Source organism: Mytilus galloprovincialis, chromosome 10, assembly GCF_965363235.1.
Source record: "Mytilus galloprovincialis chromosome 10, xbMytGall1.hap1.1, whole genome shotgun sequence".
NCBI lineage: Eukaryota > Metazoa > Mollusca > Bivalvia > Mytilida > Mytilidae > Mytilus > Mytilus galloprovincialis.
In genome coordinates, this window is record NC_134847.1 from 16,217,162 (window position 1) to 16,278,109 (window position 60,948).

Genomic DNA, 60,948 nt, shown 5'->3' on the forward strand with positions numbered 1-60,948 from the left:
CGTCTGTAGAGACAGCGTCATCGCTGCCATCGCCATTTTGTCTCAATATGGGATATCCCTTTCTAAATATAGATATATTAGGTCTGGTTCCCTGTATATTTTATGTGAATTAGGAAACCTGTAAAAAAAGATGGTTGGTCATTACCTGATCCTTATATCTGTCAAAGCCAAACAGATAAAGGACAGAGAACCAGTCTAGTAGGCTGGTCCTCTCCCTTGCAACATACGGGTATCACAGATACCTTTGTTGTCAAGGGCCGGTAACTAGTAACCATTTTCTGTGTCGGAATTTCCGACACAAAATTATGCGCATCCAAACTGGCGCATTTATACGGAAACGGATGTTAAGAACGTAAATACGCCTGCTGGAAGGACAAGAATGAGATGACTATTTATAGGAGAATTTTTATATATATATTTACCGTTTTATATTTATATATATATTTAACTTGATAAAATTTTTATATACATGTCTGAATCTGGTCAAAATGTTAAGAAAAAGAACACTGATGAATGTCTGGTATGTTCAAAGCCACCGTATCAATCTAAGAAAATATCTTCCAAATTATTAGATTTTTCGATAAAGGATTTGTTGTTAAAATATTGAGGGATTTCAAAGGATAAAGGGGTGATTTGTCGGAATTGCGAACGCAGATTAGAGACACTTCACAAGAAAACAGTAGAGTTTTATGACGAGTGTCAATCGGCCGCCAGAAAAGATGACTTTACAACACCAGTAGTCTGTTACAAGAGGTTACCAACTTCACCTCTTGTTGGGTTTCACCCTAAAAGAGCTTCTCTTGAAATTAATGAGGGTAGGTAACAAGCGAATTTCATCCCAATGCAACCAGTTATTATGTTATACAGTCATACAGTTTTAATCTGAAAACAGAAATCATTTTGAACAAAGTTATAAAGGCACACTACTTATGAGTGGAAAAATAGCCTACATTTTGTACATAGATATATATAGGAAGATGTGGTGCGAGTGCCAATGAGACAACTCTCCATACAAATAGCAATTTATAAAAGTAAACAATTAAAGGTCAATTTACGGCCGTCAACACAGAGCCTTGGCTCACACTGAACAAATTTACAAAATTTCCCCAAAATTACTAGCGTAAAACCATTCAAACAGGCTAGGAAAGCCAACGACCTAATACATGTAGATAATTTTTATCTGAAGTAAAGATTCTGTTCAGTTTTATTTTCCTGTGATGACACAATCCAAATGCTTCAACAACTAAAAAAATTTCCAGTTCTAACACATGTCTAAATTGAATTATCTTTTATAACAATGTATATATTTGGCTGTAAAATTCTGTCCACTTACATACATGTATACATAGGGATCAATATTTCATGGAAATCCAAATGGATATTATTTGACACCAAAATTATATATTTTCTTTTGCTTTCTTTTCATTATAAATGCATGAAATGTAGTAAAGTTCTTCAAATTAGATTTCCTTTCTTCTTATTGTGCTTCTGCTATTGCAATTAGCATTACATGTTCATTTAGCTGGGTATTTTTAGAACTTTAATGTCCATATTCACTTTCATTAATTAATAATTCTTCAGTAATAAATTCCACCAGTCTTTGCTTGTTTGATTGTTGATTTGTTTGCCATATATATTTTTGTAAATCATAGATACATTTATATATATCTAAAATTGAGAATGAAAATGGGAAATGTGTCAAGGAGACAACAACCCGACCACAGAACAGACAACAGCAGAAGGTCTTCAGTGCAAGGAGAGATTTAAGCACCCGGAGGCGTCCTTCTGCTGGCCCCCAAACAAATATATATACTACTAGTTCATTGATTATAAATGTCATACCAAACTCCAATTTATACAATTTATACACAAGAAACTGAAATTAAAAATAATACAAGACCAGCACAGGCTTTTATAATTGGACACATATTGTCAAAGTCTTAAATTTAAAAGAACCTTGATATGATCAGGATGCAAGGAACAAACATATAATAACAACTTAATTCTGTGAAAAGATATAGACAGATGTGGTGTGAGTGCCAATGAGACAACTCTCAATCCAAATATCAATTCATAAAAAAAAAACATATTCTTGTTTGTACAAATGCTTTACTTTTATTCAATTAAGTTACATTTGTAATGAGACACATATATATTTTACAGATTTTCAACAACCAAGTCAACATGCAAGTTCTGAGAATATGTTTGTTGATTTATCTTCCAATGCAGAGCCTAGCAATAAAGGTGTGCATCTAACATGTCTAAACATGACAATTTGTTCAATTTGTTCTTTTAATTTGTTTAAATTTATGTGATTTGACCAGTGCATGTACATGTATGATTTTATGGGGTTTTTTTTCAAGTGGACAGACATGCTAAGCACCATTAATCTTTGGTAAATTTATAAGGCTCCATACACCATAGATCTTTGGTACATTTACATTTGTATGGAACATATAAACCATATATTTAGTGTATATTTATATTGCAACATACACACTAAATACATGTTTAATATATCTATGGTACATTTAATTTGTACTTCACCATTCACTATAAATCTTTGGTATATTTATATGTCACCATTTGATATATCTTATATCTATGGTGGTACATTTATATCTAAATCATAATTATTTTGTTTCATTCTATATATCTATGGTAACCTCTTACAAAAATAACTCTTCCTTGCAAGCAAAAAAAGGGTTGTCCTCATTAAAAACAACATACATGTAAAAACTACAGTAAAGCAAAAATACTTTTATACTGTCATATTATGCTAACTTTTACAAGTTAAGAGAAACTCAGACCCATGTTTGAAACCATATGTTTTTTTTATTTGGGAAGATAAAAATAATCTAACTTGTTACTGTACCTTAATGAGGAATTGGAAAAACTGTCAACAATGAAAAAAATCTTTGTTTTAATGAAAACGCTACTAGTATGTCAATAAGCTATTTATTTAAAAAGCCCTTATTTTAGGGCCAGTTAGTAAATGAACTATGTTACTTTTACACACAAACTTCAATAACATTTATTCAATATACATGTACTACAAGAAAGTGTTCATGAGTTTTTACTGCTTGTTGTTCATTGATGGCCTGCTTGTAACAATAATCCAACAGGTCTCTCTGAATACTATTATGTAGTATTGATTCAAATCAGCAAAATTTCTTGACAATAATGGAAATGTATATTAATTGTTATTATAATTTTTTGTTCAGTTTTATGTTACAGTTATACAGTTATTTTATGTTATGGTATCCAATCAACTGAAGACAGAAAAGATACAGTGCAGCATAGATGTACAGAATGCAATTCATCTGACAAACCTTGAAACTTACAGGAAAAGAACATTGAACATATAATTTATTGTACATTTGGCAATTAAAGTTATTTGATATACATGATTGGGGACTGGGTTTAAGTAAGAGGTATACACTTACCGATTACACCCAGATAAATGTCCTGATACTCTTGGCATTGAAAGTAACTTTTATTGCATATATGTGCATTAAGTTAACTTATTAATAGATCTAGTTTTGAAATTAAGTGTATGTTAATAGTATGTGCAAAGATAAATTTTATCCTTTTAGATTATACATGTTATATATGCAAAGAAATTTTTAGTTGAGAACATATTTGTATGTATCCAGGCAATAAATATAAATTTAAATCAAACCAAGCAAAACAAGAAAGAGAATATGAAACATAACAGAAAGGAAAATAAGTAACATAAACTTGAATTGAACACTTACATGGGAGATAATCCTGATTAAAACATTTTGATGTTACACATGTTAAATGTATTTCGGCTTCTTTTTTTTAATATCTTTTTATTATAAAAAAATGAAATTTGTCAGTTATTATATACATTGCATACTTTATCAAACAATATTATTTTGTGGTCAAAAGGCTCTGTTCTCAGTCGTTTTTTTCCTCAGTATTAATTTAAATGTTAAATATAAGCATTTATATTCATTTTAGGAATTCCTGACCATAGTTATGCTGGTGAAACCATTACACCAATCTTGACACAACTGGAAAATAATGTAAGGACATGTATTGATTCTGACCATGATTATGTATACATGAATAGAAATACCCTTTACAATCCAGTTCTACCAGATGTTACAACATTTTTAAAGACCACTACACCAAGCAGAAGTAACAACCATTTAAACCAGGAAGAGAAATCCATCTTAATCAATGTCATTCAAAATGACAATAATATATATGGTGCACTAATGAAGATGGATAACTTTAGAAATGGAGTTATTTCTGAACTATGTTTAGAAATAGACTCATCAATTTCTACAATGGGAAACAGGAAATTGCTTTTTGTCAGTGAACTAATGAAAAAAGATGTTAGTAGCTTGAAATCTCTTGAATGGTCACAAATAATCAAAGAAATGATGGAAAAATTACCAGTACTTTGCACATTGCTCTTTTCAACCATGCTTCCACCTCAACAACGATCCTGTTACACCAAAATTGAAAAAGTTATACCAAAAGCTGCATTTGTTTATGCCATTTTGATGCAATCCAGAAACATAGAGTTGAGCCGTGTACAGAGAATGGTGTCAATGTTATTGATGGATAACATTTGTGATCAGAAGGTATAAAAAAGTATAATATAGACTTCCACTGTTCTTTTTGCTTAAAAAATTAATACATAAAAAGTTGTTTTTAAGCATATTAATAGAAATTGTTCTTTTTTTAACAAGGGCTATTCCAGAAAAAAATGTAGGGGGGAGGGGGGTGGAAGGCACATTGTATTAATTAAGAGATAACTGTATTGTATTTGAAGCTTTAAGGACGTCCATCGGTAGTTTTACTGTCGCAAATTTAGTTTACCTGGCGACGCGGAGCGGAGACAGGTAAACGGGTATTTGAGACAGTTAAACTACAGATGGACGTCCACAAAGCTTCAAATACAATACAGTTATCTCTATTCTAATGCAAAACAAGTTCATAATTAAATTTTAATCATTATTTCAGTATAAAATCTTCATTAAAGAAAATTCCGCGAAAAGATGTTATCTTCTTTGGTCCCTACACTAGGTGACGTCATAGGTATGCTTCCGGCGTCAAACATAAACACAGGGCGTTTTCTGGCTTCTGTGCCGCTTCAGAATCTAATAAAATTTCATAAAAAGAAGATTTTTAGGCGCAACAAGTGAGTTTTTTGTTTATTATTGTAGAAATAACATGTCAGTACATTCCGAAATTCAAAATGTCGGCTTCCTTAGTTACAGACAAGGAGGTAGAGAATTTTACGCTTGCTGTCATCCAATCAGAACAATTGTTACAAAATAATTGCATTAGAATAATACATGGGTGATGGGTATCACAGCAACTTTTCACACTATAATGCACTATAATTCTCAATTACAATTGTATGGGTGGTGGGTGCTGACAAAAACTGTTTTCCAACCCCACATACATTTTTTTTGTGGAATAGCCCCAATCAAAATATATACAATATATGAACTCCAAGTATATAGACTTAAACTTGTAGTTGCATAGTCAAAATGAATTGAAAAAAGATGGCTTTCTATAGCCTTTATAGCTCTCAGATATGAATATATTTGCATTATATTGAATAGAGAATGGAGATCAAGTTGAGATGACCAATGATAATCTGTTTATCGCTATTTTACCTATGACGACGTTGTCAATTTCAATGTCAATTTCATTAGCAATGCCACATGGCCTCCTTAGTTTCTAGTGATAATTTTTCCATCTCAAGCGAGAAGTATGATATGAAAATTATCACATAAAAAGATCAAAGGAAAAATGCACTAAATAGCGGTAACAACTCTAATCAAATTAAACGCAATAAATACATATAGATCTGTCATTTAAATAAACTGTTATCTGATTTTAGATGTTACATGTATACAAATGCTTTAATATCAATGCTTCTGTGTTGATTGTTTACTACAAGATGACAATCTGTATATATGGCTTCAAATTCAAAACACTACAATGTGAGAATGTTAATCTTTAGATTGTTTTTCAAATTCATTGTTCATCAACTTGATGATTTCCAAATATTTATAGTGGGGTTATATTGTGTGAGCATTAAATTGTAACCCACAGTTCAACTTTGTTTATTTTTAGGTTTATGATCGATTGCAGCCTTTAGGAGCATGTTTATGCTATGGCAGAACATTGACAGTTGTAGATCTAATTGGAGGTAGCTTCAACCACCACCTCATAGACAATCTTAAATTGAAAAGATTCAGAATAATTGGGGACAATGTGAATTGGAAATCATCTGTACATGATGAAAGAATCGATAATAAGTCACATATGGAACATGCTTTTGCATCTGCAGTAATTGTACAGAATACTGATTTTTCTTATTTACATATGCCGTCACCATTTCATTGTACTATGCAGGTTAATGAATTTAGGGATTATATACCTAATCCCAATGATATTCAGAATATCAAGTACGACTACACCATATTGATTGCTCGTGTGCTTCAAAATCACATCCCTTTCTTCAGACAATTTAAAGATGTAATTCCGAATGAAATTAGTTCTCCAATATCAGATAAGTTAAAACAAAAATCCAGAGTTATCCCGCTTGCTGTATTGCACAAAAATGAACAGCGCTATCAAGATGTAGTTGGAATACTTGATTACTACGAAAAGGTTGTCGAAGATGTATTTTCAAGTGTTGGAAAAAATATGGATGATGTTAAGATTCACATTGGGGGGGATTTACTGACCAGAGAACGTTTTTCTGGGGCAAAGAATTTGAGAGCCTACCATGTAGATCCAAAAGAGAAATTCAGTCATCTTTCCCCAATAACTTTTGAATTATTTCACCTATTAATGAACTTTTTAACCATGACATTTAAGATGCTATATTCAAAGGAAAGTGGAGCAGAATTGGGAACATTGAAGTCTTTTCAAGATAGAATTTCAAGATCCAATGTGGGAGAAGATGCAGATAGAGACTTTTTTATTTCTGTTGTGGACATGCATATTGTAGAATGCATACTGCATTATTTTGGAATGGAATCGGTTTCATCTGTGCCTACTGTACATGTTCCACCTTCATTTAATAACTTAGAAGAAAAGCGACAATGGTTGTTTGAGACAATTGGTGATGTAATTTCCAAATATGTTTTATCTGACAGCAATACAAATGAGTGCTGGACAGAAGAGGCAATAAAAGGTATTTTTTTAAATGAATTATTGATTTACATACAATAATATCATATAAAAAAAGATATGGTATGATTGCCAATGAAACAACTCTCCACAAGAGACCAAAATTACAAAAAAATAAACTTATATAGGTAACTGTACAACCTTCAACAATGAGCAAAGCCCATACCATATAGTCAGCTTTAAAATGCCACGAAATGAAGATGTAAAACAATTGAAACAAGAAAACTTATTTATAAAAAAAATGGAACAAAAAAATATGTAACCCATAAACAATCACTATAAAACAGGCTCCTGACTTTGGAAAGGCACATACATACATACATAATGTTGGGGGTTAAACATGTTAGTGGGATCCCAACCATATCTCTAACCTGGGACAGTGGTATGACAGAAAATTCTCAAACCAATAAGGCATTTGTTCAACTAGTAACTGGTATTTTTGGCAAACATCCTTTGTTTGCATGATGTAATTGTTTATAGTCATCGAAAGTTCTTTGTATATTTTTTTACCTCAGAAGTTATCAGGTACCATATGGAGTATTGACTGTATATTTTTTTATATGTATACTGCAGCTGTGCTATTTGCACAGTCAAACTGCTTAGGCTGTATAATCATATCTGATACAAATGCACTGACCCTATCCTATTTGATTATGACGTTGATAATATGTTTCCATTGAGTTTGCCATTTGCTCCCAATAATGATGGTTTTTATACTAATGTGAATATTTCAACAATTGTAGGGATGACAGTATATTTATATAAAAAATAACAATAAATTTGTCTTATAATAATAGAAATGATTTATTGGGTTATGCAATATAGTATTCCACATCTGCCATGATATTGGCTAGAAATATCCTAGCACAGGAAAATCACTAATGACAAATGCACTAGCAGAGAAATAATTGTCAGTACATAGAAATAGCATTTTACCTTTCAGTCAATCAAAAAACAGCATTATACATAAGTTGGAATTGATAAGAAAAATGCATTAATGATGAATTATCTGGATTTTAAAATTTAAACTAGAATCTGCTTAAATTTTGGTAACTGCACTTTTGTTACCTATTGTATTGTTACTCAATGTATATGAAAAGGAAAATGTTTGTAACAAGGCAAAATATTTTACACTGAATTGTAGAAAAAAAGAAGGATTTTGAACATCTGACAAAATTTCATCATTTTACCCTTATTAGAACATCTTCACAATAACAACTAGAGAAAATTATTCTTCAGATTTAGAAGCTACAAAAATATACAAATACTTATGAAATACAATTATATTGAATAAGACATCAAAATAATTTTCCATTCATCTAAATTATGTACAATTAGAATTTTTAATATATTATGCAGCATCATACGACTGCGGAGGTAGTAACCTGAACAGTTGTGGCAAATTTGGACACAATATTTAAACTTGATACTGCCTGAATTTGGATTAATTTTTGTGATCAAATCTTTGACATCACATTTAGGTTTGAGACACAAAATAAATGTGGTCAAAGATATTTACTGTTTCAATAAAAAAAAGTATGGAAAAAAAAAATGAACCCCTTAAATTCATTCACTTAAAACTAAAAATATTATACCTGGAAACCCAATGTGTCTTTGCAAGACAACATCATAGCTTTATGTAAAACCCCCAAAAATGTGTGCGGTCTTATAAAATCAATCCCAACATTTGTTTTGTGATTTATACATTGTGTTGAATTATTAATTTTTCTATTGAACTGGTAACCCACATTTGCAAATTATTTTTCAGTTAATGGACAGCCAGTTGTTGTACAACTAACTGATGGAAGAAAAGTAACATTAATGAAAAAGTCAAAAGCACCAAAATATGACTATGTAAAAAATTATGCACAGATGATGCTAGAGCTTGGTCTGCTTTTCAAAGATCTTATGGATATGATAAAATTGCCAGAACGAACCCGAGGCATTAGGCTTTTGAAAGTAGCTATGCTTTATTTCAAAAGTCATAAAAATTTGTCAAAGTATGCTCTTGACATACTACGCTTTCTGGTTCATCAACTTATACTTCTGTCTGAGAAGGAAGCAAATGAAGAATTTTATGGGCTTTTTGTCAACACAAATGGTCACTTTAATGGCCACATCCCTGCAGACTTAGCTATGGAACATCTAGTAAAGAAAGTCAAAGACCACTTAAAACATATGTTTTCAAATAAAACAGAAAGCAACATCATGAATAGAACAAAAGCTTTGGGTGCCATTCGAGACATTGCGGAAAATTTTGAAAAACAATCAAAGGTTATTGTTAGAGCCAAAAAACATTCTGACAAATCTGCTGCAGATGATGAAAAGATCATTTTAAAAGACCTCAGGAAATTGAAACCATTTCAATTTGAGGCTGGCAGAGCACATGAACATTTCTCAAAGATTCCTAGTACTATAGTGAATCAGCTTAATACTAGCCATTACTTTGAATGGATTGAACCAAGGATACAGATGTTTGCAACAGAAATTGGAAACTGAAGATTTACTCTGTAAAATCAGCTAAATGTTTTAATTACGTTTTGTTGTTAAGGTAAAATTAAGCTTTTCAAAGATCAAAATAGGTTTTTGTCAAACTGCTATATAACCAGTGTAATTTTTTTGATAAAACAGTTGGGTTGGTTCAAATTTTTTGAAATTTTTATTTTTTTGTCAAAGGGTCAAAGTAAATACTTTGTCAAAATTTTAAGAAAATTAAACGAGCCAAATTAATGTTAGTGAAAGTGTTGGGTACCACCTTAAGGTAGTATGTGGAATTGAGAAGTAAATGACAAATTTTCTTAATATTTTGAAAACAATGATATTAAATTGTGACTCCATATACTAGGTTTTACTGATTATACGTGATCAAAACAAGAGAACTGAATAAGTAAATTTCCAGTTTAAATTGCCAGAAGCCCTCACTTATAAAAGCTTATGAACAAGTTGAACAAATATTATAAAGAATTTTAAAGACTTATTTATTAAATGGTAAACTTTTAAGATATTTTTGAATGATAAACTATATTAATGGTAGTTAATAAGTTTCAGTTTTAAAGTAAATGTAAATAAGAAAATCCTTGTGGTTTTATTTCCACCATTTTTTTAATTGGGGAATTGGCCTAAAAAGATTTAAGTGAGCTCTTGTTTTTTTTTTTAATTCTCATTTCAAAGTATTGAAAATTATTTGATTTGGTCATACATTATCAATTTACAACATGCTTATTATTTAAAAAAAAACACAATTAAATGTCAAAATCTGAAGCATTTGTAGAATTTTTTTTTAACAGATGTATATTAAGTACTGTAAATTCACAAGTTTTGTATGAATTAAACTATAAATGAAATATGGCTAATTCTAAGGAATTATCTAATGTAAAAAAGCATAGGAAATTGTTTGACAAAATGTATGCAAATTAAGGTGCTTTTCGTATGAATTTTAACAAATTTTATCATTAAGCACAATATAGAATGAAGTTAAACCTCAGGACATTCAGATTTGACATTCAATATAATTTTGAATATATTACAAGCATATTCAAATTTCAAGAAAGGAAATTTTCTACATATCTCCTCAGCAGATTTATAAGATAAACAATTTTTAACTATCTTGTGAACAAGCTCAGAAGACAGACCTGTAAAAATTTCTGATTTTGGCATGTCAACTAAATCATTTTCCAGTTGAAAATATGCTGCTAATAGAGTTTGAAGCTGTGACGGAGTACCTTCTTTATCATCTTCAGCAACATCAAGGTCATCAAATGCTGAATTTGATAAGCACTCAATACAATTACAGTCCACCTTACAAATGTCACAACAGTTGTGTTTTATCAACAAAGCCACACATTCCCAGTCAAAATGTTTACAGAGAAATTGCCTTCTGCATGATTTAAGTCTACAAAATTGTTTGACTTCTTCTCTAACTGGGGTGTTACCACCTAGGTCATTGTTGTTAAAGTACAATACAGCTTCACTATGAAGACCATCTCTGCCAGCACGGCCAATCTCTTGCATATAAGCTAGAAAAAAATGCATTTGATTAAAGCAAAAATCTAATACTGTATATGTAGATAGTATTCTACTTGATATGCAGATACTATGTCAACTGCTAAAATATAGTAAATAGGTTTTTAAACATTTACTATGTAATTGCTTTCCTTTTGTCCAGCTTTATAGATTAGAAATAAGAATAAGGAGATGTGGTGTGATGTCCATGAGACAAGTATCCTCCATAGACCAAAGGACATAAATGTAAACTTTTTTAAGTCCCAATATGACATTTAACTAATACTATGAGCTAATTCCACAGCGTAATGTAATATGTAAAAGGTTTTGGCATGCCAAATTTGGCTAATACAAACTGTGTGATAATTTAGGCTTTTGTAATGCTGATAATATCTTCTCTTAACCAATTTGTTATTTGAATCATGTTGGATTGGCCAGCCCAAGATAAAAAAAATCATATTGCCCAGTAATCCCCATTTCTGGGAGTATTGCCCAGCCCGACCCGGGAATTCTCGGGTGGGTAATACTTTGCCAACCCTGGTTGGGATCCTGCTAACATGTTTAACCCCGCCACATTATTTATGTGCCTGTCTCAAGTCTGGAGCCTGTAATTCAGTGGTTGTCGTTTGTTTATATGTAACATATTTGTTGTTTGTTCATTTTTTACATAAATGAGGCCGTTAGATTTCTCGTTTGAATTGTTTTACATTGTCTTATCGGGACCTTTTATAGCTGACTATGTGGTATGGGCTTTGCTCATTGTTGAAGGCCGTACGGTGACCTATAGTTGTTAGTGTTTGTGTCATTTTGGTCTTTTGTGGATAGTTGTCTCATTGGCAATCATACCACATCTTCTTTTTTATATTAGTAATCAACTATGCAATATTTATGTATGTGATATTTAAATTGCAAGAACTTCGTTAGCACCTTTATAAATTTGACAGTGACTGCAGTCTAACACTTAAACATGTACAATGTATTAGCATTAGCATATTTACATGAAAAATGCATACACATAGATATAATTATGTGTAATTTTTTTTAAATCTAATATATTAAGATAAACTGAAAGAGATTAAAGCCATGTCCAGAAGATTTGTTATCCCATACATGTATGTGTTATAGTCATTTTAACCATCTGCTATATTACCTTCTAAGCTTTGTGTTATTTATATACTGTTAAGCAGTAAGAGTGCTATTGACACCATAGGCTGATATGATTATCATTTCATACAAAACATAGAAATGTATGATAATGCACCTTTTAAATAATTGTAGTTGAATGATATGTGTAATATTTATTAGCTTGTAAGTTATCAATCTTACTTTCTACAGAAGTAGGTGGTCCATAATGTATGATTCTTCTTATATTTGGCGCATCTGCACCCATCCCATATGCTTCAGTTGCAAACAGTAGTGATATATTCCCATTCACATCAGCCATATCATCAACAATTATCTTTTTCATCTAAAAAAAAATATTTTCTTAAAGCTTGACATAACCAAGTTCGTCTTATGATTGATATTACAAACTAGTCCGTGTATATAATCTTATCAAGATGTTTTCTGTCAAATAAAGAATTGTATGATTAAGATGCATTTTGAAAACAAGTTAGTAAAAGCTGACAGGTTTACTTTATGTCTGTATATATATATATTATGTTGTGTTATCTACTGAGTTTTTGTATGAATTATCAATATTGCTGTACATAAATATTTTACCCGATATAAATTATATAATATTGTTATTTATAAACTTCTCTGAAAGCTTGAAAAAAATATTGTTGGAACAATCAATCTACGAATAAAATCTTACTGAATGTGATGAGTTTCAAATTGATGTAAATTAAAAAGCATATTGTACAAAAACTGATTTAAAAAGCTCATATATACATGACATATTATGTATGTACAAATACTATTTTTATCTACATTGTATATGAAAAATATAAATAACTGTTAAACTGATCAACATTTAGAATTTCAATTGACCTGCATATTTATATCTAGAATTAAATTGTGGCTATTTTACATTTTGTGTTAAAAAAAAAACCAAGATTATTGATTTGGTCCTTTGAATAGGTATTTAAACCAAAAAATGTGAGAAACATGAATTTTCTCTTTTGTTTGACAATTAATTGCTAGTATACATTGTACCTACACTTTTAGATTTAAAGATAACACCAACTATTCAAGTTAAATAAAGCATTTAGTATGTTTATTTTTAAGATATATGCAGGAGAATAAAAAAAAATTTCATTTTGATGGCAATGCATATATATCATGTATATGTATTTATAAATATATATCAATTAATTGTAAATTAAATGTTTTTATCTATTTGGAAATATTGTAATAAATGTTTATTGAAGTTTATTTATGTGTAATATTTGTTCAGTCATTCCAAAAATTAAAAAGGGCCCGCCTACAGCAAATACCGGTATATGTTATACAAACCTGATCTGTACATGCTGAATGATACAGTGAAACTCTCTGAATCACAGCATTTGGGTCACTTTCTTTTGCTGCTTCTTGGCATACCATGTTGTACCCATTTCCACACCACTTTAGTTTGCTGTATACTATAGTTTTTGGAAAATTATCTGCATCATCACACAAGCTTCTCAACAAAGGTTCCATTACCTGTTTAAATGATTCTTCTGCTGTATTTTTTCCTCCAGCTGATGGTAATCTCTTTATTATTGTAATTTTCACATTAGGCCGATCAACACATGCATATATGGTTGTAAAGCTTTTCATTAGAAGTATGTCAGTTATTTCTCTTATCATAAGCTTTGTTGCTGTAGCTGTTAATGCCACAAATTTTGACTCTGGGAAAACTGACCTTAGTTTACTAATTTTCATATAGTCCGGTCTAAATTCGTGCCCCCACTGTACTACACAATGTGCCTCATCTATAAATATGTGAGTTATCTCTTTTTGCCAAGAGTCTGTACATAGAATATCACATACTTCCTTCTTCAAAATATCTTCTGGGTGGCAAAGTAAGTAGGTATAACTACTTTTTAAGATATCACTAGAACCTGGAATAAAACATTTTGTTATTTTTTCTCGTGTGTATAAGATGATATCTATTTTTTATAGAACTTGGAAGATTAAGTGCTGAAACTATAATATGGCGCTTAAAATTTGCTCACATCAAGACTTTTTAATTTAGATTAAATAATAAAACTAATCAGGCAAATTGTGGTAAAGATATAGGACAATATTACATGTGGTGTAGCATTCAACTGTTTTCATTGGATATGAAGATCATGTGTTTCATAAGTTATTTTGATAAAAGTATCTGTTGTCTGCTCTATGGTCTGGTAGTTGTCTCCTTGTCACATTCCACATTACCATTCTTAATTTTGTTATATCTATTGTTTCATATATTCATTGTTGACGCTATGTTTCTATTTATATGTTTATTGGTGGTCAATATAAGAAATCTGTTACTAAAAGAAGAATCATGACGTCACACATAACAACCATTGAGGAACCACCACAGCAGTCATAAAGAAACTTTGCAAATTTTAAAAGATCTCTTCAAAGAATGTCAAAAAAGTGTGGAAATCTGATTATTTATTTACAAGTCAAAGGACCATAACTCCACACAAAATCATCAGAATGGGACAAATTTTGATCCTGATCTGTAACTGGTCATGATAAAATAATATACCAAATTTTAAATCACTATCTTCAAACATGAAGAAAAAAGTGAGAAAAACCAATTTGCCAACCTGAAAGATGGATGGACACACAGACAGACACCATTGACTTCATGGGTAGAGCTATTTTGACAAGACCATGCATTTTTTTATTTTACACTGAAGATAAAAATATATGGTGGCATACAGGAATTTATTTATATCAATGATGTGCATGTTCATGTATTTAGTTTAAAGTTACAAAAGATAGAGAAATTTTCAATTTTAATGCATATTCTTTCAATTTAATTTTATTCAGGGAAGGGTGAATGATTTTTTTGTACATTTTCTAAACATGTCATAAATAATTTTGAGAAAAGGGACTAAAAATTCACAGGACTACATTGTTGTACATTTGTTTGTCTACAGTTGGATTCGAACCAACATACACCAAAGTGTATTCTCCAAAGATATAGACTTGATTTAAATGTACTTTGATAGTAAATCATAATTTAAAAAAAAAATCGTATATACTTGAGTGAGCAAAATTTTCAATGGGAGAATGATTTAAAAGAACATAAATAAAAAAAATTGAAATTCATATGGTTAATGAGGGTTACTTACACTTATACTTTTCTACCAGTTTTTCTTATAATCTCCATAGATGAATCTACGAGCTTTTTCTATATTTTTTTCCATATTTTATAAAAATTTAAAACCCTAAAAATATATTTAAGTCAATGTTTGTCCCTAATATTTTTTTAATTGTGCATTTGCATTCAGATATAATCCCAGACCAAATTTATTTGCTCATAGTGTATTAATTTACGTTTTTTTGATTGAGTTAAGCCTGTCAATTGATATTTTATTGTGTGTTTTTCTATGTTGTGATGTTATGCTATTGTTTCAGAAAAAGGGAGAAGGTTTGGTACCATTAAAACGTTTAATACCGCTACAAATGTTTGCACCTGTTATTAGTCAGGAATCTTATGTACAGTAGTTAGCGTTTGTTTATTTAATTTATACATGTTTCTCGTTTCTGTTTTTTTATACATGTGTATATACAGATTAGACTGTTGGTTTTTCCATTTGAATGGTTTACACTAGTAATTTTGGGGCCCTTTATAGCTTGTTGTCTGGTGAGAGCCAAGGCTCCGTGTTGAAGGCCATACATTGAACTATAATGGTTTACTTTTTTATATTTTTATTTGGATGGACAGTTGTCTCATTGGCACTCACCACATCTTCCATTATCTATCTCACATAATTTTAAACACTAATAACTATTAATAAAATCAGACAAAAAAAATTATGGAGGAGGTGACAAAATTGTTATTGGGATATATTAGTTTGTTTAGGGGATACTATAAAGGTTCTTGTATTTATTTAAATCGTGGTACCGGCGTTTTATTTGTTTGATCTGAGGTTTGATAATTTATTTCATATGTATCAATTTTTATTTTATATGAAGCAATGTTGATAATAACATACCCTTCTTTATCTCCGATATCAATGACGTGTCTACAATAACTGCTTCACTACCGAGCCGTTTACTCTGTTCAAGAATGATGGCATTCAATGGGCTGATGATGATGCACTTTTTTTTGTCATGTTCAGGATCACTTCAAAAATTAGAGATTTGCCATAGCCAGTTGGCAATACAATCATTGCGTCATTATGGTATGCAGCAGAGACGGATTTAAATTGTAACGGTTTTAAAAATGAAAATTCAGTCTTCCTTTTTTTGTTAATTGCGGCCAATGCAATTTTTGTCTGTAGAGACAGCGTCATCGCTGCCATCGCCATTTTGTCTCAATATGGGATATCCCTTTCTAAATATAGAAATATTAGGTCTGGTTCCCTGTATATTTTATGTGAATTAGGAAACCTGTAAAAAAAGATGGTTGGTCATTACCTGATCCTTATATCTGTCAAAGCCAAACAGATAAAGGACAGAGAACCAGTTTATTATTAAACGTGTTGTTTTCAACTTTTTAGAGTTATAGATTTAGACAAGAACAAAAAGACATATTTTGCGAGAAAAATAATAATAAAAAAAATAACCATGTGATCTTTATATTATCTTTAAGAAAATACCAAAGATAGATATCCTTGTAATCTGGGTAGCTAGATAAAGGCAATATCAGTATACCGCTGTTCAGTAGCAATACAATAATTTATCGAAAACACAAACCAAAACCAAGGAAACACAGCAACGATCAGAGGAAAACAGGAACACTTAACTGCTACAAAAACAAACTACAAAGTTTATCCATTTAGAGGTGGACTATTTGATAACAAGTGCTAAAGGCGCATGTTTCGTCTACATAAAAATGTCAGTTTCGCTCGAATCAATACAGTTTGAGAACCAAATCATGTAGTTACAGAGTAGAATATCAATGGTAATTGAAATTCTAAACGTTGGACCAAATACAGTTTAGGCAATATTATGTAGAGGTTAAACAAATGATTTAGTGTTCTAAATACTTCAACATTGTATAAACAGAAAATTAACAGCAACTGACCATATCAATTTACGTAATTTGACATGTTTATTTGTTCTTGTGCAATATTTGATTTTGATTCATATCCTTTCAAAATAGGTGATACGGCATTAATGATTCCTATTAAAAAAGAAAACATTTAAGAACACTTGATACAATTTTATTTCTATTTTGTGTATTAAAAACTTATTTACAATAATCAAAATTTCAAGTAAAAGCTCACAGTAAAAACTATAATCTATAACCAACCTCAAGGAGCCGAATTTATCGCTGTGTTGAAGACCCATGGGCCGCCTTCTGTTGTTTTCTGCCCTTTGGTCGGGTTGTTGTCTCTCTTTGGTACATTTTCAATTGAATAAAATCTCTTCATGTATGCTTTTAACTTGATTCGTCTTTATTGGTACGACAATAAACCACATTTTCAAGGTTGTTCTATGAAATAAAGTGGAATGGTATAAACGTTCAATATGAAACTCACCTTTGTTTTTTCTTTGTTTTTGCCAATGTAGAATGAATGGTACTTGTGCAACATTTTATGATATCAGGATGAGATCACTCAAAACTTAAATATACATTTCTTGAATATAAATATTCTAGAATTGATTGCTTTATTTTGTAATTTTATAGGGTAACAAAAGCGTTGATCGTGTACACATGTCTAGTTAAATGTGGTTCGATTATCGCTCAGACGCTCGAATAAAACTATAAGTAAAATAGAATTATAATTTGTTCATACGATCACATTGGTCAGGTATTTTCAAGGATAAATGTAAAAAATTTTATTTAATATCTGAATTTTTTTATAGATATTTTACTTTTTCATATCGGTGTAGATATTATTTCTTTTCGAAACAGTAATTTAAGTCTTCAATGAGATTACATTTCCCTGACAATTGTTTAGATTTCGAAGATCAAGAATGGACACACGGATTAAAAACTAGGTCAGATATATTTATTTTAAGTTTTTGAAGAAAAAAATGAATATAGGTGGTTTGACAAAGCCCCTTTTGAAAAGAAAATTCTGATGGTTTGAACACTGGTATACAACTGTTGCCTGCATTTAGTTGAGACTAAACAGCTTTAGTTTACTTGTGATTAATTTGTCAGAATATTTGTGGGCATTCAAGTATATCAAAACAAAGTTCCCTTTGAAAGGTCTTCAATACAGTATATATTAGAATATGCGTCAAAATTAAATATTTCAATACATAACCTTCAAAAAACGATTGGTGTAATTTGCAAATATTGGAAGATTTCCAGTCTTAATAACGTATCGCTTATTTGTCATTTAAACATCTAACGAAACATGTAAGTTATTTATTCTTTAATGTTATATTCTTTATTTCTTATCTGTTTTTGGGGTTTTTTACTTATGAAAGTCAACTTAAATTGCATTATTTGTTTCAAAAACTACTATATCGTCGTTTGGCGAAAAATACAAGGAGCTATTCTGATGACTTGATTTATTGTTTAATTCATATAATAGACAGAAACCATTCAAATTGCAAAATAGTTTAAAATAACCAATTAAAAAAAATATATATAAACGTACATTGGTAAACAATATTTTTCTATGAATGAGAATCATGTACGGTACACTTCTATCGTGTCTATTGAGCACTAACAACATTATATAAAAGATAACAAAAACAAATTAAAGAATAAAATTTCTAAATGAAATAATGCTTGTACTAATTGAAAGTAATACCAAAATGTTTGCTATATAAGCAACTTGTTTAGGAGACATTTTTATGATGTACATAATATATTTCTTGACTATTCTCGATCATGTTGTGTATATTCAAGAAACATTTGAAGGTATGGAGCAACAAACAAAGGGTAAAATTTTCAAAGACACCATTACGATCTTGTCTATGTATACCGTCTACGTCAGAATTATTATGGCAGATGATTGTGATATCCAATTAAACTTGTAATACTACTGTAGTTTCATTATAAACCCTGATCTAGGTCAACTCTCTAAATCCGGAGTTGGTTTCCTGATCCCGTATTTTTCGTGGTAACAAAATTAAGACAATGTATCTTTAGTAGACTTTTAAGAAATTAGTATGCAGATGATTTTTATGTTCACTTGGCATTTTCTGGGTTATGTCTAGCTTTGTTGATCATGTTCACGCTTTAGGGTGTACTACTAAGTCACACTTGTATTTCGATTCTTGTGTTGTTTTTATTTTATTACTTTAAAGGTTTAAAGCTAAAAATAATATTGTTCGGCAGATAAACATTGCTAATTCAAATGTTATTCGGTACATTTTAGGTTTGTATCACACAAAATAAAATCTATACAATCTTATGATTGCAATACAATTATATTCTACCTGTCTTTATATTGTATATTATTCAGTCTTTTTAATTACAGGCACATTTGAAAATACAATATCTCTACAATTTAAACTCGACCAAAGTCGTTATTACTTAATAACATGATCAAAAATAGAAACTATAATTATCATTTCAACATACTCAAGAATTATCGATCGCCACCATGTTAAGAATTTCTTTAAATCTGTCTTTCTCATTCCATAATTTTTAGCCCTGTTTTTCGACCGTACTGGTAGTATCGTGGTAGCGTGATCGCCACGTATCCACATTATCATTATCATCGTTGTCGTTGTTTTAGTCTTTTTAGCTATTGATACTTAAAATAAAGAAGATCAAAAACCATTATAACGTACGTACTTTGCATTTTGATCATTTACTGAGGTCCAAATGGTGTGGATGTTAGCCACAACATGATTGTGAATATATGTTCTTTCTTAAGTCAATAGTATGGCTGAAATATGTGTAAATGATAAACAACTGATCAATATTTTCGATACAAATGATTCAATTAGACAGAAAAGTATAGTATGCATTAAACTAAAGATACTTAGATTGATTGTTAAAGGTGGTTGGTAATTTCTTCTGATCAATTCCAAGTGGAACTAACCATGAAATTATAAATTTGTTATTTTAATTCAATGAATACATACGGGAAGTTTTGTACATGTCAAAAGATTTTTAACAAAGAATAGCCATATAACAATTAATTTTTGATATAGGTTGTCTTATGAATATATGAATACATTATTTGTACAATAATGCAGCATTAGTATTTAAACCCAGATGATTATTGTTGTTTTTTAAATGAATAGGTATCAGTTTTCCTTATCAACCTATAATATCTATTGAAGTACGTTCATTTGTTGTAAGAATAGCCTACATAAGGTTAACTTAAGAAACTCAGGAAATTCAAATTTATAACGCAAATAAAACCATCCACTTAATTTCTTCCTTCCTGGGTGTGTTTCAGTTAACTAATCTATTAATTCAATCATACCATTACCGAATTCATGTAACTTGCAGCACAGTGGATGATATCTAAAGGAAATTACAATCATATCGCGATTACAACCACCACTTTTACAAATTAGAGGAGTGTTGAAATTAGTTTTACTGTCTATTGCAATTACTTGTCATTGAGAAACATTCTCTATTTCGTTAAACATTATAAAAAAGCGTTTTCTTATAATAACAAGCTTTTTTAAAAGTTTAAACTGTTTTCTAATGATTGATTCAGTTGTTACCTTAGAGACATGTAAACATTGTGTTATTGACCTGTTCGCAATGTTCATTTAAGGACGTTTTACGCAGTTTTAGGTAAGTTATAGATTAATGATTATGAATATGTTTCTAGCTCACCTGGCGCTTTTCTCATCACTTGGCGTCCGTCGTCCGTCGTCCGTCGTTAACTTTTACAAAAATCTTCTCCTTTGAAACTACTGGGCTAAATTTAACCAAACTTGGCCACAATCATATCTAGTTTCAAAAATGTGTCCGTTGACCTGGACAACCAACCAAGATATCCGCCATGGCTAAAAATAGAACATAGGGGTAAAATGCAGTTTTTGGCTTATATCTCTGAAACCAAAGCATTTAGAGCAAATCTGACTAAGGAAAATTGTTCATCAGGTGAAGATCTATCTGCCCTGAAATTTTCAAATGAAACGGACAATCCGTTGTTTGGTTGCTGCCCCAGAATTGGTAATTTTAAGGAAATTTTGCCGTTTTTGGTTATTATCTTGAATAATATTATAGGTACAGGTAAACTGTAAACAGCAATAATGTTCAGCAAAGTAAGATCTACAAATAAGTCAACATGACCAAAATGGTCAGTTGACCCCTAAAGGAGTTATTGCCCTTTATAGTCAATTTTTGTCAATTTTTCGTAACTTTTTGTTATCTTGTACAAACATCTTCTCCTCTCAAACTACTGGAACAAATTTAACCAAACTGGTCCACAATTATCATTAGGGTATATAGTTTTAAAAATGTGTCCGATGACCCTGCCTGCGAACCAAGATGGTCGACATGGCTAAAAATAGTACATAGGGTAAAATGCAGTTTTTGGCTAAAATCTCAGAAACCAAAGCATTTAAAGCAAATCTGACGAGATTAATTTGTTCGTTAGGTCAAAGTCTTTCTGCCCTGAAAATTTCAGACAAACCGGCATCCCGTTGTTGGGTTGCTGCCCCAGAATTGGTAATTTTCAGAAAATTTTGCAGCTTTTGGTTATTATCTTGAATATTATTATAGAAACAGATAAACTGTAAACAGCAATAATGTACAGCAAAGTAAGACCTACAAATAAGTCAACATGATCAAAACGGTCAGTTGACCCTTTAAGGAGTTATTGCCCTTTATAGTCAATTTCATACAATTTTCATAAATTTTGTACATTTTGTAAATTTTTATTCGTTTATGATATGCCCATAGACCAAGGTGAGCGACACAGGCTCTTTAGAGTCTCTAGTTTTATTTGGCAACTGAAATATGCATGGAATCCATCAATTTAGTTTGTGTTTTTAGATAAATATATAGATATGAGTAAAATAGAACGTATATTTATTTCGCCAAAATCTATTTTGATATACTTGAATATATTTTGAATGGCAACGACTTAAACTTTTGAACTACTTTATATTTTGGATTTAAACATATTTGACAAAAGAGATGGGTCATAACTGCAATGAGTTAATCAGAGTTATAAGTATTCTATTTGTTCATGAGTACATGTAAAGATAAAACGGTATAGAAAAAGGGAGGGACATTACCGTTATTCATCAACTTTCTATACAGACACTTATGGCGTTTTATCAAGTCTGAGTAGCAGCTGCAAGTTTTTGAATACCGAACAATGTATACTCCTTATGATGGTGAAGAAGGTATATGTTTACGAATTAACTTACGTACGACTAAAAGAAATGGTTACTTTGCAATCTGAAAAAAAAATACAAATGAAACATTTCTTTCGTTGACTTATTAGTTCACCAAAAGGGGGTAATTTAGTCTCCTTTTGTTGTGAACATATCTTTTACTTTTCCCTGTCATTTGAATTTTTGGATCAGACATGAAACTAGACAAAATTTACGAGATTCACAGAAAAATATAACAGGTATCGGCAAAGTTTTTATTGTTTGTTTTATAAACATGTTCTCTGTGAGCTTGGTTTTTCTTTCAAATGCATCGTTATGATTATTACACAGTAATCAGGTTTAGGTATTTCACATTTGCGATATTGTTGTTAGGTCATTAAAAATGGCATAATTCGGCGTTCTTTTGATTTACTTAACTTACAGGGTTAGCATATGAAATAAACATCTAATTTATGTATCTAAAACCAGTTGTTGGCAAGATATGGGTTATTTTTTCTCATAAATTCTATGATAGTATGATACTTAACTCCCAACGGGAGGGATTGTCATTGATAATCATATGATGAAGACATAATCTTTCAATCAGTGTAATTGAGGTCTTGAGCTAGCGTGCTAGTAGACCTTTGTTAATCTATGTATCATTGTCATTTGTTTAAGATTCTTTTGTTTCTAATGATGACAGCGAACTCTGAATTCTTCTGATTTTAACTGGTCGTATGGCGTTGTCTTTGTTTTTTTACATTTCCTAGATCTATGGGAAAAGGTTGGCAACTAAAAAAACATATTTAACGCCGCCGCATTTCCCCCCTGACCCTAATCAGTAGCCTCTAGCCATTGTTAGTCTTGTTTTATTTTTAATTTTAGTTCATTTATATATTTCGGAGTTTTAGTATGACATCCAACATCACTGAACCAGTAAACATTTTTGTTTAGGGACCAGCTGATGCACGGCTCCGGGTGCGGAATTTTCTTGCTGTATTGAAAACCCATTGGTGGCCTTTGGCTGTTTTCTGTTCTTTGATCGGGTTGTTGTTGTCTCTCAGACACTATCTCCATTTCCATCCCCAATTTTATCAGTCCGCAATTCTAGGGAAACCAACTCTTAAGTATTCTTGTCGACTTGTTCCTTAATTCAAATGAGGAAGATATGACAAGAACAATTTGAGTAAAAAAAAAGCGAACCTTATCCTGAGGTGTTTAGCAACATATATGTTTTCGATCTCATATAATTCGAAATTTGGTTTGGTTGAGGTCTTTCAATTGATATTTTAAAGTGTGTCTTTCTATGTTGTAATGTTACACGCTTGTTTCGGGTAAGGGTGAAAGTTGGTACCAAATAAAACGTTTTAACCAGGACAATACTTTGCACCTGTGCTAAGTCAGAGACCTATTGTTCAGTCCGTGTCGTTTGTTGATGTAGTCCATAAGTGTTTTTTATATAGATAAGACCATTAAGCCCGTTTGAATAATATTAGTCATTTTGGGGACCTTTACAGCTTGCTTTTTGGTTCGAGCCAAGGCTCCGTGTTGAAGACCGTCCTTTGATCTTTTTTTTTTTTCTTTTACAAATTGTGACTTAGATGGAGAGTTGTCTAATTGGCACTTATACAAAATCTTTTTATATCTGTTTTATGATGTTCAATAGGTCTGGTCAATCGTAGTTGAAAAAAAGATTACCACAGCTTCGGTTAATTCTAGATCATATCTTGACAATTTTTTAAATGGTGACTATAAATGTCGGTTAAGAAAAACCTATCTACAAAAGTTCGATGGTTTTGTCTTGAAATTTTGATCGTTCAATTTTTATATATTTATTTTTGATATTTGTTCTGAATCAAATGTTATATCAAAACTACCAGTTAAATCATCTTGAATATATGAAAAGGTATATCTGCAGGACTTTCATGTAAAATATAAGTTTGTTTTCTTTATTTCATGACCTAGTCATTTTTGTAAAAGGAGATATGCATTTTATAAATATACACCAATTAGTTTGTATATCACCAAATATAAAATATGCCGAAATTTATAGAATAAACCTGATTATTTGTAAACTGCATGATTGCTGTGTGGGGGATAACTGTGTGAAAAAATGCTAAAATATTTGTTTATTTATTCTATATAACTTTGGAGACCTAATATTAATCTCTTTGTTAAAAGATTTTTGGCGCAATAACTCCATATATATTAATGTTACTATGTGTATTGACTTTTCGTGTGTCTTCACAATTTTTTTTAATAAATCCTGTCTGATTATAGAATTTTATATCAAGTACAATAATAACGTTTTAATCGCTCACGCATTAAGATAGTGTCAAATTGCTTGTATATTTGAATTTGAATTAAACATTAAATGACATTTATTACACAACAAATTCCTTTAAAACAAACTAAATAACAGAAATAAACACATAAAGCAAAACGTTGACACCCAAATCACTGAACGAACATCTAACCCAAGGTAATGTATGTAGGAAAGAGAACATTTAAGGCAGATAGGGTAACTTTCTCAATCTTGGATTTTAAATTACCAAAAAATATCGGTCTAGATCTTTGATAGAATGTGCAAATTTTGAGAGTAGTAGGTATATCATGTGTAAGAGTTTTCATTTCGATATAGAAAATGACATGTTTTATCATATTCATAAATGTATTTTACCAAAAAACAGAAAACTTGTGTATGATTCATTTTTTTCATTGTCACATTAGGGGAGGCAACTCAAATGTAAGGGCAGATCACTCAGATAAAAGTACTTTTACAATAGAATGTGTTAGTAATTTTTCTGTTTTATTATGTAGTAAGAAAACGGGTTCGGTGACCTCATTTTTTCTTTTTCTTATCTGAAGCATATTATCAAAGCTATCTTCTCATATTTTTTTCAAAACTTTACATGTTCTATGGTGCAGTTTTCGTTTCATGACTGAAAATAAGCCCCGTCACCCATTTTTTTTTATTAAGCATGATATAAACTTCATTTTGGCAAATTATTAAAAAAATCCAAGGATTATAATTTAGACACCCCATCTACCTCAATGATGTAGAAACTGGTATAATACTATATCGGAAACACGAGTTTTTTTAAGAACAGTAGAACGTCAATAATATGAAAAACCTTTATGTTTTATATTGAAACTGAGATTTAAAATTATCTTTTGGACTTTAATAGAACACCGTATTTAAGACAGTCAATTGTCTCTTAGATTCGTTTTTATGTTAAAAGAAGCTACATGCGTTTCATTTTTTATAGTGGTCGATGTCATGAATACTTTTATAATCAAGATGTCATAATTAACACTTTTCGTCCATTGTGGTTTGATTCGCTCTTAATTTCTTTTTAAATAAGTTTGGAATTTTCAAATATTTTTCATCTCGAGGACTGTCAAAAGGTGACAAGCGATCAAATTAGATTCATATTTCGAATGTTGACTTATTATTTGTTTATTTCATATCTTCCTAATTTTGATTTGTGTGTATGAGTGTGAATATAACTTGATTATGTCGAACTTCTTATTATGTTTCTTGGTTACTTATGCTCTGCAATTACAAAATAATTGATAACCATTTAAATCTATTTTTACAGAATCAGAGTGTTTATTATATAAACAAAACGTATTGGGGAAAGAATGAATACCATAGCAAATAAAAATCAAGTGTGAAATGAAGAAAGGAGTAGGTCCGGTAAGGACCGATTTTGGCCTCAAATTTCAGGTTCATCTGACGAAAGATGTTGACCACTTTTTAATCACTTAAGTGTCTATTTTATTTGATTCAATTAATTTATGTGAAAGATTTTAACTAATTTAGTCATTAAAAACGCTCCGATTCAAGCTCAAATATGAAAAATCTACCAAATATGCTGAAAAATGTCACTTTTAAGATGGTTTTTGTCACAAATGAAAGTGGCCGCATCCGTGTTCATCCTCAACCTTTATATATGTTATGTATTATCATCATATACAACTTACATTTAAAGATTTTGGATGAACACGAATGCGGCCACTTTCGTTTTACACGGAAACCGTCTAAAATTTAACCAAAATGCTAGAATTGTGAAGATTTCAGTAAAAGAGGGACGAAAGATACCAAAGGGACAGTCAAACTCATAAATCTAAAACAAACTGACAACGCCATGGCTAAAAATGAAAAAGACAAACAGAAAAACAATAGTACACATGACGCAACATGGAAAACTATAAAATAAACAACACGAACCCCACCAAAAACTAGGGGTGATCTCAGGTGCTTTGGAAGGGTAAGCAGATCCTGCTCCACATGTGGCACCCATCGTGTTGCCCATGTGATTACAAATCCGATAAATAGTATAATTCGGTAGGTCACATTCATGAAAGGGAAGGGGATTGTAGTTTCGACGTAAGGAACATATCCGATATCATTTGTGAAACGGTTATTCCATAACGGTCAACCAAATCGTGATGGCGTCCGTAAAATTTACGAAGGGATGATTTCAACTTCACCATTTGGAACTCTTGGTTGAATAGCTTCCTTGTGAGCAGTAACCCTCTATCAAGAAAATCATGATAGGAAATGCAAGCACGGGAATATCGTATCAATTGGGAGATATATACCCCGTATGCATGTGCTGCTGGAATGTTGCTACTTAGAAATGGAAAGTTCACAATTGGAAAGCTGAAATCATCTCTTTTGTCGAAAAGTTTTGTTTTCAACCGACGCTCATTGTCAATTTCTAGATGTAAGTCAAGATAAGAAGCCGACTTAACTGTATCTGTAGTATCCTTTATCTCCAATTCGATGGGATAGATGCGTTCCACATAGTCACCAAATTTTGAATTGTTTAGTGAAAGAACGTCATCTATATAGCGGAAAGTAGAGTTAAAGGATATTGCTAACTTCTTATCTTTCTTCCTAAGAAATTCCTGCATGAAGTCAGCCTCATAATAATAAAGAAACAAGTCGGCAAGTAGAGGGGCACAGTTTGGTCCCATTGGGATGCCGACAGTCTGTTGAAAAACACGGCATTTAGCATGACTTAATGGTGCTAGTACTCGATATATGTACATCGTATTGTCAAAAACAGCCCATATTTATGTAGCAGAAGCATTCTACTGTCCAATAAATAACTAAAAGCATACATTTTAACAATTTTGTAAAACTGCTATATTTTGGGGCCAAAAAGGGGTCTTACTGGACCTACTCCTTTACTGTTCTTGAAATGCATATTTTAACTCCCAGATTCCGGATTTTTTCCTACTCGTGAAAACATGTAAAATTGCTACCAAATTGTATAAAATTGCCTAAATAACATATCGAATAAAGAATAACAAAATGTGTTCTTTTAATTTTGAGTAATTTGGTATTTACATGTTTTAAATATGAAATATGCATATCATACATGTTGCTTTTCTTACACATTTAATGTCATGAAATATTACATTACAAATGTGTTAAGGCTCGTCAAAATAAAAAAAAACGCTTCCCTAACATATAACGATTTCATATTTATTTATTTTAATAACATATATTACGGCGAGAAGGTTTACAAAAATGTACACCGAAGATAGAAAAGATTATAGAAATGTAGTACAAAAGAGGGACGAAAGATACCAAAGGGAGATTCAAACTCATTAAACCAAAAACAAACTTACAACGCCATGGCTAAAAATGAAAAGGACAAACAAACAACAGCACACACGACACAACATAGAAAACTAATGAATAAACAACACGAACCCCACCAAAAAACTAGGGGTGATCTCAGGTGCTCCGGAAGGGTAAGCAGATCCTGCTCCACATGTAGACAAAAGCTAGGTACTTATTTGTATTAATTCCATATCATCGGTTTCTGAACGATTGTAAGACTGAGTATTTATAAAAATCAACCCCTACAAGAAAACGACTTTTACCATAAAAAAAACAAACAAATATTGCTTTAACTTCATGCTAAAATATATCTTTAAAGGAATAGCATTATGTAATTATTATTTTAATTCAGAATAATGGCTGAGTCATCTGAACACCAAAACATATCTACATTAACATCAGAAGAAGTAAACTATCTTCGATTAGCGAATTTGGTTCTAAGAGTGGCTTCACGTGCAGTAAGAGTCCGGTTTGATCAAGAATTTGATCCTGCGATACTTCAGAAAACACTAAATCGGAATAGATTGGAGTTAGAAAAGAAATTCATAAATAAATCTCAGTGGGATTTACTCTTTCCAGTTTCAGGTAAATGGCCATAATGAATCAAAAAGTTCAGTCATTGACAAGGGCAACTAGGTTTTCATAGTATATATCATTTGGATTTCAAGCCATATATTAAGCATTATAATAAAGAAGAAACAAATATTACATTATTCGTATTTGTACAATCAACTATGTACTGTGCAGTATCCGTAGTAAAGTGTTGAGTGTGTATTTCAAGCGCATGGGTTCTATTCACTTATTTCATGAAATCCCCAAATGCTTTTCTTGTATAAATCAAGAATTTTGCTTTTATGGATAACATATAAGTTATTCCTGCTGAGAGAAAAATGTATCTGTTGATATCGTGCAAACTATCACGTGCAAAAATATCAACGTTAATTTACATCTAATTATTCACAATAAGGGACGTTTGAGAGCAAAACTTAATGACAAAAGAGATGATATCACCTTCCCAATTGTGAACTTTTAATTTCTATGTAGTTACATTTCAGCAGCGCTTGTATGTAGTGTGTTAATCTTCCAGTTGATGCAACGTTCATGATCTTATCGTGTATTTTCTTATGATAACATTTATAAAAGATGTTGCTTAAAAAGAGGCTATCAAACAAAACATTTCAAGTGGAAAAGTTGAATACTCCCTATGGAAAATGTAACAGACGCCATGTCGAGTTGGTTGACAGTTATTAAATACATGTACCTGTTTCACAGATGCCTACAGATATGTTCCAATTGACGGAACCAAAATCCTGTTCTCATTTCCTCGAATCGATTTGGAAATTACAGTGGATTCATTTATTTTCGTGGGTATAAATTTTCGTTGATTGAAGAAAATTTGCATTTTCGTGAATATCTGAATTCATTGTTTTGCCAACCAGTACATACAAAGCCTATAGAAAATGTGTAATACGATAAATATGTAAACTCGTTGTTCCCTGGTACCCACGGAACCTACGAAGATTGGTATACAACGAATAATAATGAATCCACAGTAGGCTTACCAACGGGTTAACATTTCCGTTAGAAACACGATGGTGCCATATGTAAAGTGCGGTCTACTTACATCGACACTTCCGGGGCACATTAGATGAAACCTAGTGGGAGGTCTTGTTGCTCAATCTTTTGTTTTCTATGTTGGATTTGTAATCTCATGGTCTCTTCGGGGAAAAGAGACATTATTCAAAAGATTAGCGGTCATTTTTGGTTTGGTTTTCTCTTGTTTATAGATGTGACTAAACACCATGCGAATCTGTTCAAAAAAATGTCCTTGCATGAATAAATAGCGCTTCCTGTTTAGAACGAAATGCGTCCTAGTCTTCTATAGCATTCCTTACATGATAAAGATGGCATGACTTTTATATTATTCCAATCGCCAAGGAAAGAATTAAAATCAATTGATCAGATGCAGATGTCATTGTTCTCTAATTTTTGTGCTATTTTTACATTTCCTGACCGGTGTGAAAAATCTGTTCTCGGCAAATGATTGGTTGAAATTTAATTGTGACGTTAAATTTTCTTGTTTTCTTCTGAATTTTCTTATTGTGAGGTCATGAAAAAAGGCGACCATGCCTGATGCCGTCAAATCAAAAGTACACAACTTTCCTCAAATCTTTGAAAAGGAAGGATAACAATCATTAGAGAAACAGATTCCACCACTGTAACTCGTGTTAGTTCAACAGTTCAATTTTAATTATTAAAAAGCTCGGCAAGCCTCGCGCTTTAATTATTAAAATTAACGGTCTCGAGTGGAGAAATATTGTAATACACTTGTTGCATTTATAGAATCTATATATTTACAATCTACATTATCTAGCAGTGAAATAAAGTTGCATAAGGAATGTAAATTAAAATTATGTAACAGGATTTTCCTGGTTGTTTATTTTTGGATTTTTTTTTAAATATTCATTTGTATATCAAATTCTTTATTATCTTGAACCTTACAGTTCATCGGTGTCAATACAATTCTTTTTATAGAAAACAAGTGAACAGACAGAGAATGTTCATGTAATATTGTCTCTGACTTTAAATGCAGAAAAAAGTACTTTCCTGAATATTAATTAGGTCTTTCCACTTTTCCGTGGAAAAACCTATTGTATTTGTTCTGATTATTAAGTCTTTCCACTTTTCTGTGGAAAGACTTATTGTTTTTCTTCCAGACTTGGGGTAATTGTAATTGTAATCATTAATCAGCTGTAATTGATTACAATTTTTCAAGTAATCAGTGTAATCATTAATCAGCTAAAAATCTGATTACATGTAATTTAATTTAATCAATTACTTTTCAAAATACCCTGTAATCATGATTACATTTTGATTACATTCTGATTACAATGAAAAAAATCTAAAATTGTGTTTTTGGTCATTAAATGAACCTCTTTGTTATTCATATTTGATAAATTTTTAACATACTAAAATGGTTTTGTTACTTTAAGCATGTCTACTTCAGTAAAAAATAAACTGTTACAGTATTGAAAAGTCATCATTAGCCTAAGCAGAGACATTTAATACAATTATATACCTTTTATCTTGGTAAAAGATATTGTACATACATGTATATTCATCGTTTTATAATGATCTTCATATCAATATTTGATACATGTAATAACTGTTATATATTCAAATAATACTTTTCTTTAACCCTAAATGAAAATCTTTTGTTGACTTTTGTGATTTTTGTCAACTTTGAATTGACAGGTAGGAGACTAATTAAGGTTTGTTTTTATTGCAATTACCAATTGAGTATAGCTGTAGGGAAATATATATGATTAAAGATAATCAGACATGAAAATTTATCTAATTAGCACAAACTAAATTAAAAGTTGGACAAATATGTTGTTTATTTTTTTTTGTATTTGGACTGGACATGTAAAATGCAATGATTTTTATTACTTACATATTGTTTACAATTTGATAAAACATTTCTATTAAAATTTAACATAGTTTTAACTGGTTACTTTATTTCATCCATATTTAAACTTCCATAAACTGCAGCTTGGAATACATATATTTATATATATATAAATTATGAAAGAGGTCAGAAGACAAACAAAAAAACTCTTGATTATGATATATCTTTATTAAATTTAATACAAAATAATTCAGAGATCATTGGTGATAAAGTGTAATGTTTATATATGTAGTGAAATTTGGAATTTATTTAAATAGATGAAGTTTATTTAATTTGAAGTTATCATTTTATAATTGAACCAAATAAAATATTTTCTCAAAAATGCTATAGTTATATTGAACGTTTATTCATTCACATCATTCAAAATGTTTTGTTTTTAAATTCATTGTAATCAGATGTAATCATGATTACTTTGCCAATGTAATCATTAATTTAATCAGATACTTTCAGAAATGATGTAATCATTAATTTAATTTAATCGTACAAATGACAAAGTAATTGTAATTTAATCAATTACATTGAAAGTAATCGGACCCATCTCTGTTTTCTTCTGATTATTAAGTCTTTCCACTTTTCTGTGGAAAGACTTATTGTATTTGTTCTGATTATTATTAAGTCTTTCCACTTTTCTGTGGAAAGACTTATTGTTTTTCTTCTGATTATTAAGTCTTTCCACTTTTCTGTGGAAAGACTTATTGTTTTTCTTCTGATTATTATTAAGTCTTTCCACTTTTCTGTGGAAAGACTTATTGTTTTTCTTCTGATTATTATTATTTTTTTTTTTTTTCCGCCAAATTTTGTTCTTGCGATAAATGTTTGTTTCGCAATATGTCGCTTAGATATTTCTCATATTCTATCGTATAGTTTATGCGCTTTTAAATTTCACCCTGCTAAGCCGAACCATTTTCCTTGTAAGAGTTATCTCCCTATTCACTGTTTATCATCTGTGTGCATCTCCTTTGTAACAAAAAAAGATAGTGACAAAATTCTTTTTACAAATTGTTCGTTACGTCCTCTGGAATTTTTGGCTAATTTGGATCGAAGCGATTCGATGAAATTTTATAGGAGTTATTTACCTTTACAAAATAAATTTGTCGGTATGTTTTTTAACTCATAAACAGTTAACGTATAACCCTGGAATGTTTTTATTTGAGTCCCCTATGTCCTAACTTAGAAAATGAGGTCAAGGTCAAAGGTCAAGGTCAAGTTCTAAATTGTGACTTTTGCTTGTTTTTGCATTTTCTCTGACACTTTGAAAGATACATATAAGAGAACAATTGCAAAATGTCTGCTTTATTGTAATGAAGATATGCTACATTTAGTATTATACAATTTAATGGCATCTTATAGGAGTTGGTGCCCCTAATATGTCTTGATTTGAAGTTATTTGATTATTACTTCAATTAGTTCATTATAAAGGCATTTGACCTTGTACAAAAGGTTAGGTGACAAATGACCTTGAAAAATGACTACCGGAAGTGACCTTGAGAAAACCGGAAGTAGCCTTTTTTGCAAATTTTACATATAAAAGTACTCAGAATCAATATATTTTGTTATATAGATACATAAACTGATTACTGAAGTCTAAAAATGACTTCCAACAAACCGGAAGTAGCCAATTATCTCCCATTCTACATACAAAAGTATATAGAAACTATATATTTTTGGAATATGTGTGAAAGAAGCTATCATATGAGACCGGTAGTGACATTCATTTCACCGGAAGTAGCATATTATCTCCCTTATATCACTCATTAATATAATTAAACCATTATACATCGCATCAGAATGAAGAAACTACCTTATCAAAATATATTTGATGTGGAAAGACTTTCAATTGTTCTCTGAACAATTGGTTTTTAATTATTATTATTTTTTTCCGCCAAATTTTGTTCTTGCGATAAATGTTTGTTTCGCAATATGTCGCTTAGATATTTCTCATATGGTATCGTATAGTTTATGCGCTTTTAAATTTCACCCTGCTAAAGCGAACCATTTTCTTTGTAAGAGTTATCTCCCTATTCACTGTTTATCATCTGTGTGTATCTCCTTCGTAACGAAAAAAGATAGCGACAAAATTCCTTTTACAAATTGTTCGTTACATCCTCAGGAAATTTTGGCTAATTTGGATCGAAGCGATTCGATGAAATTTTATAGGAGTTATCTACCCTTACACAATAAATTTGTCGGAATGTGTTTTCAACTCATTAACCGTTTACCGTATAATCCTGATATACTTTTATTCGAGGCCCCTAGGTACTAAGTTAGAAAATGAGGTCAAGGTCAAAGGTCAAGGTCAAGTTATCAATTGTGACTTTTGCTTGTTTTTGCATTTTCTCCGACATTTTGAAAGATACATATAAAAGAAAACGTGTAAAATGTCTGCTTTTTTGTAATGAAGATATGCTACATTTAGTCTGATACAATTTTATGGCATCTTATAGGAGTTGGTGCCCCTGAAATGTCTTGATATGAGGTTTTTTGATTATAACTTCAATTAAGTTCATTATAAAGACATTTGACCTGATACAAAAGGTTAAGTGACAAATGACCTTGAAAAATGGCTACCGGAAGTGACCTTAAGAAAACCGGAAGTAGCTTTTTTTGCAATTTTTTTACATAAAAGTACTCAGAATCCATATATTTTGTCATATAGATACATGAACAGATAACTGAAGACTAAAAATGACTTCCAACAAACCGGAAGTGGCCAATTATCTCCCATTCTACATACAATAGTATATCGAAACTATATATTTTTGGAATCAGTGTGAAAGAAGCTATCATATGAGACCGGATGTGACATGTATTTCACCGGAAGTAGCAAATTATCTCCCTTATATCACTCAAAAAGATAATTAAACCATTCATCGCATCAGTATGAAGAAACTATCTTTTTACCCAAATTTCTTTGGTGTGGAAAGACTTTCAATTGTTCTCTGAACAATTGGTTTTTAATTAAGTCTTTCCACTTTTCTGTGGAAAGACTTATTGTTTTTCTTCTGATTATTATTTTTTTTTTTTTTTTCCGCCAAATTTTGTTCTTGCGATAAATGTTTGTTTCACAATGTGTCGCTTAGATATTTCTCATATAGTATCGTATAGTTTATGCGCTTTTAAATTTCACCCTGCTAAGCCGAACCATTTTCCTTGTAAGAGTTATCTCCCTATTCACTGTTTATCATCTGTGTGCATCTCCTTCGTAACAAAAAAATATAGCGACAAAATTCTTTTTACAAATTGTTCGTTACATCCTCAGGAATTTTTGGCTCATTTGGATCGAATCAATTCGATGAAATTTTATAGGAGTTATCTACCTTTACAAAATAAATTTGTCGGTATGTTTTTTTAACTCATAAACAGTTAACCGTATAACCCTGGAATGTTTTTATTTGAGTCCCCAATGTCCTAACTTAGAAAATGAGGTCAAGGTCAAAGGTCAAGGTCAAGTTTTCAATTGTGACATTTGCTTGTTTTTGCATTTTCTCTGACACTTTGAAAGATACATATAAAAGAACAATTGCAAAATGTCGGCTTAATAGTTATGAAGATATGCTACATTAAGTCTGATACAATTTAATGGCATCTTATAGGAGTTGGTGCCCCTAATATGTCTTGATATGAAGTTATTTGATTATAACTTCAACTAAGTTCATTATAAAGGCATTTGACCTTGTACAAAAGGTTAGGTGACAAATGACCTTGAAAAATGACTACCGGAAGTGACCTTGAGAAAACCGGAAGTAGCCTTTTTTGCAAATTTTTCATATAAAAGTACTCAGAATCAATATATTTTGTTATATAGATACATAAACTGATTACTGGTCTAAAAATGACTTCGAACAAACCGGAAGTAGCCAATTATCTCCCATTCTACATACAAAAGTATATAGAAACTATATATTTTTGGAATCAGTGTGAAAGAAGCTATCATATGAGACCGGAAGTGACATTCATTTCACCGGAAGTAGCATATTATCTCCCTTTTATCACTCAAAAATATAATTAAACCATTATTTATTGTATCAGTATGAAGAAACTATCTTCTTATAAAGATTTCTTTGATGTGGAAAGACTTTCAATTGTTCTCTGAACAATTGGTTTTTAATTATTATTTTTTTTTTCCGCCAAATTTTGTTCTTGCGATAAATGTTTGTTTGGCAATATGTCGCTTAGATATTTCTCATATGGTATCGTATAGTTTATGCGCTTTTAAATTTCACCCTGATAAGCCAAACCATTTTCTTTGTAAGAGTTATCTCCCTATTCACTGTTTATCATCTGTGTGCATCTCCTTCGTAACAAAAAAAGATAGCGACAAAATTTCTTTTATAAATTGTTCGTTACATCCTCAGGAATTTTTGGCTAATTTGGATCGAAGCGATTCCATGACATTTTATAGGAGTTATCTACCTTTAAAAAATAAATTTGTCGGTATGTTTTTTTAACTCATAAACAGTTAACCATATAACCCTGGAATGTTTTTATTTGAGGCCCGTAGGTCCTAACTTAGAAAATGAGGTTAAGGTCAAAGGTCAAGGTCTAGTTCTCAATTGTGACTTTTGCTTGTTTTTGCATTTTCTCCGACTCTTTAAAAGATACATATAAAAGAACAAGTGCAAAATGTCTGCTTTATTGTAATGAAGATATGCTACATTTAGTATTATACAATTTAATGGCATCTTATAGGAGTTGGTGCCCCTGAAATGTCTTGATATGAGGTTATTTGATTATAACTTTAACTAAGTTCATTATAAAGGCATTTGACCTTATATAAAAGGTTAGGTGACAAATGACCTTGAAAAATGGCTACCGGAAGTGACCTTGAAAAAACCGGAAGTAGTTTTTTTTGCAATTTTTTCAGATAAAATTTCTCAGAATCCATATATATTGTCAAATAGATACATAAACTGATAACTGAAGACTAAAAAAAACTTCCAACAAACCGGAAGTGGACAATTATCTCCCATTCTACATACAAAAGTATATAGAAACTATATATTTTTGGAATCAGTGTGAAAGAAGCTATCATATGAGACCGGAAGTGACATTCATTTCACCGGAAGCATTATATTATCTCCCTTATGTCACTCAAAAATATAATTTAACCATTATTTATCGCATCAGTATGAAAAACTATCTTCTTATCAAAATTTCTTTCATGTGGAAAGACTTTCAATTGTTCACTGAACAATTGGTTTTTAATTATTATTATTAAGTCTTTCCACTTTTCTGTGGAAAGACTTATTGTTTTTGTTCTGATTATTATTAAGTTTTTTCACTTTTTTGTGAAAAGACTTATTGTATTTGTTCTGATTATTATTATTATTATTTTTTTCTTCCGCCAAATTTTGTTCTTGCGATAAATGTTTGTTTCGCAATATGTCGCTTAGATATTTCTCATATGGTATCGTATAGTTTATGCGCTTTTAAATTTCACCCTGCTAAGGCGAACCATTTTCTTTGTAAGAGTTATCTCCCTATTCACTGTTTATCATCTGTGTGCATCTCCTTCGTAACAAAAAAAGATAGCGACAAAATTCCTTTTACAAATTGCTCGTTACATCCTCATGAATTTTTGGCTAATTTGGATCGAGGCGATTCGATGAAATTTTATAGGAGTTATCTACCTTTACAAAATAAATTTGTCGATATGTTTTTTTAACTCATAAACACTTAACCTTATAACCCTGCAATGTTTTTATTTGAGACCCCCTAGGTCCTTACTTAGAAATGAGGTCAAGGTCAAAGGTCAAGGTCAAGTTCTCAATTGTGACTTTTGCTTGTTTTTGCATTTTCTTCGACACTTTGAAAGATAAATATAAAAGAACAAATGCAAAATGTCTGCTATATTGTTATGAAGATATGCTACATTTAGTCTTATACAATTCAATGGCATCTTGTAGGAGTTGGTGCCCCTGAAATGTCTTGATATGAGGTTATTTGATTATAACTTTAACTAAGTTCATTATAAAGGCATTTGACCTTGTACAAAAGGTTAGGTGACAAATGACCTTGAAAAATGACTACCGGAAGTGACCTTGAGAAAACCGGAAGTAGCCTTTTTTGCAATTTTTTCATATAAAAGTACTCAGATTCAATATATTTTGTCGTATAGATACATAAACTGATTACTGAAGACTAAAAATGACTTCCAACAAACCGGAAGTGGCCAATTATTTCCCCTTCTACATACAATAGTATATACAAACTATATATTTTTGGAATGAGTGTGAAATAAGCTATCATATGAGACCGGAAGTGACATTTTTTTCACCGGAAGTAGCATATAATCGCCCTTTTATCGCTCAAAACATAATTAAACCATTATTTATCTCATCAGTATGAAGAAACTATCTTCTTATCAAAATTTCTTTGGTGTGGAAAGACTTTCAATTGTTCTCTGAACAATTGGTTTTTAATTATTATTATTATTATTATTATTATTTTTTTTTTTTCTTCCGCCAAATTTTGTTCTTGCGCAAAATGTTTGTTTCGCAATATGTCGCTTAGATATTTCTCATATGGTATCGTATAGTTTATGCGCTTTTAAATTTCACCCTGCTAAGGCGAACCATTTTCTATGTAAGAGTTATCTCCCTTTTCACTGTTTACACTCTGTGTGCATCTCCTTCGTAACAAAACAAGATAGCGACAAAATTCTTTTTACAAATTGTTCGTTACATCCTCAGTAATTTTTAGCGTATTTGGATCGAAGCGATTCGATGAAATTTTATAGGAGTTATCTACCTTTACAAAATAAATTTGTCGGTATGTGTATTTAACCCATAAACAGTTAACCATATAACCCTGGAATGTTTTTATTTGAGTCCCCTAGGTCCTAACTTAGAAAATGAGGTCGAGGTCAAAGGTCAAGGTCAAGTTCTCAATTGTGACTTTTGCTTGTTTTTGCATTTTTTCTGACACTTTGAAAGATACATATTAAAGAACAAGTGCAAAATGTCAGCTTTATTGTAATGAAGATATGCTACATTTAGTCTTATACAATTTAATGGCATCTTATAGGAGTTGGTGCCCCTGAAATGTCTTGATATGAGGTTATTTGATTATAACTTTAATTTAGTTCATTATAAAGACATTTGACCTTATACAAAAGGTTAAGTGACAAATGACCTTGAAAAATGGCTACCGGAAGTGACCTTGAGAAAACCGGAAGTATCTTTTTTTGCAATTTTTTCCATATATTTTGTCATATGGATACATAAACTGATTACTGAAGACTAAAAATGACTTCCAACAAACCGGAAGTGGCCAATTATCTCCCATTCTACATACAAAAGTATATAGAAACTATATATTTTTGGAATCAGTGTGAAAGAAGCTATCATATGAGACCGGAAGTGACATTCATTTCACCGGAGGTAGCATATTATTTCCCTTATATCACTCAAAAATATAATTAAACCATTATACATCGAATCAGTATGAAGAAACTACCTTCTTATCCAAATTTCTTTGATGTGGAAAGACTTTCAATTGTTCTCTGAACAATTGGTTTTTAATTAGGTCTTTCCACTTTTCTGTGGAAAGAACTATTGTTTTTCTTCTGATTATTAAGTCTTTCCACTTTTCTGTGGAAAAACTTATTGTTTTTCTTCTGATTATTATTTTTTTTTTTTGCCAAATTTTGTTCTTGCGATAAATGTTTGTTTCGCAATATGTCACTTAGATATTTCTAATATGGTATCGTATAGTTTATGCGCTTTTAAATTTTACCCTGCTAAGCCGAACCATTTTCTTTGTAAGAGTTATCTCCCTATTCACTGTTTGTCATCTGTGTGCATCTCCTTCGCAACAAAAAAAGACATCGACAAAATTCTTTTTACAAATTGTTCGTTACATCCTCAGTAATTTTTGGCGTATTTGGATCGAAGCGATTCGATGAAATTTTATACGAGTTATCTACCTTTACGGAATAAATTTGTTCGTATGTTTTTTTAACTCATAAACCGTTAACCGTATAACCCTGGAATGTTTTTATTTGAGTCCCCTGGGTCCTAACTTAGAAAATTAGGTCAAGGTCAAAGGTCAAGGTCAAGTTCTCAATAGTGACTTTTGCTTGTTTTTGCATTTTCTCTGACACTTTGAGAGATACATATAAAAGAACAAGTGCAAAATGTCTGCTTTATTGTAATGAAGATATGCTACATTTAGTCTTATACAATTAAATGGCATCTTATAGGAGTTGGTGCCCCTGGAATGTCTTGATATGAGGTTATTTGATTATAACTTCAATTAAGTTCATAATAAAGACATTTGACCTTATACAAAAGGTTAAATGACAAATGACCTTGAAAAATGGCTACCGGAAGTGACCTTTAGAAAACCGGAAGTAGCTTTTTTTGCAATTTTTTCACATAAAAGTACTCAGAATCCATATATTTTGTCATATAGATACATGAACAGATTACTGAAGACTAAAAATGACTTCCAACAAACCGGAAGTGGCCAATTATCTCCCATTCTATATACAAAAGTATATAGAAACTATATATTTTTGGAATCAGTGTGAAAGAAGCTATCATATGAGACCGGATGTGACATTTATTTCACCGGAAATAGCATATTATCTCCCTTATATATCACTCAAAAAGATAATTAAACCATCATTTATCGCCTCAGTATGAAGAAACTACCTTCTTATCATAATTTCTTTGGCGTGGAAAGACTTTCAATTGTTCTCTGAACAATTGGTTTTTAATTTATTTTTTTTTTCTTCCGCCAAATTTTGTTCTTGCGATAAACATTTGTTTTGCAATATGTCGCTTAGATATTTGGTATATGATATCGAACAGTTTATGCGCTTTTGAAATTTACCCTGCGTAACCGAATACTTTTCTTTGTAGGAGTTATCTCCCCAAACACTGTTTTCCTTGTGATCACAACTCCTTCGCAACCGTAAAAGATTACGACAAATTTATTTAATAAAATTGCTCGTTATATCCTTCGCCTGATTTATCCAATTTCGACCGAAGCAATATGAACGGTCCATATGAGAGTTATTTCCCTTTTTGTATTTGAAATTTTGAAATGTATTTTCAACTGGAACACCATAAGTGATAGAGACCTAGGATCTTTTGATTTGAGGTCCTTGGTCCAAAAAAATGAAAATTAGGTCAAGGTCAAAGGTCAAGGTCGTATTTTAGATTTTTATTTGTTTTTGATTTCCCTATAACTTTGGAATGGTTATAGATACAGAAAATTTAAGTAGTGAAAAATGCTTGGTACTTCAAAGGGCAACTTTGTTACGTTATGACTGTATTGGTTTTACCATTATGTAAGGGACATAACCCCCATTTATGGTTTATAAAAAGCCATTATTAGGCAAAACTCTTAAACAAAAGGTCCTTGACCCATAGGGTCTTTTGCAATGACATTGTGGAGCAATGACCTTGACGAGGGTCGAAAGATCAAAGGTCAAGGTCATGTACTAAGAGGCAAATTATGTGATTTTGGCACTATTTAAAGAGTTTTATGTGTGTTTGAATTCCAACCAACCAACCAACCAACCAATCAATCAATCAATCAATCAATCAATCAATCAATCAATCAATCAATCAATCAGTGCATGTTTCCGTCTCATGTGTTTAATATGGAGTCCAAGATCTCATTTGCTTCTTTTTCCTTCTTGTTTAACCAACCAACCAACATGTTTAATCAACCAATCAACGTGTTTAACCAACCAACAAACCAACCAACCAACCAATCAATCAATCAATCAGTGCATGAATGTTTCTGTCTCATGTGTTTAATCAAGATATTTTTTGTTTCTTTTTCGCTGTTTCAATTGCCCTATCTAACGTGTTTAATCAGTCAATCAATCAATCAATCAATCAACCAATCAACCAACCAACCAACCAATCAATCAATCAATCAATCAATCAATCAGTGCATGCAATTTTCTGTCTCATGTGTTTAATCAAGATCTTTTTTGTTTCTTTTTCGCTGTTCAATTTGACCCTATCCAACGTGTTTAATCAACCAACCAATTACCCAATCAATCAATCAATCAATCAATCAATCAACCAACCAACCAACCAACCAATCAATCTATCATTGTATGTATGCTTCCGTTATGCGTGTTTAATACGGGGTCCAAGTTCTCATTTGGGTTTTTTCGCTTGTTTCAAGAAAAAAAAAATCCACATTTGCTCTGAAACTACAAGTCCAATCGACCTGAAAATTTGCAGGCAGCGGGGCATACATGTACTAAAGGTTCATAAAAAAACTTGGTGCAGATATCTCTCAAGACTTTTCCTAGAGAAAAGAAATGGCAATGCTGTAAAAATCGCTTGCTAGGTCCGTAAATCTCAGTAAAAACCTACAATAAAATGTCCGCTCCGAGATTGAAATACTAATCTGTGTTACAAACAGGTGCTGAAAAATGTACATTATCAGAAAATAATCCTTAAATGTGTATTAAAGTTACACCGGATCGATTAAATCCAAAACATGCACTGCTGGTGAACTGTGATCAAAATGTCAATTTCCTACAATGACAAAAGAAATTACATTGTGTACATTCTGTCTCTATACATGTTGTCTGTACAACGTCCCCACCTAAAGAGAAATAAAAAGACTAAGTTTTCGTTATTATAAACCCAAGTCACGTGATGTCTCCTCAATCTGGCGCGCGCGCTGTACCTGAAATAAAATAAAAACTTTCCAAACTAAACATGAAACTTCTCCGGTAAAAATGATATAGACCCCATACAGAAACAAACAAACAAACAAACAAACACCCCCCCCCCCCCCATTCAATCAATTTCAAAGGGGGAAAGACCGCCTCCAATTGCTTTTTAAAAGCAATTGATTTATATTTATTTTTTTTTTCTTCCGTCAAATTTTGTTCTTGCGATAAATGTTTGTTTCGCAATATGTCGCTTAGATATTTCTCATATGGTATCGTATAGTTTATGCACTTTTAAATTTCACCCTGCTTAGGCGAACCATTTGCTTTGTAAGAGTTATCTCCCTATTCACTGTTTATCATCAGAGTGCATCTCCTTCGTAACAAAAAAAGATATCAACAAAATTCTTTTTACAAATTGTTCGTTACATCCTCAGGAATTTTTGGCTAATTTGGATGCGATTCGATGAAATTTTATAGGAGTTATCTACCTTTACAAAATAAATTTGTCGGTATATGTTTTCAACTCATCAACTATTAACCATATAACCCTGGAATGTTTTTATTTGAGGTCCCTAGGTCCTAACTTAGAAAATGAGGTCAAGGTCAAATGTCAAGGTCAAGTTCTAAATTTTGACTTTTCCTTGTTTTGAGATTTTCTCCGACACTTTTAAAGATATACATTAAAGAACAAGTGCAAAATGTTTGCTTTATTGTAATGAAGATATGTTACATTTGGTCTGATACAATTAAATGGCATCTTATAGGAGTTAGTGCCCCTGAACTGTCTTAATATAAGGTTATTTGATTATAACTTCAACTAAGTTCATTATAAAGCCACATGACCTTGTACAAAAGGTTAGGTGACATATGACCTTGAAAAAAAACAACCGGAAGTGACCTTGAGAAAACCGGAAGTACATATTTTTGCACTTTTTTTATGTAAAAGTACTCGGAATCCATATATTTTGTAATAAAGATACATAAACGTATCCTTCAAGACTAGAAATAACTTGCGATAACCGGAAGTAGCCAATTATCTTACGTTGTACACTAACAAGTATATACAAACTATATATTTTTGGAATCAGAGTGAAGTAAGCTATCATTTGAGACCGGAAGTAGCACATTATCTCCTTTAGTTCACTTTAAAGCATATCAAAACTATTAGTTATAGTACAAAATGTATCAGCTTGAGAAACTAGCTTCTTTTCAAAATTTCTTTCATGTGGAAAGACCTTCAATTGTTCTCTGAACAATTGGTTTTTAATTTAATGAGTTTTCCTTTTACCTAAATGTCAAATTGGTATCTACGTCTTCTTTCCGTAAGTACGTTCTGGGTCGTCCTTCTGACAGAGGTACGTCATTTTCAAGATGGGTTTTGTTGATAAATATTCTAGCAGAGAAAATCTTATGTCCACAATATTCTAATAGGATTTCCAATAAAATGACATACGTACCTAACTGGGACCGGTTATTGCTAACCCATTAATTTTGTTAAATGCGTTACTCAAGTTTTAACTACGTATTCCTAAACTATGAAACCCATTCATACTAAATTTTATCAATATCAAATATTTCTAAGATGATGAAAAACGAAAGAAATCATGATTTTTATATATCACGTGATTATTGAGATTCCCGCCTAAACTTCACTGACATAAGACCCCGTATAGATACGTACCTTTACCTATCATACGATTCATTTGTGTTGTCTTTCATGGTATGACTTTGTTTTTCCGATATACTTTGCAAAATTTAATGAACATTTTAGTATTTGATATTGAATTGCTTTTGTTTGTCGTTATTAGATTATTGTCCCTTCTTTTTTTCTTTTTTTCATGTTTTATGATATATAATGTCCGAGGGTATTTATTAACAGATAAAAAAATTTTAGCGATTTTAGAAAAAATGAACTCAAAGTGTGAATCAGAATGTGTCTCTGTTCCAGTTATTAACTGGGATTGCATCATGCTTTATTAAGCAGCATTTCAAACGTTCTCCTCTTCTGCAGTTAATCTCCTTAATTTACAATCTCCAGTTTGTTTTTCTACAGGGAAAACGTACGTCAACGTGAAGTGTATATTTAAAAAAAAAAATTAATACAGGTCTTGTAATTTTAATAGTTGACATACACTTTTTTTCAAATGCAAAAAAAAAAAGTCAACGAACATTAAAAAAAAGAATCTGGTGATTGATAATAATGTTTGTTAATAAACGTGTACACCAATTCGATTTATAGATTGTAATTTGGAAGGTGTACTTGATTAGCAACTGATGACTTATAATCTGAATATAAACATTGGCCTCTGTGGATAGTAAACTATCGATTTATAGTACATAGCAATTGAATAAAAATATCCGGTCCCCAAGTATCTCCGATTAAAAGCGGATGAGAATGCCAATTTACATCAGTCTTTACGGGAATTTTCTTTTACTCTTACTTTGAGTTAGCGAACATTTTAAGTTTCAATTTTTGTCTCGCTTTGGAGGTACATATATAAAGAGTGACAACTATGCGATAGATCCATGGACAGGATCACCAGTGAAGGTGTTTCACGACTGAAAAAAACATTTTATATTCATAATTATATACTTGTATATGAGATAGACTGGTAGCAGGCTGTCCCCGAACCGAATACGGGTTCAATTATTTTGTTGGACCCCCTGATGACTATTAGACTGTATTTTTTGGCTTCTCTACCAAGCATGATGCATTCACGAGTATAAGAGCAGGTATTATTTCACTCGTAGAAAGACACGTGTGTCATAATAGTGGTTACGCTCTCTTGTTTCCTAACATATGAAAATAGGACTCTAAGTGTTGAGCATGTATAAAGAGCCTGTGTCGCTCACCTTGGTCTATGTGAATATTAAACAAAGGAAGCAGATGGATTCATGACAAAATTGTGTTTTGGTGATGGTGATGTGTTTGTACATCTTACTTTACTAAACAGTCTTGCTGCTTACAATTATCTCTATCTATAATGAACTTGGCCCATTAGTTTCAGTGGAAAATGTTAGTAAAAATTTACAAATTTTATGAAAATTGTTAAAAATTGACTATAAAGGACAATAACTCCTTAGGGGGTCATTCGGTAATTTGACTTATTTGTAAATCTTACTTTGTTGAACATAATTGCTGTTTACAGTTTATCTCTATCTATAATAATATTCCAGATAATAACCAAAATAAGCAAAATTTCAGGGTTGTCTGATTCATCTGAAAATTTCAGGACAGATAGATCTTGACCTGATAAACAATTTTACCTCATGTCAGATCTGCTCTAAATGCTTTGCTTTTTTAGTTATAAGCCAAAAACTGCATTTTACCCCTATGTTCTATTTTTAGCTGTGGCGGCCATCGTGATTTGATGGCCAGGTCACCGGACACATTTTTCAAACTTAATACCCCAAAGATGATTGTGGCCAAGTTTGGATTAATTTGGCTTAGTAGTTACTGAGAAGAAGAATTTTGTAAATGATAACCAAGATTTACGAAAAATGGTTAAAAATTGACAATAAAGGGCAATAACTCCTAAAGGGGTCAACTGACCATTTCGGTCACATTGACTTATTTGTAAATCTTACTTTGCTAAACATTATTGCAGTTTACAGTTTATCTCTATCTATAAATAATATTCAAGATAATAACCAAAAACAGCAAAATGTCCTTAAAATTATCAATTCAGAGGCAGCAACCCAACAACGGAATGTCCGATTCATCTAAAAATTTCAGGGCAGATAGATCTTGATCTGATAAACAGTTTTACCCCGTCAGATTTGCTCTAAATGCTTTGGTTTTTGAGTAATAAGCCAAAAACTGCATTTTACCCCTATGTTCTATTTTTAGCCATGGCGGCCATCTTGGTTGGTTGGCCGGGTCACCGTTTGGTTTTATTTGGCCCAGTAGTTTCAGAAAAGAAGATTTTTGTAAAAGTTAACAACGACGACGGACGACGACGGACGACGACGGACGACGGACGACGACGGACGACGGACGACGGACGCAAAGTGATGGGAAAAGCTCACTTGGCCCTTTGGGCCAGGTGAGCTAAAAAGGTTTATGCATTTATCATTATCAGTTCATCATCCCAAATACATACCGGTATGTAATAATTGTCGCTGGATATAAGACATGTATACATCAGTAGCAACATCATTATAATTCTATAGCTTTAGGCTAAATCTCCGTCGTAAGTACATGTATAATATATAGCTTGAGGCTTCTTCGTCGTAAGTATTTTAACTTGAGGCTGAATTCTTATCCGATATTTTAGCCAATTTATGTCGAGAACTTATTTTACGCATGCATCTTTATGCTACATGGTTTTTATAAATATCCAAGTTAAAAAGCCAATAGGGATCATATAATTATGTTTATCAAATGTTCATGTCACAATTAAACCGGTAAGAAAGGGATTGACTCGTGAGACTGAAACAAATTAAGCATAAAAACAGCAATTTATAGTTTTTATTTTTATTTTTTATTTCCAAATAAACTCCATGTACTGATCTAATAGTATCCACAGTTGCTGAACACTATCTTAAATACAACTACAACTAATAAGTAAAGAATAATTATCCAGTTTATAATATTGATCAATTATGTCGTACTGTTACACCATTATCCTAGTATGGATGTGCATGTCCCTAGTCAGGAGCCTATGATTCAGTGCTTTATTCAGTTTGTTGTTGTGTTTTCGTTAATTTTTTTGTAAATCAATTTGGCTATTTGTTTTCTCATTTTAGTTGTTTTACATTTGTAATTTGTGGCCTCTTATAGCTGACTATGCTGCATGGGCTTTGCTCATTGTTAAAAGCCGTACGGTGGCCTATAGTTGTTAAAATTTCTGTGTCATTTGGTCTCTTGTGAAGAGTTGTCTCATTGGCAATCATACAACACCTTGTTTTTGTACATATCACAAATAAAGTATAAAAAAATTCATAGACAAAAGCACAGAGTGTCTGTAGGACCATAAGTGGTCAAACTGTACAGCAGATTATACGTAGTTTATTTAATTTCATTAGCTAACACGTCAGTATCACATTTCTGTGTTCAGTGAGCTACTAAATCACGCAAAAATTTCGGTATATAGTCTTAAACTTTTAAGTGTCATGCGAGATGCAGAATGATCAGACATTGTTGTTTTTAAATAGTTTTATTTATCAAAGTAGAACGACAATCATTGTTTTTTTCGTGCAATACAATTTTTGACTCATGCCCGGATCGAAGATATTTAAAATAGGGTGTAGTTCCCGATAATTAAGAAATAATTCATGTAAGCCATAGATTTGTTGGAAATTTACACATGGCCTGGGCCGTGATATTCGAATTTTATCCTGAGCGTTAGTGAGGGGTAAAATTAACGAATATCACGGCCCAGGCCATGTGTAATTTTCCAACAAATCTATGGCTTCCATGAATTATTTCGATTCTAATAGGACAAATAAGTTCATTCAAATACTTAAGCGAGAGTGGGTATGCCGTATGTGAAGCTGTCCTTTTTTACTCCTTGTTAGATAAAGTTCAAATATTCTCATAAATCTTTAGCTTGCATTGATTATTTCGTTAATAACCGCTGGAAAAATATGTTTAATTCTCAAACCCAATATTTCCGATTTTTAATTTACATATTTTCTCGTAAGCTACCGTCAAATCCAAAATTGACATTTCGTAACGAAGGAGCTGCCATGTTGACTCGCTGAAATCAAATGCAATAGAATAGAAAACAAAACAAAACAAAACCTTCCTCAGAATTCCATTTTAATACAATATTATACGAACTTCGATGGTTACAAAAAAGTTTATATTTTTGTGACATTGACTAAATATTGTGTTTATACTGCAACTTAAATTAGTATATTGATAGCTTTTAAAATCGCAACATAAATATCAAGCTTGTTTTCATCCCTTAATGAATCCCTGATTTTAGAGAAAGTGTTCCATGATAAAATTGACATTGCACAAAATATAGCTGTGTTACTATATTTAGAAAATAAACAAAACTAGTTGCAATATATTAATTCTTTTTATTATGCATCCGATTAAGAATAAAAGTTCTTTTCTCTTTTGTTTTATTACAATTTCTAATACAATAAAATTGGCAAAGCGTTTGCAAAGTAGGTTCAAATACATGTGGATTTACGTGGGAGGTATATTGTAACATACATTATTATGTATATTTCTGAGTCTGCGCTGAGTATAGATATATCGATAATTTTCACACAATGTTGTTTACAAAGCGAAAGAAGCACGTCATATTAGAATTGAATTTATACTGACGAGCGGAGCAATGCGAAAATAATATGGACGACCAGGGGTGTGGAAATGCTATGCCCGACTCGCCCGACTCGTACTTTTGAACAACCGGACAAGTAATTATTTTTGTCTGGGTTGCCCGTGGACAAGTAAAATAATATAAAAGACAAAGTTCAATTCCAACAGAAATATAGAACTAATTTCAACATGTTCAAAATATATAAAGATGTTCAATTTATGTAAAAGAAACCAATGGTTCATGACGATAAATATTACATAATACCGAAAATAGATAGATTAACAAAATAAATAAAAATAAGTATGCGAACCCGAGTTGTGTAACATTGCATTGGTTTTGTCCATTGACACTGGATGGTCGATTAGGTTTTATCCATCATGTACCGGAAGTGTCATTTTATATGATTTTGTATAGAGATTGAGATTGATAAATACTTTATAAAACAACGGGCAAGCAAGACAAAAAGAGTAATGAGTCGAGTAAAAACCTTAAAACGCAAATGGAGGATAAGGAGTATTAAAAAAAATACGGAAGCGAGAATTTCAGACATCGTGAATATCAGATTGCACCTGGCTATCTAGGATGGAAATTCGGAAAATAAATATTTTTTTTGTCTTTATATTTATAGATCAAAGGTCAACATTATTTGTTGTCAGAGTGGTAAATGGAAGGGACGGTTTAATTGCCCATCAATACAATTATAAAAAAAAACACAAACAAAAACAAGTGTGTTGATCAGTTGAGAGAAACAACAAAAAAGTCAATAGTTTATCCATTATTTAATTTCCATTTCTTCACTCACTGTCCTCTAAACTTGTATATCATTATATGTACCTACTGGCTACAATTTTTATTCCAAAACTGCTGCAAAAATTACCTTTACATGTTATTTCATTGGTTGGTTTGCTGTAAGGTCATGAAGGTTTTTGTCCCATAGATGATAGATGTTGACCTACTTTACTTAATTTTTACACATAATAAACAAATGGATTTCACTTGTTTGTGATGCAGTTGTAACAGTGCTAAGAATCATATATTAACTACAATGAAATACTTCAATATTTATTGGGACCATCAGGGCAAGTAACTTTTTTTCCGGACAAGTGAACTTTACAGTTTTACTTGCCCAGGGACAAGTGCCCACAGCAAATATTTCCACACTCCTGGACGATTATACGCTAAACATTTGTATAGATATTGTGGAAAACATGAGATTTTCAAAGTTATTAAGCGATTGAAGGGGGATTACGCTGTATCCTCGAATGCACGTTTAGGTATACATGGACAAACTCCTCGTCCCGTACATTAGTATAGGTAAAGTCGAAAAACTACTATTTGATAAATATATCAATGATATGAATTTCTGCCCACATCAAAGATCATCAAATAATTTTTTTTCAAAATAGTCGAGTACACCTTTTACATTCGGGTGTGTTGAAATCTACTTTAAACGTTAAAAATTGTAAAAACCAAAACAAAAGACAACCTTCTCGCTTCGGAATTCATTATTTTAATATTTTCATTCTAAATTTTGTCTTGGTAGTTTTGAAATTTCATAATTAAAGAAGAACTAAGATATGGGTCAAGTAAAATGAGAAGAAATGATGAGTGTATTTGATTACAAGTTGTTAACTTACTTATTCCATTATAATATTTGTCAATAAAATCATTCAAAGTTTAATGAAAAAATATTTAAAGATTAAAACATTAATTGGGGTTGATTTTTACTTAAAGTATATTCAAGCAAACAATGCCTGTTCTTAGAGCAAAACATGCATGCAGTGTATGCTCCCATCTGTCATGCTTCAATGCAATAGGACGAAATACGTTGAGTTAGGTCGGTTATGTCGAGTAAAGTATTTTTATTGGAAATCTCTAGTAGAACCAATATTCAATATTAACTAATGTCGTTTTCAATTTCTATTGCAGGCAAAGCTTGTTCAATATCGTTTGATTTGACATTAATGATTTGTTTAATACGAAACCTAACAGAAATATCAGTAGGAGATGTATTGCCAGTTGCTTCAGATACAAGTGAAGGAGCTGATTTATATAGGCTTAAGCATTACAGGAACATGATAGTTCATCATTGGGATGGTACACTATCGGATAAGAAATTTGAGGAGTGCTGGACCGATATAAGTCAGGTATTTTAAACATGTATGCAGTGTAAAACAACTACCCATCAACCGACATAATTAAATTTGAAATCCAATGTTTAACTCCTTGAATATATACATATAGGGAACTTCCTGTAGTCTGTTTGCCATTAAAACAATTTTAATATAAGGACAGTTAACGATACTGACATTTTAACACAAAAAACACGTTTACTTTAAAAAGTGTTTTGTTGACAATTTATGTCAGCACACGCGTCCAAAACGTAAACAAATATAGTTTGTACTTGGAGGCGAAATGCCTTCTGGTGGCGAAAATATGCTAAATTAAAGTTATGCTACATTTATGTTACCAGAATAATTTTTCCATAATAATCATAGATTTTCCATTACGTAAACACTTTTTAAAATTATCAACTGCATTGATTCGGGACTTAATGAGAAACAATTTGTATTAGTGAATTGATAAAAAAAAATATATAGCAGCATCCGTCGTTTAACCAATTATCAATTAGCATACAAGTGATAAGTCATAATGAGGATGTCACAATTGACAGAATCGACAGAATCTGATCATGAACTTCGACTTTTCATTGGGGAGTTTTTGTACAGAAACTTAAATAACTGAGATGTAATATTCTTCGTTTGGACTTTCAGATTATTTTCTCATGAAATAATCAATATAATATCAGTTTATAATGTATTTGAATACATAGAATTGGCTCATGACTTGTTACATGAATCTTTATTTCATTTATGTGTTGTTTTAATATTATAATTGTCTGTATTTTGATCACGCCTCTATTGTGCTCTTTCCAATAAAATATTGAATTGAATTGAATTGAATTGAATTGAATATAACAATAACTGATTTATTTTACAAGGCAATTGTAAGACTAGGAGGTACCAGCTTTCTACAAACCTGTTCTGATTTGAAGGTCAGCAGAATGAACAATAGTGATGAGGAGATTTTGAAAGAGCTAAGAAATATAGAAATATCCAGCAATCCTGTTCCAAGAGGTGTGCGAAGTATGTGTCTGTTTTCATTTTATAGTAGTGTTATGTAGAAAAACATATTAGTTCAATTTTTTCATTGATCAAGTTAACTATATTATCATACTTTTATATTGCAATTTATCACTCTTCATGGGAAAATGCCTGTACCAAGTCAGGAATATGACAGTCCCTTCGTTTGATGTGTTTGAGCTTTTGATTGAGCCATTTGATTAGGGACTTTCCGTTTTGTTTTCCTTGTAGTTCATTATCTTTGTGTTTTTACTTTTTACCATTTGGTTTAATTTGAAAGTTTTTTTTACTTTTTCATTTATCTAATTTATCAACTAGCTATATAGTACACCAAAATCAATGACAAAAATGTTATCGAAAGTTAACCTGTATAGTATTACAAAGTAAGTAAGATGTGTTGGGTACTTTAAACGCAATTTAAATAGAGACGGTAAAGTTTAGAATGTCAGTCGATACCAAGGACAATTATAAGTGTATGTTTGAAAAATGCAGGCATAATAGTTATATTTTAGTATGGAAGATCAAAAAGATAAATATGTATTTGATAAGCATTCTGTTCAGAAAAAGAGGATGGTGTTGATAATCTTAAAACATGGGTTGGTGAAAACATGTACGTAAGGTGGTAATTTGATAAGTTAAACTTATTTGTATGTTGAAACTCCTTAATATGAATGTTTTTCCAAAACTTGTTGCAGAAATAATCAAAGTTTAGGAACATTCAGTTTTTATGAAAAACAGTTAGGAATAGTTTATTTAACATAAAAATAGTGTAAATGGAAATAACAAATAATAATTAAAAAAAATCACCTCGCTAAGAACAATCTGTATTGAAATTGTATGTTGATGACTTTTTATGGTGGGTAAAAATTAAAAATATACTTCAAAGCAAAAAGATTGCTGTAAAAGTGTTCTCTTTTTATACTGTATACAATATACAATTCTGGTCATTTGTATAGCTATTATTTTCAATCGACTCAGTCTGTATGAAGCACAATTACACGAAATCTACTTTTAAGAACAATGGCAGCTATATAAATGGGTTATATTTAAATTCATATGAAACTAAGAAGATAAACTATTAAATTTTAATATAGCAAACTGTTTACATCATTTCTCATTTTTCTGCAAAATTCAGAAATAAATAGAGAAATTATTGAAGATTGGGAAAAAGACAAAGTAGCAGAAACAAGGGCTATCAAACGCATATCTCAGCTGATGGAAACACAAAATGTTGTGATGGCAGTGGGATCATCGGGATGCGGTAAATCTACTTCAATTCATTATGTGGCTCTTCAATTATACCACCATCAGGGTTATGATATATTACCTGTATATAGCCCGGAAGAAGTTAGACAATATTATGATCCAGAATGTAAACAAGTGTTTGTTGTTGATGATATATGTGGGAAGTGTTCTATTGATTTAAACCTGGTAAATTGTTGGGGTAGGCAGTTAACAGAAATTCAAAAAATGTTAAAAGATCAAAGAGTAAAAATTTTATCATCATGTAGAACTCATATATTTCAAAATCGTCTTTTCAAAAACCTGTCACCTCTATTCTTTAAATCATGTGATTTGACATCCGATTTCAAATTGGATTGTAAAGAAAGAAAGGATATAGCCAGTATTTATTTAACAACGGATGACATGAAATCATTAGAAGTTACGTTTGGTTTTGAATCTAGGCAACAAACAATCTTATTCCAGACCCCAATTCAGCATTTTGACTTCTTTCCTCTTCTTTGCAGCGTTTATCCAATGCAAAAGTCCTGTAATGTTCGTCATTTTTTTAATAATCCGATAAGGGTTGTAAGAGATGATTTGACTAATCTAATGAATGCTTATGACCAAAAAACAATTGCTACTCTCATGCTTTTTACTGTTTACAATAATACTATAGACGAGACTTTGTTATCTAGGACCTCTAGCCTAAATCAAGTTTTAGAAACTATTTCTGATAATTTCCATTTGCAACAAAACTTTTCAATTCACTGTGTTAAATCCGAACTAAATGATTTGAACCGGTGTTACGTAAAAAAGATAGGGTGTAGCAATTTCAAAATTATACATGACAAGATATATGAAATTTTAGTATTGGTTTTAGGTGAACACAAGTTCGATGTTTTACTCAACCTTGCCCATACAAATATCATACGTGATATGTTTCTACTAACTTCATCACACAAAACCAAACAAATTAGTGAGGACCATATCGAAGGTTTTGTAGAAGTTTCAAAAGAAAATGAACCAGACTATTTTAATCGTCTTAGAAGGGATATAAATGACGGGTTTGTAGAAAATGTTTTGAATAATAAACAAATGAAATATTCTTCTTTTCGTAGAAAACTAATTAAAATAATTAAAAGCGAATCAAATATAAAGAGTGCATTAGAAAATCTTTATAAACATGATAAAGGTGCTGTATCTTCTTTATTTCTTGTAATGATTCGACTTGGCTTTACCGAAATGGTCGAAATTTTGATAGATTATGTTGATTTGAATAACGATGACGAGGATAGGTTTTACCCTAAAATTATTAAAGGTTGTGCAACAAATATTATGAAATTGTCATCAAATCATGACATTGATCCTGGTACTACATTTTCTGTAACACCTGGAATAGAAAAATCCCCATTATTTGTTGCTTCCGAAAACGGCTATACTGAAATAGTAAAATTATTACTTGAACATGGAAGCGATCCTAGTATGGATGTTTGGAAGAGAACGCAAAACACTCCTTTATATGTAGCTTCCCAAAAAGGTTATATTGGTGTTGTTAAATTATTACTTTTCCATAAAGCTGACCCTAATTTAAATATTAGTATGTTAGTAACCGATGGATTTCGTATTGGTATGATAGGAAGACCACTAACGCATTCCAAGGATAACGAATCGCCACTTTGTGCAGCTATTAATAATGAACATTCTGAAGTCGTTAACATTTTACTGGATAACGGTGCAAACGTAAACTTTCATGGATGGGACGGGACTCCCTTGTACTTAGCTGTAAAGAAAAGAAATCTTGAAATTGTAAAATCATTGTTAATTCATAAAGCGGATCCTACTGATAGCTGTGATTTTAATAAACCTACTCTCTATATAGCTTCTGAAAATGGAGATATTGAGATTGTTAAATTATTACTCAAATATAAAGGCAATCCTAATATACATTTTCATTACAATAAAATGTCACCTCTTCATATGGCTATACAAAATGATCATTTAGAAATTGCGTTTTTATTAATCTCTCACGACGCAAATCCTTATGCCCTTGATATAAATAATAAAACACCGATGTTTATTGCTTTGGACCATGGCAACATTGATGCATTTCGTTTAATAGCGGCAACTAAAAAAACTGTCACGCTCGACACTAAGTATATGCTATCCACAATTTTGTATTTTGCCTCTAGATATGGTGCATCTGTGATAGTAAAATCAATGTTAGAGCAGACAAATGTTGATGTTGACGATAATAGCCATAATGAATACAAATCAACGCCACTCGGTGTTGCTTCACTGCTAGGGAATACGGAACTTGTCACTATATTACTAGATTATAAGTGTGATCCTAATATAACTAGCATGTATGAAGAAGCTATACTATACGATGCATCTGTTTTCATTGAAATTTTATGTGAAGAATTTGTTAGCCGAAATATATTTCAAACACACAATCTTACGCCTGTATATATCGCGTCAAGGTTTGGTCATAGTGAAACAGTGAAATTGTTGATAGAAAAGAACTGCAATCTCAATATTACAGATAAAGGATCACAGAAATATATGTGTGAAGAACCCATTCTTTATGTAGCTGCATTAAATGGTCATGCAAAAGTTGTACAGTTGTTATTAGAAAACGGTTGTAATCCAAACGTTTGCAATAAATTCAATACAACACCACTGCACGAGGCATCATGTCAAGGTCATTTTGAAACTGTAAAAGTACTTTTAGAAAATAACTCTGACCCTTGTATTATTAACAAAGGAAATGATAGTCCTCTATTTGAAACGGCTGAAGGCCGTAGAAAGATTGTACAGGTTGGATTAAAGTTCATCTTTGAGTTTGAGCGTTTTGTAAGCATGTATAAAAAAACACCTTTGTGTATTGCTACATACCTTGGTCATACAAATATTGTTGAGCTATTAAACAACATAGATACAAAGACTGAAATTTTGTACTTGCGCCAGACCTCATCACTGACGCTAGAATAAAAAAAATTAAAGTGCCAAATAAATACCGATCCAAAACTGAAAAATAGAAAATTATTAAAGTACAATAAAAATCGACAAAAGCTACACCGTCATGATGCTTGGGCAAGGTATAATGATATCAAGACACTCTTAAACGTTTTGTTTATATTCATATAAGGTTGTGCATTGAAATTGGATTCACAAAGGGAAGCAACTGATCTTACTCCAACATTGATTTTGTTTGGTTTTTTTTTAATTGAAATGTAAATTTTAATTGAAATGTAAATAAACTCATCATAGATACCAGGACTAAATTTTGTACATACGCAAGACAATTTAAGGAAACTGAAGTTCAGAACTATGTACATTTTGTTCAGAAATAATAAGAAATATTTTTCACATTTTCTGGGAATGTAATGTCACACAAAACGTCTGGCTATCCATTATAGATTGGATTAGAAATTATAACATCTTCTTGCCTTTCAGTGCAAATGAGGTCATGTTAGGCCAGGTGTGTCTAATGATTTTGTCAACAGTATAACAGTAAATAATATCTTGTTGTTATGTAGATACTATGTATACAAATGTAGATAAAAAAGAGCTTATTGTCCACAAAATATGGTGGCATTGAATATTTCAAATATTAGATTATAAAAAATATAGAAAAATACTCTGTATGTTTCTTAACCCCTGCACAATAAATAAAAATGGATCAGAAGTGGCAATTGTTAGAAGCAGCATTTAATCAACAAAGCAGTTGTAATATTTATATCTTATTATATCATTCGTTTTGATCGATCTTACAAATAAACTCATCATATATACCAGGACTAAATTTTGTATATACGCCAGACGCGCGTTTCGTCTACAAAAGACTCATCAGTGACGCTCGAAACTAAAAAAGTTGAAAAGGCCAAATAAATTACGAAGTTGAAGAGCATTGAGGACCAAAATTTACAAGTGTTACTTAACTCTTAATACTTTGTGTCCAATACTATATTATGTAATTTCACATGTTTTGTCTTACAAAATAAACAAACTACAAGAAAAACATCAATCATGTATCACGATTTTTATCTTTCCTATTTTCAATATAAAGAATACATCATTGCTTTACCATGAATTCATTAATCTAATGTCATGTGAATTTTTGTGTTATTAAATTTGCTGTTACAAAATGTTAGAAATTATTATAAATTAAGGAATGTATCTCCCTCATGCAAAGCTCTGATTCCTTTCACGGATTTGTCTATACTTTTTGGACTTTTTGGATTATAGCTCTTCCTCTTTTATGTAAGCTTTGGATTTTAAATATTTTGGCCACGAGCATCACTGAAGAGACATGTATTGTCGAAATGCGCATCTGGTGCAGGAAAATTGGTACCGTTTATGTTATTAACAGAAATTTTTATACTATACAATGAACCTTGATTTTTCTTTTGTCAATTGTATTTGTATTTTTGTATAGAATTAGTTTCAAGTTATTTGTTTTTGTATGAATAAACTATTTATGAAAAGCTAAAATGAACTGTTTGCTATATCATTTCAAAGCATTGGCCTCAAAATATATCCTCGTAAACATCTATGATCAAAACTATTAGTATTTAAGCGCGCTCACACTGAAGTTTTGTGCTTTGTTTGCCTGTTACCATTTTACAATACGCACGACAAAATTGTACTTGGGGATCACCTATGTAACTACAAAAGGGGGAGGGGGTTATTATTTTTTGTTTGATTCAAAAACACATTTATTTATACCGCAGTCTTACTAGGCCACGATCGCACTACGAAAAAAATGAAACTTTTTACGATGGTAGTGTGATCGTGCAGATCGCCATAAGGTAGTAGTACGGTCGTGGTGAGGTCTTCATGATCATGATGAGCGTGGCCAACTTTAAACAGGTTCGTGGCAAAGTCATGTCGTGGTAGAAGCGTATTGAGAGCGCAGTATGGTCGTGGTGATATCACAAAGGTCTCTGTCCCATCGTAGCGACAGCGTAGCGAAAGTGCAATTATAGTCGGAGAGACTGCGCTACAATCTCACAGCGACTTTACGACCTCACTACGACCATCACGTTTTTACCGCGACTCAAACACGCTTCCACGACGACTAAATCACGTTTATACCACGCTTATATCACGCTGTTCAAGGCCAAATTACGATGTTAGTACGCCCGTGCCGTCCTTATTACTAGTACGCTGTTCTTACGTTCATACAACGATCATCATGCTCATTGTCATTGTCATAACAAATTTATAAAAGATATCCAGCTTTTGTTTGTCTGTATGTAGTTTGGACCTCTTGTACTTTATCTTCAACAACTCAATCATTCTTGACACATCTGTATCATCCTTACTATCGTTCACTAAATAATCGTCATTCGATCATAATGGACCAGCAATAGGTTGTGATTCAGGTTGGATTAGTCGGTCCGACATATATCTTCTTGATTAAGGTTCGTTACTATCAGATCTCCCGCTGCCTCTACCCTTGCCCTTACGGTAATTGTGGTAGCATGACTGTGTTGTTTCCGAGAAACACTACGTATCATGAAAAAAGCAGGAATGATACAGAATTTATATGGAGCATCATATTGACGTTATTAATGGGACATTTTTCCCAAAGCACTATGCACTTATCTGGTATTATTTCGTCAAAACATGTCTTAAGAATTTTGTTATGTTCCTAGACAAATTTTTTTATCATTATTAAAAGTAAGTGAACCCCTCTTTTAGGGAAGTTGTTCCAAATATGATGGATTATCCTCCCTTAAAGTTTTATTTTTTTTTAAAGTAAATGTTTAGTATTTATTCATTACAATGTAGTCTTAAGCTAGGGTCACACATTCACGATTTACTGCCGTCCTTGACAGGACCATTCCTGTTTAAAATTTGTCAAAAGTCAGATCAAGATCCTGTAAATCGTTGATGGAAATTCTAATTTTGTAAAAAAAAAAATAATCACGACAACAATCAGATATTGTTCAGGAAGCGTCGATATGCAACCGTTTCGTAGCGAATTTGTCCCGATAACCCCGTTCTCAATCCGCAGAAAAACAACACTGAAAAAATTCTCCAGATCATTCCCGTTCCATAGGACACCGTCCAGAAAACACAGAATATTGTTAGGATATTGATTCGATACAGCAGAATCTGTCACGACAGAGTCACCCTTGTAATCCGACAAGTCAAAATCGGCTTGGTTTCACCGAATATTACGGGTAGCACCTAATGCGGGGTTCACACATTGCCGATTATTGCTCCCGTTTGAGATCAGACAGCAATACGACACGAAAAGTGAAAAACTCGGATTACTATCCTCAATTATTTGGAATGTCCTATCATTGTATGAACGCAGTCGTATAAGTTCGTAACAGATTCCTACGGGTCGGGAAGGGTCCGAATAGTTCGGCGAAGCATCCCGACAGTTAGGTGCGTCCCGTAAAATTCGGGGAAACTCAGCCAATTTTGTGTAGTCGGGTTACAGTCGTGCCTATGTCGTGACAGATTCTGCTGTATCGTATCAAAATCCTAACAATATTCTGTGTATTCTTGTCGGTGTCCTGTGCAACGGGAATGATCTGGAGAAATTTTTCATTGCTGTTTTTCTGCCGAATGAGTCCAGATTCCATCCTGATCTTGTCGATTGCAAATCGTTTTTGCCAAAACCGTTCCGAAACAGTCCCGTTATTAATACGAAATTCGTCAATAATACCCACGTCAGAGTCCCGACAATTACAGAATACAATAAGACTGAGACCTGACAAAGCCGTTTACAATGCGATAGAGCGGACCGTGATAGGATTACGTTCCGACAGTACCTGATCATCCCGAGTATGCCGACAGTTTTTGAACGGATAACTTCCGTAAGCATCGGTTCACTGTCTGATCTCTGTCGGATTACATTCGGTAGAATCGGGACGCAGTCGTGACAGACTCGGTCGAGTTTTACCAGGCGAAAGGTACAAATTGGAATAGAAGCGAATTGAGAACGGGATTATCGGGATAAATTCGCTTGGAAACGGTTGAATATCGACGCTTCCTGCACAATATCTGATTGTTGTAGTGATTAAATTATTTGTTATACAAATTTTAATTTAAGTTTGAATTTCCATCCAGGATCTTGATCAGACTGTTGACAAATTTTAATCGGGAATAGTGCTGTCAAGGACGGCAGTAAAAATCATGAATGTGTGACCCTAGCTTAACTGTCGGTTTTTTTCGCTGAATTATCCTGACTATTCCCGACCCGTAGGAATCTGTTACGAACTTAAACGACTGTGTTCAGACAATGATAGGACATTCCAGATAATTGAGGATAGTAATCCGACTTTTTCACTTTTCATGACTTATCGCTGTCCGATCTCAAACGGGAGCAATAATCGGCAATGTGTGAACTATGAAAGATAAGATAATCATAGACAACAATTGGGCAAACGTATCTTATTTTTTAGGGGGGGTCAAAAAAAGGAAAATTTCAAACGAAAGATATATTTCATATTACTTGGCGAAAAATATATTGTTTTGACGAAATACTAGTAGGTGGCAAAAGTAATAATTGATCCAGGGGAAACCCAGCCTGTGAGCGTAGTAAGATCGCGGTATAAAAGGGATATGATCGTAGTATGGTCGTGATAAAATTGTGTTGCAATCGGATAAATCGTGGTATGATCGTAGTGAGGCCGTGATGAGCGTAGAAAGATCGTGATTATCGTAGTGAGGTCGAAGAATAAGCGTGGTGAGAACGTGTTTTAATCGTAGCGGGATCGTTGTAGAAGTGTTATGAGGACGTAGTAGCAACGTGATTGAAACAAAAATTTACATTTTCATGCCGCTCATACTGCGATCTCATCCCGATCTGATTTCATTTTAGATCGCGGTGAGCGTGGTGCGATTGTGTTCTAGTGGGACTGGGGCTAAAGCTAGGTTCACACTGCCGATCAGATCAACTCGATGATCCAGATTGTCCAAATTTCCACGACCAAGCTCAACCAAGTTCTTGATCAGGCCTGTTTACGACTTCTACC

General features: G+C 31.8%; 2 protein-coding genes and 1 long non-coding RNA gene across 3 annotated transcripts; 2 read left to right on the forward strand and 1 right to left on the reverse strand.

Annotated features, from left to right (window-relative positions):
• The first annotated feature begins 4,253 nt into the window (after window positions 1-4,253).
• Window positions 4,254-9,690, forward strand: LOC143048879 (uncharacterized). The gene is made up of 3 exons (XM_076222748.1): window positions 4,254-4,619; window positions 6,127-7,195; window positions 8,960-9,690. Exons 1-3 carry the CDS (start codon window positions 4,254-4,256, stop codon window positions 9,688-9,690), a joined length of 2,166 nt encoding a protein of 721 aa, XP_076078863.1.
• An 854-nt stretch (window positions 9,691-10,544) lies between these two features.
• Window positions 10,545-14,189, reverse strand: LOC143049919 (uncharacterized). The gene is made up of 3 exons (XM_076223691.1): window positions 13,651-14,189; window positions 12,520-12,661; window positions 10,545-11,207 (listed from the first exon to the last, which is right to left on the reverse strand). The coding sequence occupies exons 1-3, from the start codon at window positions 14,056-14,058 to the stop codon at window positions 10,666-10,668; spliced, it is 1,092 nt and encodes a 363-aa protein (XP_076079806.1). The 5' UTR covers window positions 14,059-14,189; the 3' UTR covers window positions 10,545-10,665.
• Window positions 14,190-28,714: 14,525 nt separating this feature from the next.
• LOC143049920 (uncharacterized) lies at window positions 28,715-57,437 on the forward strand. Its single transcript, XR_012970362.1, has 4 exons — window positions 28,715-28,768; window positions 50,514-50,731; window positions 51,586-51,730; window positions 52,863-57,437. It is a non-coding gene; the product is annotated as an uncharacterized LOC143049920 (long non-coding RNA).
• The last annotated feature ends 3,511 nt before the right edge of the window (window positions 57,438-60,948 follow it).

Excerpts from the sequence above, each read along its gene's own strand:
- LOC143048879 (XM_076222748.1), top strand. The coding sequence starts at position 4,254 with ATGGATAACTTTAGAAATGGAGTTATTTCTGAACTATGTTTAGAAATA. Across the intron at positions 4,620-6,126 it reads ATAACATTTGTGATCAGAAG|GTTTATGATCGATTGCAGCC; the intron begins GTATAAAAAAGT and ends GTTTATTTTTAG. Across the intron at positions 7,196-8,959 it reads GACAGAAGAGGCAATAAAAG|TTAATGGACAGCCAGTTGTT; the intron begins GTATTTTTTTAA and ends ATTATTTTTCAG.
- LOC143049919 (XM_076223691.1), bottom strand. The coding sequence starts at position 14,058 with ATGAAAATTAGTAAACTAAGGTCAGTTTTCCCAGAGTCAAAATTTGTG. Across the intron at positions 12,662-13,650 it reads ATTCAGCATGTACAGATCAG|ATGAAAAAGATAATTGTTGA; the intron begins GTTTGTATAACA and ends ATTTTTTTTTAG. Across the intron at positions 11,208-12,519 it reads ACCACCTACTTCTGTAGAAA|CTTATATGCAAGAGATTGGC; the intron begins GTAAGATTGATA and ends ATTTTTTTCTAG.